We start from the raw sequence: 72,089 nt of genomic DNA, 5'->3' as shown, positions 1-72,089 counted from the left end.
AGGCTCCCACACATTCACTAACAAGAACTGCAAGTTCTATATGGTTTAAGTGTTTTGCAGGTACAGAGAAGTGAAGAAAATCTTCAGAAGCAAACACTAGAAGCAAAACCATAAGAAGCGTTATTCTGTAAAAGGAATAAGCTCTTGGAAACTGAAGCAAGCTGAGTGCTGTCAAGCCTCAGAGATCAGAAGCAAGAAAGAAGAATGTATCAGAAGCACTGATAATAGAATTTGAATATCATTGTCTATCCTGTTCTGACAAAATTCTATTTGCTTTGATACATATAATGTTATGGCTCTGATACATTATTTGCTCTGATACACGTTTTTAGCCTAAATGCTCTGATACATTTGGCTCTGATACATATCATGTATTTGAATATACATTTTATGTTCTAACTCGTTCATGCTGACTTTTGTCGTTTAGTTTTTGTTCTGTAACATTTCAGGATGTAGAGATGCTCTGATGATGCTCTGGTACATTCAACAATGTTCTGATACAAATCTAGCATGAAGTGATGTTGGTAGACATTCAAAGTTCTGAAGCTATCCGAGGGAAGCAGAAATCAGAAGATGTGAATGTTCTAAAAGATCCAGTAATTCAAGTTCTGAAGCTGTCCTGAATGGAAGCAGAAGTCAGAAGCTGTGAGTGTTCTAAGGATCTAAAGAAATTCAAGTTCTGAAGCTGTCCAATGGAAGCAGAAGTCAGAAGCTATGAATTCTCTGAAGGCAGAAGCTTATATGATCGTCTCTACCGAAATAATCAGGGAAGTCTTTTATTAAAGTTCTTCGAGTATTTATTTCAGGGGGAGATTATTTATCTCAGGGGGAGATTGTTAATCTCAGGGGGAGACATATTCATATGCTTATGCTATAGCTGTGTAATTTGTCTTTTGCCGTCTACTCTTTCTGATCGCAAATTCATATCATTTATATATGTTTTTGTCATCATCAAAAAGGGGGAGATTGTTAGAACAAGATTTGTTCTTATCAATTATCTTAGTTTTGATGATAACAATAATATGAATTTTGCTTAAGATAATATGGTACTCTAATCCAATGCAATTTCCCTTTCAGGAAATATATATAAAGAGTACGCATAATTCAGCGCTCAGAAGTTGTGTCTCAAATGGTTCAGCATGCAACATCAGAACATGGTCTGGCAAGACATCAGAAGATGGTCGAAGCAGAATCAGAACATGGGTCTATGGAAGCATCAGAAGAACATGAGATCAGAAGCACTGAAGATCAGAAGATGGTATCACGCTCAGAAGCACTTCAAGGTCAGAAGATCAGAAGATGCTATGCACCAAGCTGTTTGACTCTGATGATATTCAAACGTCGTATTCACAAACATCAGATCAGAAGGAAGTACACGTGGCAGACTACGCTGACTGACAAAAGGAACGTTAAAAGCTACTAAAGGCTACGTCAGTAGACACAGCGTGAACAAGGCTCGAGGTAGTTGACAAAAGCGTATAACATTAAATGCGATGCTGTACGGAACACGCAAAGCATTAAATGCATTCAACGGTCATCTTCTCAACGCCTATAAATTTGAAGTTCTGATGAGAAGCAAGGTTAACGATACTGAACAAAGACAATTCAAATTAACTTGCTGAAACGCTGTTCAAATCTAAACTCAGAATCTTCATCTTCATCAAAGCTCACTACATTGCTATTGTAATATTTTAGTGAGATTAAGCTTAAACTGTAAGAGAAATATCACAGTTGTGATTATCGCTTTTAAGAAGCATTTGTAAACTCTTAGAATTGATTACATTAAGTTGTAAGGAACTAGAGTGATCGGTTGATCAGTATACTCTAGGAAGTCTTAGCAGTTGGCTGAGCAGAAAGTCTTAGGAGTGAACTAAGCCTAGAGTGATCGTGTTGATCAGTAGACTCTAGAAAAGTCTTAGGAGTGAACTAAGCCTAGAGTGATCGTGTTGATCAGTAGACTCTAGAAAAGTCTTAGGAGTGAACTAAGCAGTTGTTCCCGGAGTGATCAGTGTGTGATCAGAAGACTCTGGAAGACTTAGTTGCGGACTAAGTGGAAAACCATTGTAATCCGTGCGATTAGTGGATTAAATCCTCAGTTGAGGTAAATCATCTCTGCGGGGGTGGACTGGAGTAGCTTCGTTAACAGCGAACCAGGATAAAAATAATTGTGCATTTTATTTTTATCGTCCAAGATTTAAAGTTACACTTATTCAATCCCCCCCTTTCTAAGTGTTTTTCTATCCTTCACCTAGTACACAAATAATGTCTTTCTCCCACCAACACTTTTCACATAATTACGGACACCGCTCAGAGACTACAACCTTCATATGGACCATACTCCCATTATTGGTAACAAAATCTTAGGCATCCATAAAGAGCCTCGATATCCCCCAAAATTGTACATGGTTGGTTTCCATTGAAACCTAACACTCAAAACACATACCAACTAGGAGTATGGTTGTGTTTCCGAATAACTCAATACGATGGGATTTATATCACCCTAGGGTTTTCTCACCAAATGTATTATCTTTTTTTGACTTACTAAAACATTATCAAAGCATCATCATGATTCATGATTTAACTATCTTAATCAGTTAGCCTATATGAATTTCAAATTAAATCCACCAAGGGTGGTAACCGCTTACTGGCAGAGAGTAACCAGATATAGGTCGGTTAAAACTCAAAAATTTCCTAGTTTTACATGTTTTCTCAAATCTGAATCCATTTAAGTTATGTACTAACATAAAGTGAACACTGACAACATATCACACAGCAGATGCATCATAATTTCGCACGCATTCATAAAAATCAACAATCAATTCATGATTTGTAATCAAGAAAAGAAATAAATTCAACTTAGTATACCCCAACCTATCATGAATTTATCGTAAATAGTGAGTGGTATCTAGCTACACATCATTGCTACCCAAGTCACGAAAATATCATGTGATCTAACAAAACCTTTCGTGATAATGTTTGTGTAAAAAATTACCCTTTTGCACTCATGTCTATATTGAACACAGGGCATAGACCATGTCACCCTTGTCCAATTCAATATTGGGCCCTTAGACATTTATTCTATTACGCGGGATGAGAAAGTTCTATCTAGGTCACTCATGTCCCTTAGCATGATTTGTGGAGTGCCCGTGAACTATCTTAACGGCCATCCAATTACGGTTAATATTTGATCAATAAAAAAAATACTTGACTCCTACATCTATATATGGTTCATAGTGGATTCAGGTCGAAGGGTTGTATACACCACTGTCTCCATGAGAATAACTTATGACACTTTGCATAAATTTCTATGTAGAATTCTCTTAGCGGGTCAATCCAGTATAAATATTACTCCTAATATTCATACCTATGTGAAGACTTGATTACTCTTTATCCATAATCCATGAGATTTGATCGTAAGTCTATCCATACAATAGTCTCAATGATTTAATGTTTTCCCACTTCACAGTAAAGCACGACTAGAGATAATTTGATAATACTGTCCTTATGTTTCATGGGATCTCATGATTATGTCGCACTTAACATTTCATTAAACAGAATAGCTATTCTAGGGACTTTATTATTTTGCAAAAACAAACATGATAAAGAAATGTCTTTTATTATTAATATATGATTTGATACAAGTACAAAAACTATTGGCATCTAGGGCTTACACCGTCAATCTCCCACTAGCACTAGATCCCATCAGGCATACACCTAATACCCATAGATCTAGTATGGCCATCATACTCTGAATATCTTCGCATCTCATATATCTATTATCTCTCGAATGAGGTGATATTGCCTAAATATGCGACTTACTATATGTTTAAGTATGCGAAAATTTGTACTCGTGTAATGTGTATACTATTGTACTATGTTTCATTACCCGTATTAACCGTCTGAATGGGATAATTATAGACTTATCTTTTTTGGATTGTTACATATTGAATATTTAAAATCATAGTATTTAAGTCAAAAAAAATTAAATGACGTGGAATAAATTCATAAATTTCATTTCAAGGTATATAACTAGCTGAATATTTTTAAATAATATTTGGATTAAAAAATCTTATTGAATGGAAAATAGAATAAAGTGTGGCAAGATGATAAATTTGAAAAAACAATATATAAAATTTACAATAATTAATAAAGGCCTATCAAGTGACTAGTTTAATTTAGTATGTACCTTTCATATAATAAACATCGTTTTACAGTCCTTTTATGAATTAATTTTCAAAGAAATTTAGAGCATTCAACTTGTGTGGTCTATGTTTTATTTATATTCCACTAGTGTAGTCTATATTTTTCGTTCCCCTAATATTCTCTTCAAAGTAACTTTAATTAAAATAATATGTACATATTAGTTCACAAAATAATAATTACTTGGTAAATTTTTTTCACTCTGGGACAAGCCTTAGTGATTTATTCAAAACATAATTGTGACAGGTAAATATACGCACTATAACGTTATATATATAAGTAAAAGTAACAATTACCATCTCCAATCTATTTATCTCTCTTTTATTTGAATATAGTTTATTCTCTCTCTCACTCTCCTTAATTCAGAAATCACAAAATACATTAGAAGATAAGTTGTCGAGTGAACGATAACTTAATGTTAAATATGGTGGTGGTGTAAATTGGGACTCTCTAGTCTCAATCATGCAATGCAATGATTATTCTAAGGTTGAAAGGAATTCGGGTAGTTTGGATTATGACCTCTTAGACTTAATTTTGCAGTGAGATGGACACTCGTTGGATGTAAGGAATTGTCGTGGTGTGGATTAGGACCTCCTGGACTCAATCTTGCAATTCCATGAACATTTCTAGTTTTCAAGAAATCATGGTGGTGTGAATCTGGACCTCCTGGACTCAATCTTTCAATGCGATGAACATTCCCCATTTGTAAGGAAGCATGGTGGTGTGGATCTTGACCTTCTGGACTCAATCTTGCAATGTGATGAACATTCCTCGTTTGTAAGGAAAGATGGTGATGTGGATCGGGACCTCCTGGACTCAATTTTGCAATGTGATCGACACTCGTTGGATTTAAGGAATTGTCATGGTGTGGATTAGGACCTCCTGGACTCAATCTTGCAATTTCATGAATATTTCTAGTTTGCAAGAAATCATGGTGGTGTGAATCTGGACCTCCTGGACTCAATCTTTCAATGTGATGAACATTCCCCGTTGGTAAGGAAACATGGTGGTGTGGATCTGGACCTTCTGGACTCAATCTTGCAATGTGATGAACATTCCTCGTTTGTAAGGAAAGATGGTGATGTGGATCGGGACCTCCTGGACTCAATTTTGCAATGTGATGATCACTTTTTGGCTGTAAGGAATTGTCGTGGTGTGGATTAGGTCCTTCTGGACTCAATCTTGCAATGCGATGAACACTCCTCATTTGTAAGGAAACTTGGTGATCAATATGATCCTTAATATCAATAAAGCGATGAGTTGCTTTAGAATTTCCCATCAACAATGCTAAAAGAGATACTTCGATAAGCATTATTGAAAAGAACATGTTTAGCAAATTTGCCATCGCTAAAATATTAAAGACTACAATGTTGATACACACAAACACACAAAATGTATTAGGAAAACATAATGAGAAAATATAAATTATATATATGAGCAACAGTTTTTTTGTTTGAACGGCATGCTAATTGCAAACATTAATTTGAATGTCTATAACAAGTAATTTTTACTCAACAACTTAATTATTGTTTTGAAAATAAAACTATTACTTTAAAATAGAACTATTTGTTATGTATTTGGCAAAAAGTTATTAAGTATGAGTGATAAATTACTTAATTTCTCAACAATCACACTATTGTTGGGAAAACCTTCTTATTCCAACAACAACAACTAGTTTTAGTGGTTGAAATTTGATTTGTTTTTTTTAATTATTTTACTATATTTAAGAAAGAGTTGTATCAACAACAAATTTTTTTGCTGGTAATAAAATAATTTTGGAAAAATCATAATATATATAGATTGATAAACGATATATAAAAAAATATTTTGAAATTTTCAATTTCAATCACCAGATGGGACATTTCCTAATACTTTTTGAAAAATATATTACAATTAATTAAATATAGTAAAATATATTAAAACTAACTCCTTTACTCTTTTTAATAAATATAGTTGTATATAAAATAAACTTACATCTTATGTTTGGTTAACTATATGGACTAATTTTTTCTTACACTAAGAGTAAAAGAAACTGTAAATTCTTAAATCTAATTAGTTAAGATGGATTCATCTATTCTAAACAATTTAAATTCAATTTAGTTGTAGAGTTCTCAAGTTGCCCCTTCTCATTCAAAAATCTAGTGAGTTTTAGACAACCCGTTTCCCAAAATTTCCTCTCGAAAGTTATAATCATCTTCTAATCCAAATGGCTTCTATCGTTAGCTCACTTTCTTAAAATAAATCATATGTAACACTCCTCGAGTACATTTATTCCCAGAGATATATTCCTTTTCAAAGCTATCAACTCTTATGGTATATGTCTTTTTTATTTACCGCATTGGTAGTCCATGTATTTTGATCCCCTCATTCCTCTTAATATAAATTTTTATGACAAGCAAATATGGGATAGTTCATATAATAATAGATTACATGGAAAGTTATATTTACTACAGAGAGAATTGGTGATACTTTCAAAACGTAATTGTGACAAGTGAATATAAGAATTATCACTTTATATTTATTATTCAAAGTGTAATACCCCGAATAATATGCGTATAGAATGGTATTATTCGACATTTTATATCTGGTACTGAGTACAACCAAAAGTGTCTACATGACATCCAATACATGTATGACAAAAGATACAATCATAGTACATATACAACATAAATCATGGAATAAAATACTAGAATAGGCTAGACAGCAAAAACAAAAAGAAAATAGATAACAAGATCTTTAAATCCTTCATGTCATCTTTCCTTTTCATCAGTAATTCACCTAATTACCACAAATATTAAACATATGGTGAGATATAACTATTTCAGTGCAGTTCTAAATGCACCGTATGTCTTCTTGGTCATGGTGCTCTCATGTTCTACTCTATTAATAATGTTTCTTTCTCAACCTTCCATATTCTACAATCATAAAAGAACGTGGATCGAGATCCAATTGATCTCATATGGTGTGTGAATATCAACACTCGGGTCAAACGACCCATGTCTACCTCTGGATATGGATAGTCACGTGGGACATCTTTCTTGGGCCACAACTCTTCACATAAGTTTGGAAACAGATCACAGACTCCCTAGTACACAAATAATGTCTTTCTCCCACCAACACTTTTCACATAATTACGGACACCGCTCAGAGACTACAACCTTCATATGGACCATACTCCCATTATTGGTAACAAAATCTTAGGCATCCATAAAGAGCCTCGATATCCCCCAAAATTGTACATGGTTGGTTTCCATTGAAACCTAACACTCAAAACACATACCAACTAGGAGTATGGTTGTGTTTCCGAATAACTCAATACGATGGGATTTATATCACCCTAGGGTTTTCTCACCAAATGTATTATCTTTTTTTGACTTACTAAAACATTATCTAAGCATCATCATGATTCATGATTTAACTATCTTAATCAGTTAGCCTATATGAATTTCAAATTAAATCCACCAAGGGTGGTAACCGCTTACTGGCAGAGAGTAACCAGATATAGGTCGGTTAAAACTCAAAAATTTCCTAGTTTTACATGTTTTCTCAAATCTGAATCCATTTAAGTTATGTACTAACATAAAGTGAACACTGACAACATATCACACAGCAGATGCATCATAATTTCGCACGCATTCATAAAAATCAACAATCAATTCATGATTTGTAATCAAGAAAAGAAATAAATTCAACTTAGTATACCCCAACCTATCATGAATTTATCTTAAATAGTGAGTGGTATCTAGCTACACATCATTGCTACCCAAGTCACGAAAATATCATGTGATCTAACAAAACCTTTCGTGATAATGTTTGTGTAAAAAATTACCCTTTTGCACTCATGTCTATATTGAACACAGGGCATAGACCATGTCACCCTTGTCCAATTCAATATTGGGCCCTTAGACATTTATTCTATTACGCGGGATGAGAAAGTTCTATCTAGGTCACTCATGTCCCTTAGCATGATTTGTGGAGTGCCCGTGAACTATCTTAACGGCCATCCAATTACGGTTAATATTTGATCAATAAAAAAAATACTTGACTCCTACATCTATATATGGTTCGTAGTGGATTCAGGTCGAAGGGTTGTATACACCACTGTCTCCATGAGAATAACTTATGACACTTTGCATAAATTTCTATGTAGAATTCTCTTAGCGGGTCAATCCAGTATAAATATTACTCCTAATATTCATACCTATGTGAAGACTTGATTACTCTTTATCCATAATCCATGAGATTTGATCGTAAGTCTATCCATACAATAGTCTCAATGATTTAATGTTTTCCCACTTCACAGTAAAGCACGACTAGAGATAATTTGATAATACTGTCCTTATGTTTCATGGGATCTCATGATTATGTCGCACTTAACATTTCATTAAACAGAATAGCTATTCTAGGGACTTTATTATTTTGCAAAAACAAACATGATAAAGAAATGTCTTTTATTATTAATATATGATTTGATACAAGTACAAAAACTATTGGCATCTAGGGCTTACACCGTCAATCTCCCACTAGCACTAGATCCCATCAGGCATACACCTAATACCCATAGATCTAGTATGGCCATCATACTCTGAATATCTTCGCATCTCATATATCTATTATCTCTCGAATGAGGTGATATTGCCTAAATATGCGACTTACTATATGTTTAAGTATGCGAAAATTTGTACTCGTGTAATGTGTATACTATTGTACTATGTTTCATTACCCGTATTAACCGTCTGAATGGGATAATTATAGACTTATCTTTTTTGGATTGTTACATATTGAATATTTAAAATCATAGTATTTAAGTCAAAAAAAATTAAATGACGTGGAATAAATTCATAAATTTCATTTCAAGGTATATAACTAGCTGAATATTTTTAAATAATATTTGGATTAAAAAATCTTATTGAATGGAAAATAGAATAAAGTGTGGCAAGATGATAAATTTGAAAAAACAATATGTAAAATTTACAATAATTAATAAAGGCCTATCAAGTGACTAGTTTAATTTAGTATGTACCTTTCATATAATAAACATCGTTTTACAGTCCTTTTATGAATTAATTTTCAAAGAAATTTAGAGCATTCAACTTGTGTGGTCTATGTTTTATTTATATTCCACTAGTGTAGTCTATATTTTTCGTTCCCCTAATATTCTCTTCAAAGTAACTTTAATTAAAATAATATGTACATATTAGTTCACAAAATAATAATTACTTGGTAAATTTTTTTCACTCTGGGACAAGCCTTAGTGATTTATTCAAAACATAATTGTGACAGGTAAATATACGCACTATAACGTTATATATATAAGTAAAAGTAACAATTACCATCTCCAATCTATTTATCTCTCTTTTATTTGAATATAGTTTATTCTCTCTCTCACTCTCCTTAATTCAGAAATCACAAAATACATTAGAAGATAAGTTGTCGAGTGAACGATAACTTAATGTTAAATATGGTGGTGGTGTAAATTGGGACTCTCTAGTCTCAATCATGCAATGCAATGATTATTCTAAGGTTGAAAGGAATTCGGGTAGTTTGGATTATGACCTCTTAGACTTAATTTTGCAGTGAGATGGACACTCGTTGGATGTAAGGAATTGTCGTGGTGTGGATTAGGACCTCCTGGACTCAATCTTGCAATTCCATGAACATTTCTAGTTTTCAAGAAATCATGGTGGTGTGAATCTGGACCTCCTGGACTCAATCTTTCAATGCGATGAACATTCCCCATTTGTAAGGAAGCATGGTGGTGTGGATCTGGACCTTCTGGACTCAATCTTGCAATGTGATGAACATTCCTCGTTTGTAAGGAAAGATGGTGATGTGGATCGGGACCTCCTGGACTCAATTTTGCAATGTGATCGACACTCGTTGGATTTAAGGAATTGTCATGGTGTGGATTAGGACCTCCTGGACTCAATCTTGCAATTTCATGAACATTTCTAGTTTGCAAGAAATCATGGTGGTGTGAATCTGGACCTCCTGGACTCAATCTTTCAATGTGATGAACATTCCCCGTTGGTAAGGAAACATGGTGGTGTGGATCTGGACCTTCTGGACTCAATCTTGCAATGTGATGAACATTCCTCGTTTGTAAGGAAAGATGGTGGTGTGGATCGGGACCTCCTGGACTCAATTTTGCAATTTGATGATCACTTTTTGGCTGTAAGGAATTGTCGTGGTGTGGATTAGGTCCTTCTGGACTCAATCTTGCAATGCGATGAACACTCCTCGTTTGTAAGGAAACTTGGTGATCAATATGATCCTTAATATCAATAAAGCGATGAGTTGCTTTAGAATTTCCCATCAACAATGCTAAAAGAGATACTTCGATAAGCATTATTGAAAAGAACATGTTTAGCAAATTTGCCATCGCTAAAATAATAAAGACTACAATGTTGATACACACAAACACACAAAATGTATTAGGAAAACATAATGAGAAAATATAAATTATATATATGAGCAACAGTTTTTTTGTTTGAACGGCATGCTAATGGCAAACATTAATTTGAATGTCTATAACAAGTAATTTTTACTCAACAACTTAATTATTGTTTTGAAAATAAAACTATTACTTTAAAATAGAACTATTTGTTATGTATTTGGCAAAAAGTTATTAAGTATGAGTGATAAATTACTTAATTTCTCAACAATCACACTATTGTTGGGAAAACCTTCTTATTCCAACAACAACAACTAGTTTTAGTGGTTGAAATTTGATTTGTTTTTTTTTAATTATTTTACTATATTGAAATTTTCAATTTCAATCACCAGATGGGGCATTTCCTTATACTTTTGGAAAAATATATTACAATTAATTAAATATAGTAAAATATATTAAAACTAACTCCTTTACTCTTTTTAATAAATATAGTTGTATATAAAATAAACTTACATCTTATGTTTGGTTAACTATATGGACTAATTTTTTCTTACACTAAGAGTAAAAGAAACTGTAAATTCTTAAATCTAATTAGTTAAGATGGATTCATCTATTCTAAACAATTTAAATTCAATTTAGTTGTAGAGTTCTCAAGTTGCCCCTTCTCATTCAAAAATCTAGTGAGTTTTAGACAACCCGTTTCCCAAAATTTCCTCTCGAAAGTTATAATCATCTTCTAATCCAAATGGCTTCTATCGTTAGCTCACTTTCTTAAAATAAATCATATGTAACACTCCTCGAGTACATTTATTCCCAGAGATATATTCCTTTTCAAAGCTATCAACTCTTATGGTATATGTCTTTTTTATTTACCGCATTGGTAGTCCATGTATTTTGATCCCCTCATTCCTCTTAATATAAATTTTTATGACAAGCAAATATGGGATAGTTCATGTAATAATAGATTACATGGAAAGTTATATTTACTACAGAGAGAATTGGTGATACTTTCAAAACGTAATTGTGACAAGTGAATATAAGAATTATCACTTTATATTTATTATTCAAAGTGTAATACCCCGAATAATATGCGTATAGAATGGTATTATTCGACATTTTATATCTGGTACTGAGTACAACCAAAAGTGTCTAGATGACATCCAATACATGTATGATAAAAGATACAATCATAGTACATATACAACATAAATCATGGAATAAAATACTAGAATAGGCTAGACAGCAAAAACAAAAAGAAAATAGATAACAAGATCTTTAAATCCTTCATGTCATCTTTCCTTTTCATCTGTAATTCACCTAATTACCACAAATACTAAACATATGGTGAGATATAACTATTTCAGTGCAGTTCTAAATGCACCGTATGTCTTCTTGGTCATGGTGCTCTCATGTTCTACTCTATTAATAATGTTTCTTTCTCAACCTTCCATATTCTACAATCATAAAAGAACGTGGATCGAGATCCAATTGATCTCATATGGTGTGTGGATATCAACACTCGGGTCAAACGACCCATGTCTACCTCTGGATATGGATAGTTACGTGGGACATCTTTCTTGGGCCACAACTCTTCACATAAGTTTGGAAACAGATCACAGACTCCCTAGTACACAAATAATGTCTTTCTCCCACCAACACTTTTCACATAATTCCGGACACTGCTCAGAGACTACAACCTTCATATGGACCATACTCCCATTATTGGTAACAAAATCTTAGGCATCCATAAAGAGCCTCGATATCCCCCAAAATTGTACATGGTTGGTTTCCATTGAAACCTAACACTCAAAACACATACCAACTAGGAGTATGGTTGTGTTTCCGAATAACTCAATACGATGGGATTTATATCACCCTAGGGTTTTCTCACCAAATGTATTATCTTTTTTTGACTTACTAAAACATTATCAAAGCATCATCATGATTCATGATTTAACTATCTTAATCAGTTAGCCTATATGAATTTCAAATTAAATCCACCAAGGGTGGTAACCGCTTACTGGCAGAGAGTAACCAGATATAGGTCGGTTAAAACTCAAAAATGTCCTAGTTTTTCATGTTTTCTCAAATCTGAATCCATTTAAGTCATGTACTAACATAAAGTGAACACTGACAACATATCACACAGCAGATGCATCATAATTTCGCACGCATTCATAAAAATCAACAATCAATTCATGATTTGTAATCAAGAAAAGAAATAAATTCAACTTAGTATACCCCAACCTATCATGAATTTATCTTAAATAGTGAGTGGTATCTAGCTACACATCATTGCTACCCAAGTCACGAAAATATCATGTGATCTAACAAAACCTTTCGTGATAATGTTTGTGTAAAAAATTACCCTTTTGCACTCATGTCTATATTGAACACAGGGCATAGACCATGTCACCCTTGTCCAATTCAATATTGGGCCCTTAGACATTTATTCTATTACGCGGGATGAGAAAGTTCTATCTAGGTCACTCATGTCCCTTAGCATGATTTGTGGAGTGCCCGTGAACTATCTTAACGGCCATCCAATTACGGTTAATATTTGATCAATAAAAAAAAATACTCGACTCCTACATCTATATATGGTTCGTAGTGGATTCAGGTCGAAGGGTTGTATACACCACTGTCTCCATGAGAATAACTTATGACACTTTGCATAAATTTCTATGTAGAATTCTCTTAGCGGGTCAATCCAGTATAAATATTACTCCTAATATTCATACCTATGTGAAGACTTGATTACTCTTTATCCATAATCCATGAGATTTGATCGTAAGTCTATCCATACAATAGTCTCAATGATTTAATGTTTTCCCACTTCACAGTAAAGCACGACTAGAGATAATTTGATAATACTGTCCTTATGTTTCATGGGATCTCATGATTATGTCGCACTTAACATTTCATTAAACAAAATAGCTATTCTAGGGACTTTATTATTTTGAAAAAACAAACATGATAAAGAAATGTCTTTTATTATTAATATATGATTTGATACAAGTACAAAAACTATTGGCATCTAGGGCTTACACCGTCAATCTCCCACTAGCACTAGATCCCATCAGGCATACACCTAATACCCATAGATCTAGTATGGCCATCATACTCTGAATATCTTCGCATCTCATATATCTATTATCTCTCGAATGAGGTGATATTGCCTAAATATGCGACTTACTATATGTTTAAGTATGCGAAAATTTGTACTCGTGTAATGTGTACACTATTGTACTATGTTTCAATACCCGTATTAACCGTCTGAAGGGGATAATTATAGACTTATCTTTTTTGGATTGTTACATATTGAATATTTAAAATCATAGTATTTAAGTCAAAAAAAATTAAATGACGTGGAATAAATTCATAAATTTCATTTCAAGGTATATAACTAGCTGAATATTTTTAAATAATATTTGGATTAAAAAATCTTATTGAATGGAAAATAGAATAAAGTGTGGCAAGATGATAAATTTGAAAAAAAAATATATAAAATTTACAATATTTAATAAAGGCCTATCAAGTGACTAGTTTAATTTAGTATGTACCTTTCATATAATAAACATCGTGTTACAGTCCTTTTATGAATTAATTTTCAAAGAAACTTAGAGCATTCAGCTTGTGTGGTCTATGTTTTATTTATATTCCACTAGTGTAGTCTATATTTTTCGTTCCCCTAATATTCTCTTCAAAGTAACTTTAATTAAAATAATATGTACATATTAGTTCACAAAATAATAATTACTTGGTAAATTTTATTCACTATGGGACAAGCCTTAGTGATTTATTCAAAACATAATTGTGACAGGTAAATATACGCACTATAAACTTATATATATAATTAAAAGTAACAATTACCATCTCCAATCTATTTATCTCTCTTTTATTTGAATATAGTTTATTCTCTCTCACTCTCCTTAATTCAGAAATCACAAAATACATTAGAAGATAAGTTGTCGAGTGAACGATAACTTAATGTTAAATATGGTGGTGGTGTAAATTGGGACTCTCTAGTCTCAATCATGCAATGCAATGATTATTCTAAGGTTGAAAGGAATTCGGGTAGTTTGGATTATGACCTCTTAGACTTAATTTTGCAGTGAGATGGACACTCGTTGGATGTAAGGAATTGTCGTGGTGTGGATTAGGACCTCCTGGACTCAATCTTGCAATTCCATGAACATTTCTAGTTTTCAAGAAATCATGGTGGTGTGAATCTGGACCTCCTGGACTCAATCTTTCAATGCGTTGAACATTCCCCGTTTGTAAGGAAACATGGTGGTGTGGATCTGGACCTTCTGGACTCAATCTTGCAATGTGATGAACATTCCTCGTTTGTAAGGAAAGATGGTGATGTGGATCGGGACCTCCTGGACTCAATTTTGCAATGTGATCGACACTCGTTGGATTTAAGGAATTGTCATGGTGTGGATTAGGACCTCCTGGACTCAATCTTGCAATTTCATGAACATTTCTAGTTTGCAAGAAATCATGGTGGTGTGAATCTGGACCTCCTAGACTCAATCTTTCAATGTGATGAACATTCCCCGTTGGTAAGGAAACATGGTGGTGTGGATCTGGACCTTCTGGACTCAATCTTGCAATGTGATGAACATTCCTCGTTTGTAAGGAAAGATGGTGGTGTGGATCGGGACCTCCTGGACTCAATTTTGCAATGTGATGATCACTTTTTGGCTGTAAGGAATTGTCGTGGTGTGGATTAGGTCCTTCTGGACTCAATCTTGCAATGCGATGAACACTCCTCGTTTGTAAGGAAACTTGGTGATCAATATGATCCTTAATATCAATAAAGCGATGAGTTGCTTTAGAATTTCCCATCAACAATGCTAAAAGAGATACTTCGATAAGCATTATTGAAAAGAACATGTTTAGCAAATTTGCCATCGCTAAAATATTAAAGACTACAATGTTGATACACACAAACACACAAAATGTATTAGGAAAACATAATTAGAAAATATAAATTATATATATGAGCAACAGTTTTTTTGTTTGAACGGCATGCTAATTGCAAACATTAATTTGAATGTCTATAACAAGTAATTTTTACTCAACAACTTAATTATTGTTTTGAAAATAAAACTATTACTTTAAAATAGAACTATTTGTTATGTATTTGGCAAAAAGTTATTAAGTATGAGTGATAAATTACTTAATTTCTCAACAATCACACTATTGTTGGGAAAACCTTCTTATTCCAACAACAACAACTAGTTTTAGTGGTTGAAATTTGATTTGTTTTTTTTAATTATTTTACTATATTTAAGAAAGAGTTGTATCAACAACAAATTTTTTTGCTGGTAATAAAATAATTTTGGAAAAATCATAATATATATAGATTGATAAACGATATATAAAAAAAATATTTTGAAATTTTCAATTTCAATCACCCGATGGGGCATTTCCTTATACTTTTGGAAAAATATATTACAATTAATTAAATATAGTAAAATATATTAAAACTAACTCCTTTACTCTTTTTAATAAATATAGTTGTATATAAAATAAACTTACATCTTATGTTTGGTTAACTATATGGACTAATTTTTTCTTACACTAAGAGTAAAAGAAACTGTAAATTCTTAAATCTAATTAGTTAAGATGGATTCATCTATTCTAAACAATTTAAATTCAATTTAGTTGTAGAGTTCTCAAGTTGCCCCTTCTCATTCAAAAATCTAGTGAGTTTTAGACAACCCGTTTCCCAAAATTTCCTCTCGAAAGTTATAATCATCTTCTAATCCAAATGGCTTCTATCGTTAGCTCACTTTCTTAAAATAAATCATATGTAACACTCCTCGAGTACATTTATTCCCAAAGATATATTCCTTTTCAAAGCTATCAACTCTTATGGTATATGTCTTTTCTATTTACCGCATTGGTAGTCCATGTAATTTGATCCCCTCATTCCTCTTAATATAAATTTTTATGACAAGCAAATATGGGATAGTTCATATAATAATAGATTACATGGAAAGTTATATTTACTACAGAGAGAATTGGTGATACTTTCAAAACGTAATTGTGACAAGTGAATATAAGAATTATCACTTTATATTTATTATTCAAAGTGTAATACCCCGAATAATATGCGTATAGAATGGTATTATTCGACATTTTATATCTGGTACTGAGTACAACCAAAAGTGTCTAGATGACATCCAATACATGTATGATAAAAGATACAATCATAGTACATATACAACATAAATCATGGAATAAAATACTAGAATAGGCTAGACAACAAAAACAAAAAGAAAATAGATAACAAGATCTTTAAATCCTTCATGTCATCTTTCCTTTTCATCAGTAATTCACCTAATTACCACAAATATTAAACATATGGTGAGATATAACTATTTCAGTGCAGTTCTAAATGCACCGTATGTCTTCTTGGTCATGGTGCTCTCATGTTCTACTCTATTAATAATGTTTCTTTCTCAACCTTCCATATTCTACAATCATAAAAGAACGTGGATCGAGATCCAATTGATCTCATATGGTGTGTGAATATCAACACTCGGGTCAAACGACCCATGTCTACCTCTGGATATGGATAGTTACGTGGGACATCTTTTTTGGGCCACAACTCTTCACATAGGTTTGGAAACAGATCACAGACTCCCTAGTACACAAATAATGTCTTTCTCCCACCAACACTTTTCACATAATTCCGGACACCGCTCAGAGACTACAACCTTCATATGGACCATACTCCCATTATTAGTAACAAAATCTTAGGTATCCATAAAGAGCCTCGATATCCCCCAAAATTGTACATGGTTGGTTTCCATTGAAACCTAACACTCAAAACACATACCAACTAGGAGTATGGTTGTGTTTCCGAATAACTCAACACGATGGGATTTATATCACCCTAGGGTTTTCTCACCAAATGTATTATCTTTTTTTGACTTACTAAAACATTATCAAAGCATCATCATGATTCATGATTTAACTATCTTAATCAGTTAGCCTATATGAATTTCAAATTAAATCCACCAAGGGTGGTAACCGCCTACTGGCAGAGAGTAACCAGATATAGGTCGGTTAAAACTCAAAAATTTCCTAGTTTTTTATGTTTTCTCAAATCTGAATCCATTTAAGTCATGTACTAACATAAAGTGAACACTGACAACATATCACACAGCAGATGCATCATAATTTCGCACGCATTCATAAAAATCAACAATCAATTCATGATTTGTAATCAAGAAAAGAAATAAATTCAACTTAGTATACCCCAACCTATCATGAATTTATCTTAAATAGTGAGTGGTATCTAGCTACACATCATTGCTACCCAAGTCACGAAAAATATCATGTGATCTAACAAAACCTTTCGTGATAATGTTTGTGTAAAAAATTACCCTTTTGCACTCATGTCTATATTGAACACAGGGCATAGACCATGTCACCCTTGTCCAATTCAATATTGGGCCCTTAGACATTTATTCTATTACGCGGGATGAGAAAGTTCTATCTAGGTCACTCATGTCCCTTAGCATGATTTGTGGAGTGCCCGTGAACTATCTTAACGGCCATCCAATTACGGGTAATATTTGATCAATAAAAAAAATACTCGACTCCTACATCTATATATGGTTCGTAGTGGATTCAGGTCGAAGGGTTGTATACACCACTGTCTCCATGAGAATAACTTATGACACTTTGCATAAATTTCTATGTAGAATTCTCTTAGCGGGTCAATCCAGTATAAATATTACTCCTAATATTCATACCTATGTGAAGACTTGATTACTCTTTATCCATAATCCATGAGATTTGATCGTCAGTCTATCCATACAATAGTCTCAATGATTTAATGTTTTCCCACTTCACAGTAAAGCAGGACTAAAGATAATTTGAGAATACTGTCCTTATGTTTCATGGGATCTCATGATTATGTCGCACTTAACATTTCATTAAACAGAATAGCTATTCTAGGGACTTTATTATTTTGGAAAAACAAACATAATAAAAAAATGTCTTTTATTATTAATATATGATTTGATACAAGTACAAAAACTATTGGCATCTACGGCTTACACCGTCAATCTCCCACTAGCACTAGATCCCATCAGGCATACACCTAATACCCGTAGATCTAGTATGGACATCATACTCTGAATATCTTCACATCTCTTGAAATTTGATTTGTTTTTTTTAATTATTTTACTATATTTAAGAAAGAGTTGTATCAACAACAAATTTTGTTGCTGGTAATAAAATAATTTTGGAAAAATCATAATATATATAGATAGATAAACGATATATAAAAAAATATTTTGAAATTTTCAATTTCAATCACCAGATGGGGCATTTCCTTATACTTTTGGAAAAATATATTAAAATTAATTAAATATAGTAAAATATATTAAAACTAACTCCTTTACTCTTTTTAATAAATATAGTTGTATATAAAATAAACTTACGTCTTATGTTTGGTGAACTATATGGACTAATTTTTTTTTACACTAAGAGTAAAAGAAACTGTAAATTCTTAAATCTAATTAGTTAAGATGGATTCATCTATTCTAAACAATTTAAATTTAATTTAGTTGTAGAGTTCTCAAGTTGCCCCTTCTCATTCTAAAATCTAGTGAGTTGTAGACAACCCGTTTCCCACAACTACCTCTCAAAAGGTATAATCATCTTCTAATCCAAATGGCTGCTATCGATAGCTCACTTTCTTAAAATAAATCTATGTAAGACTCCTCGAGTACATTTATTCCTAGAGATATATTCCTTTTCAAAGCTATCAACTCTTAACGTATATGTCTTTTTTATTTACCGCATTGGTAATCCATGTATTTTGATCCCCTCATTCCTCTTAATATAAATTTTTATGACAAGCAAATATGGGATAGTTCATATCATGATAGGTTACATGGAAAGTTATATTTATTACAGAGAGAATTGGTGATACTTTCAAAACATAATTGTGACAAGTGAATATAAGAATTATCACTTTATATTTATTATTCAAAGTGTAATGCCCCGAATAAGATGCGTATAGAATGGTATTATTCCATATTCTACAATCATAAAAGAACGTGGATCGAGATCCAATTGATCTCATATGGTGTGTGAATAACAACACTCGGGTCAAACGACCCATGTCTACCTCTGGATATGGATAGTTACGTGGGACATCTTTCTTGGGCCACAACTCTTCACATAAGTTTGGACACAGATCACAGACTCCCTAGTACACAAATAATGTCTTTCTCCCACCAACACTTTTCACATAATTCTGGACACCGCTCAGAGACTACAACCTTCATATGGACCATACTCCCATTATTGGTAACAAAATCTTAGGCATCCATAAAGAGCCTCGATATCCCCCAAAATTGTACATGGTTGGTTTCCATTGAAACCTAACATTCAACAACAACAACAACAACAACAGCAACAACAACAACAACAACAACAACAACAACAACAACAACAGCAGCAACAACAACAACAACAACAACAACAACAATAACAACAACAACAACAACTAGTTTCAGTGGTTGAAATTTGATTTGTTTTTTGAACTATTTTACTATATTTAAGAAAGAGTTGTATCAAAAACTTTATTTTTTGGTAATAAAATAATTTTGGAAAAATCATAATATATAGATTGTTAAACAATATATAAAAAAAATTTGAAATTTTCAATTTCAATCACCAGATGGGAAGTTATTAATATATCTTGGATACTTATTGAATACTTATTTTATCGCATTTCCTTATACTTTTGGAGAAATATATTACAATTAATTAAATATAGTAAAATATATTGAAACTAACTCCTTTACTCTTTTTAATCAATATAGTTGTATATAAAATAAACTTACATCTTATGTTTGGTGAACTATATGGACTAATTTTTTTTTATACTAAGAGTAAAAGAAACTTTATATTCTTAAATCTAATTAGTTAAGATGGATTCATCTATTCTAAACAATTTAAATTCATTTTTGTTGTATAGTTCTCAAGTTGCCCCTTCTCATTCAAAAATCTAGTGAGTTTTAGACAACCCGTTTCCAAAATTACCTCTCGAATGGTATAATCATCTTCTAATCCAAATGGCTTCTATCGTTATCTCACTAACTTTGTTGTGAAAAGGATGCCTCTAACAGAGTATAATAGGGAACATAGTGGGAAACAAGAAGATCAACAAGGATTGGTTATAACTGTTATTCTTTACTTTCTCTTCAAACAAGATTACAAGTGTTACAAGATTAACAAATAACTCTCTCACCCTAAATTAGGATTTTCCGTATGCAATGATGAGAGACTATTATGCTATTTACAATTAAACCTAACATACTAAACTAATGAGCTTTTTAACAAATATCCATTACAAGTCAACTTAGGATACAAGCTAACTTAAACAATTGAACATAACAAACAGGCCCAATTCGAAATACTAACAACTATAGCATTTTGACACCCACATACTATAACATACTTCGACTACATATGTAGGTCTTCGACACATTCTCTATCGAAACAGGAAGTTACTCTTTGATCCACTAGAGCTTGATTCAATTCTCACTGTTGGATAAATAAATCCTATAACACCCGTAAATGTGTTTTTCTGATTAATTATGATGTTTGTTGTATTTTCCTAAATTTTACCGTTTTTGAGTCGTGTCAGTCGGTAATAGTTTGGTATAGTAGATTATTATTTAATCGATGATTTTTACGTTTTCGGTAGTAGAAAAATATATTTGACGTGTTACTTTGCATTTTGGGAGTTTTCTGAGCAATTAAGTTTAGACCGCATTGTGAGATATTTTGTTAAGTGCCCTAGATATTTTTAGTGAATAGGAAGTGGCTAGAGAGAGATAGAAAAGTGATAAGAGAGAACAGAAAGAGAGAAAACCAGAAAAAGAAAGAAATAGAGAGAAAAGTAAGAAGAGAAAGAGGAGAAAAACAAAGAGAAAGAGAAGAAGAGATTTTTGTGAGAAGATCAAACCAAAGCTAGAATCAAGGTTAACCAAGGTAAGGGGGTGAGTCTAATTTATCTTGAATGTATGATCCTTATAGTTTTGTTCTTGTTCTTGTTCATTTCTATGCTTTAACCAACAATGGTAGATTATGAGTTTTGTGAGTTTTAAAGTTATGAACATGATTTTATGGTGTGTATGTGTAGTATGATGATAGATATCTTCATTGATCATGTTTGTTTTCCATTTCTCCATGTTTTCTTGCTTATGAAGGAATTATTAGGTTATTGACATTTAGTGAATAAACCATGAATGATTGGTTGTTAGCATGAATATATGGCATGTATGGATTGTGTAGGAGGTGTAGGGAAGCTTATATGAGGTTTTGAGATGATTGGTTTGGGTTTGGCAAGTCTGTTGCAGAACTGGTTTTTCTAGGTTTTTGCAGATCCGTTAAGCGGCCCTGGGTCCGCTAAGCGGAGGTTCTTTTGCAGAACAGTTTCTGTGAGCGTATGCTAAGCGGAGCTTCTGCATTTTTGACTATTAGTTTCTGTCAAGGTCCGCTAAGCGGAGCTCAAGCGAACGGTGTAAAACTTAGTTTTTCCAAACTTCGTTTTGTTGTATCTTTTGAACCGTAGGTCATTTCTACGCGTCGTTTGAAGTATTATGGAAATTATTGAGTATGCTTTATGATAAAGAAGAGTGTGTTGGTGGTTGTATGAGTTTTCATAAATGTTTGTGAAATAATATTTACTAATCAGGTGTGTTTTGACGGTAAAAGTGTGCTGTGTGATTTTGAAAGCCTGAGTGGTATTTATGATGTATCCGTGTGGATTAATATAACCAGTTGTAGCAACCTGCCCTAAAAATTATAACTTAGAGAGCCGCCACCTATTCTGAAGGGCGAATAGGAAACCCTACGCAGTATAGAGATCAGGGTAAGATACTATATTCAGGTCGAGGGAAGGTGTTAGGCACCCTCAACCCTTTCCTATTGGCTTTGAATCTAAGGACAAAGGTTTATGGCTAAAATTGAGGTTTATAGCTAAGGAAGTGAATAGGGGAAAAATTGAGATTTTAGGGAAGGGGACTCGCCTTGTTGCCAAGTGCCTACGTATCTCCTTATGGAGAATCAGAGTCAACGTAGTTCGGGGAGGGTTGTACGCCTTAGAATTGATTATAGAGATTGTGTGAAGTTGTTTTGAAATTGTTTGGAGGCTCTTTGAATTGCCTATCGCAGTTTGAATTTGATTTGAAAGGGCATTTTGAGTTGCCCAGGATAAAAATCCTGTAGTATCGTGGTTTAGTGTATTTTAGATGTTTGGGCGTACGACCCTGATTTAATATGGCACTATTAACCGCAACGATCAATAGATTCGATCGCCATAGTTAACAGATTAGTAAAGGATTGCTGGCAATTCTAATCGATTGATTCGATTATCACTTTTAGCAAATTGATGTATTTTAATTATTAATTTATTAATTTATCGTTACCCCTCATAACCGATAGTTTCGATTACAAATAATAACGAATTCATAAGGGGAAATATGTTAATCATCATAACCAATAAGATGGTTAAAACCATTTAGCAAAATAAATATTAGTATTTTAATTTAAAGGATATGATTAATTAAATTAATCGATTATTAATCATCGTGACCAATAAATTTAGTCGGAACGAATAATAATTTGAATCCTAATGTTTTGATACTTTAGCCCAAATGGGAGGGAGCAAACCCTAATATATTAATCTTAATTAAACAAGTTCACTAAATTAAACCTAATTAACATAACAATTTAATCTACTAATAATAAAATAAAATAAATTATTGAAGAACCTGGTTTTGATTCTACGCAGCGTGCCTAGGAAGGTCCATGATACACCTTCATCTCTGATCCGTTGGATTGAAATCTTGATGTGGTCCAAAGAAGGTTATGATACAGGGTGTATCGTAAGCCATCTCACGTGAGGCGCATGCAACCTGTGGTGAATATTTGTTGAAAAAAAACACCAAGGCTGGGAATCGAACCCGCGAGTCCCTGGGAGAACACCAGCGCACTTACCATCCCTACCAATTGCTTCAGCTGTAAACAAAGTGAATGAAAATTGTTATATTTTAAAACGTAACGGTGACAAAAATTAAAAGAAAGAAATCACGCCCAGCCATCTTCCTTGTTGCGTTTTTCCTGGAAAAATAAAAAACCCAGAACCTTTAGCCGTGTTCTTGTGTCGCCATGGACTTGTGAACCTGAATCTAGCAAGAAACAATGGATAAATAGGTTTCGGATACATGGATCAATCGCAAATTCCCCACCGAATCCATTGGTGGCCATGGTTTGAATCAATCTTCTCTAATTACAGAATCCCCAATCTGAAGATTGAGTAACCTAGCCATGGCGGATTCTCTAATCGTAAGAGCATTGTTAACTCATGGTTAACGTGTCAGGATAATTAGGAGGGTTAAAAATTGGCCTCTTGAATTCACAGTTTTGAAGCTTTGCCCACTCCTCTTTTCGGTCCCCCTCTGGTTTTTTTGTTTTCTTTTGTCGCCGGCAAAACGTGAAGAATAGGGACATCCGTGTAAACTCTGTCCAATAGAAATTAGCCTCATAAAAGTGGTAATAAGGATTCAATCCTTTTTTTCGGTCCCTCTGGTTCACTAAAAAAGTTTTATTTATATTAGTCAAAACTAGGGTTATCTATCCCTAATGGGCCTATTGCCCAATTAACTTAATAATTAAAAAAAACTAAAAAGAATCCTAATAATAATAATAATATTTACATTAATGTTAATCCTAATAATAACTAATACTAATTAATAATAATAGTTAATAATAATATATATAAATTCTATAATAATAACCCTAGATAATATTAATAATAACATCACCTAATATTAATATTAATATTAATAATAAAATTAATAATATTAAATACTAATAGTTAGAAGTAATAAAAATTACTAATAATAATCCAGAAAAAAAACGCGAATGTTAGTAAAAGGAAAATAATATTAACAATTGATGAAACCCTTGAAACACCTGTTAATCGCACCCCATTTATTTCTCAGGATATTTTATAAGAGGGCGGGTTTGACAATAGGAATGTAAAACCCCATGACTCTTAATTTTGACCCTTGATGAATTAAAAGATATAGATCTGATCGGGCAAATTTTGGGGTATGACAGCTGCCCCTGTTCAATCTTCTTAAACCTGAAGAGTCGGATAGGCACGTCTGCCTATCGTAATCTAAAGGTAGAAGATGATTGAACACTGAAATGCCCTGAAATTTGCCTTTGTTGGGAAGAAATTCCATGGGAGATGGGCTTACAGATGCCACCCAAGGTAAATACCCCTCTCTTTCGAATGCGAAGCAGATGCTTTCGAAAGGAATCAGTGTGTTTCGATTGTAGCACGGCCTAAAAAGGCAACCTGAATTTTATGCAATGGTATGATGCATGCGATGCCTGATGCAGTGAGCTTCTCAAAATAAATGAGAGCCATGTATGTATATGCGTAATGTATGAATGAGGTTAGTTAGTTGAAATGATGCATGATTGTTAGTTACGTTAATCGAAGTATGTTAGTAATTCTGAAAAGAAAGATAGCACCTTTGATTGTTTGTTGATGATGTTTTGGAAGATATCACTGCCGAGGGACTAACGTGATAAACCCAATTGAAGAACGGTTTAAAAATCTTGTGTGCCTGAAAAAGCTCCTAGAAAGGATGGAATACGCTTTAAAGAAGACTGCCTGAAAAGGCTCCTGAAAAGGAATAACGAGGACCTTCTGTTGGTTGTGTAATTGGCTTGCTATGGTCAGCAAGTTTCCGCAGTTTGTGGACCTCTCACTTACCATAGTCCTGGCAAGCTACTCGCAGTTTGCATCTCTCACTTACCATAGTGCTGGTAAGCTACTCGCAGTTTGTATCTCTCACTTACCATAGTTCTGGCAAGCTACGCGCAGTTTGTATCTCTCACTTACCATAGTTCTGGAAAGCTACGTCGTAGTTTGTATCTCTCACTTACCATAGTTCTGGCAAGCTACGCGCAGTTTGTATCTCTCACTTACCATAGTTCTGGCAAGCTACTCGCAGTTTGTATCTCTCACTTACCATAGTTCTGGCAGGCTACTCGCAGTTTGTATCTCTCACTTACCATAGTGCTGATAAGCTACTCGCAGTTTGTATCTCTTACTTACCATAGTTCTGGCAAGCTACTCGCAGTTTGTGGATTTCTCACTTACCATAGTGCTGGTAAGTTGCTCGTATTTTGTGAATTTCTCACTTACCATAGTGCTGGTAAGCTACTCGCAGTTTGTATCTCTCACTTACCATAGTTCTGGCAAGCTACGTCGCAGTTTGTATCTCTCACTTACCATAGTGCTGGTAAGCTACTCGCAGTTTGTGGACCCCAATAGGATTGCTTGCTATAGTTCTAGCAAGTTCACCTGCACCAATAGGATCATCTGTCCTAGTTCGGACAAATCACTTGCACCAAAGGGATTGCCTGCCATGATTCTGACAAGTGTACCTGCATGAAAGAGATTCACCTGTTTTTAGACTCACGACTCGAGGGTCGGAGACTGGGCTGTTGTCACAGTCAGACGGGAACTGACTACCAGACGGGAACCGGATTTTGATGTAATAGTCAGACGGGAACTGACTACCAGACGGGAACTGGATTTTGACGTAACAGTTAGACGGGAACTGACTACCAGACGGGAACTGGATTTTGATGTAATAGTCAGACGGAAACTGACTTTGAAAATGATTTGGATGGCCAATAAAAATTGGGTTTTTTGTGATATGTGAATGCGTTAGATGATATGCATATGCTAGTGCGTATGTACGTATGCTGATGCGTGAAATGAACAGCAAGGTTGCTATCATCGGTGAGGTTACCGGAAAAACATCAATCAGGTGATTGGAAAATAAATCTCAGTTAAGGTTACTGGCATCGGTAAGGTTACCGGGTAACATCAATCAGGTGATTGGAAAATAAATCTCAGTAAGGTTACTGGCATCGGTAAGGTTACCGGGTAACATCAATCAGGTGATTGGAAAATAAATCTCAGTAAGGTTACAGGCATCGGTAAGGTTACCGGGAAGCAGGTGGACAATGTAGCTTAGTACCGGAGTTTTGAATTGGATGTTTGGATGTATGGGGTAATGAGTATGCTTATGCATATGTTGATTGATGTCATGTGTGGAATGAAGCAATGTCTTCTGTAAGATTACCTGAAAAGGTCTTTTGAATGGAAGTGAACATTTGTCTTTAAAGAAGACTACCCGAAAAGGTATGGTGTAATGTATCAACCCATGTATGCAATGCATGATTTATGTATTTGCATGATGCCCTAATGATAGGTTGTTAATAACCAAAGCGTATATAGCTCGCTGGAGTTGTAGGTTTGTTTGATAAGGTGGGGTGTGATGCTAGCGCGATTCCCCGATACATGTTTTTGAACTTTGATGATCGGAGTTAGGAGAAATATTTGTTCGAAGTTGTAAAGTGCGAGAACGCCTTTTCCTTTTGTTGTGTGTCTTGCCCCTGTGCTCCTTGAAATTTTTGCCCCTGTTTAGGAGAACCCCCTAGATGTGGTTCCCCCGACTCCAGGGTCTTTATTAGAAATGATCACCTTTGATTAACCCATTTCGAGATTTCCTCGATGCTAAGTGTATACTCGTAGATGGTGTTGTACCTTTTGAGAAGTAGCTCCAATGGAATGCGTATGCAAGTTTTGAAATCGAAGTCCGTTATGAATTAGGACTGGATGGTTTTGGAAAGAATGCTTGAAGAAGCATAGTGATTAGAAGTAGTTTTAACAAACATAGGAGTCAGTATAACAAATTCCTGCTTAATATGCTTTCGTAGTTAACCTTGCCTCAATTAGGACTTTTAAATGTTGTAACTTGGCCTGGTTCATGTTTTAAGAAACAATGGATATAAGGCTCAAAATTTTATTTATCCCACCCCTTTCTCCTTGATGTTCTCCAGATCCTAAAAATTCGCCTAATCCAATGGATGTGCTTTGTTTGCAAGAGAATCGTTTCAGTTTCGATGTCGAGCAGAAGCCTTAGTAGAGATCCAAACTTTGATGACATATGTTGTAAAGATCCAAGCATTGATGTGAAGCTTTGATGGTTTAGCAGTCACAAGATTATCCTTTGTATTTCGCCTTTGTTTTTATCCCTTATTTTTGCATGAGCTAATTCTTTTGAATTTGACCCATCGGGATGCCCCAATTTTGCCTAAGTCTTTTTGTTTCCTTTTATGGAATTTTCATTTTGACTTAGCGGGCGTTTTTTATTCTTGAAAGCTCCTTTTGAGATTGATTCTTGGATATTGCATGTTGTGACTGCTATGTTGATTTTGATTTGTAAGCTTCGCCTTTGATACTTCCTCGATCTTGAATGATGTAATGAGGAAGAAGGTGTTGTAAATGTTACCTCCATTGCTTCCTCAATCTTTGATGAATGCGAGGAAGAAAATATGCTTGAACCTTTGCTTTGCTTGATCCTTTGCTTGGATTGACTGATTCTCTTGACAACCAAAATACACCATTGAATTAATTGAAATCTACCCTGCCCCTGGTTGAAATCAAGGTTTATTTTAAAAAGTAGAAGAAAACTCCAACTCCTGGCTCGAGGGGGTAACGAGGAATTAACATCCTTATATCTCCACTGTTTGGGAATGGAAACAATGCCTGTACATCCTCGGCTTGGTCTTACCTTGAAAGCATACGTTTAGCTGGACTTAGTCATTTGTATTCGTCATTCCCCCTCAAGTTTGTTAATAACCCTAAAAATAGGAGTGTGTGACTGGAAAGTCATAGTAGTGAGTGAATGAAATGAATGAATTGATTCCAAAACCTGCATGGTCATCCCATTAGAATTGCTAATCCGAAGGTACAGCTTTTATCCTGAGCGACACTTAGCGATTGTAGAGTTGAAATTGTGAGCACGGTAAACACCTATTGATCCTAGGGATAATCTTCTTTGTATATCCACTGATCTTGTTTTACTCCTTAGCTCTTTAGAATTGTAGAAGTAAAAGGGTAACCTCGAATTCTTCTTTGGACATGTCAAACCTGTAGAGAATAAACCGTCAGCGGTGGGTTTTCGCCGTATCGGAACTTCATGAGCTTCCTTTGACTGAACCTCTTTTGCTTTTCCCAAGGATAGTATCACCTATAACCCTTTTTCCTTTGGTATGGGGTTGACATATGTCGCATTCCCTCCATCGGAGTCATGCACCTTTGCTCAGGGTATTGCCCCAATTGGACTGACCCTTACCCCAGGTTATCGTAGAGCGTCCTTGAAAGTTTGATATGTTCTAAGATGAACCCCTTTATGATTAGATACATCTTGAGTGTATCTATGAGGGAACTCTTTGTTGAACTAATCATTGCTCGATGACAACCTTTATTGTATTCATAATCATGTTATGACAAGGCATGGACATGCGGCTGGCATGGCGAGAGGCATCTTTTTCTTTAGCAAGACTAAGATCTTTTATTCTCCTTGCTCCATAGTCTACGATCCTTTGATTTTTTTTTTGAGTTTCGGGAAACCGGCTAGCACGGTTGGTATGGATGCGGGCGAAGATAGAAATGCAAATGAGAATGTATGAATGCATGAAAATGCCAATGCACGCGTAAGCGAGAGACTCCTTGTATTGTAACTCCGTGTATGCAGACGTGTAACATATGATCCTAGGGATGGCCTTAGAGGCGACGTTAGACCCTCTTGGAATCTTTGCAGGATAAATGTTATGACACGCTAAAGGAAATCCCTTGGATTCGAGAGTATGCAGAAGATAGCGGCTAGTGACCGTTCAAGATAGTCACTAAATCTCATGGCCATCGAGAAGCCAATTGACGTGTACCAATGAATTTGTCCCTCGTGGGAAGGTTCTCTATGCGGAACACAACCTATCTAAGGACGATATGGACGAAGAGCAATCCCTACAGGCTAGGGATGTGATGTGTAAATGGAGATCCAAACCCTACAAGTTAGAGGGTGCGCGAGAATAAGCATGGAGTGACCGTTCAGGACAGTCACCAGATCTCATAGCCATCGAGAGGCCAATCGAACGCATGCTAGTGAAGCTGTCCTTCGGGGAAGGACGCGTCGTTGTGAAAACACACGGGTGTGAAAGAAAATCCCTATGGGCTAGGGAGTGCGTAGGTGTAGGCACGAGATGACCGTTCGAGACAGTCACTAAATCGCATGGCCATCGAGAGGCCAATTGACGTGCGTTAATAGAAATGTCCTTCGTGGGAAGGACGCGTAGTTGTAAGAATACAAGGATATAAAAATAAAATCCCCACAGGCTAGGGGATGCATAGATGGTGATGTCCTTCGTGGGAAAGACATGGTCTTTAGAAATTAGAGTCCCTACAGGCTAGGGACCACGTAGGGATACCTGCAAAATCCAAACGCATAGATATCCAAAGAAAATAAGTTGCAAACATATAATAAGCACATGAGCACGAAAGTCCTAGGTTCATAGGTTCGACGTAGGGGGCTCTAGGGAGCCAACCTTTTTATGGGAGTGTTCTAGAAGGTCTCATGGGGTCGTTCGTAGCCTCTGAGACTTTTTGTCTCTTCGGATTTTAGAACAACTCATTTTATCCATGAGGTTCGAATTTTTGGGGTAGGTTCCCGGAGAGATCAGCTAAGTATCCAGTCCAGCCCTCCACAAAGTCAAGCTTCGTTTCGGACCTTTCCAAATACCTAACCCACTCCGAGTGGAGTTATCAGTGAGACTCGTAAGGCGATTCATGTCCCCTTTTGGTCTCAAAGTTAACTCCCACACTTAGGTTTTAACAACAATATAATATACCCAACAGATGCAATAGAAATAAAAGTATTCATTTAAATAAATATTTTAATTAAATTTCTATAAATAAATGAACCTTAGAATAAGTAAATAAATAAATAAATTTAAATTTAAATATTTAAAAACTAACCTCGAAATCCAGCCGCTTATAATTTAGACAATGTATTAAAGCAGCAAATATTTAAAAATATATATTCACAAATAAATGAATAACAAAAAATAAAAAATAGATATTTACAAAATAAATAAACCCTAATTTTTGGCGTATTTGCCAAACCCTAAAAATTTCGCCAAAAAAACCTAAACCGTTTGCCACAAACCTAAACCTAAACCCTCTCAAGCCTTAGGAGCATAGTAATTCACCATTAAGTGTATCCCCAGCAGAGTCGCCAGCTGTAGCAACCTGCCCTAAAAATTATAACTTAGAGAGCCGCCACCTATTCTGAAGGGCGAATAGGAAACCCTACGCAGTATAGAGATCAGGGTAAGATACTATATTCAGGTCGAGGGAAGGTGTTAGGCACCCTCAACCCTTTCCTATTGGCTTTGAATCTAAGGACAAAGGTTTATGGCTAAAATTGAGGTTTATAGCTAAGGAAGTGAATAGGGGAAAAATTGAGATCTTAGGGAAGGGGACTCACCTTGTTGCCAAGTGCCTACGTATCTCCTTATGGAGAATCAGAGTCAACGTAGTTCGGGGAGGGTTGTACGCCTTAGAATTGATTATAGAGATTGTGTGAAGTTGTTTTGAAATTGTTTGGAGGCTCTTTGAATTGCCTATCGCAGTTTGAATTTGATTTGAAAGGGCATTTTGAGTTGCCCAGGATAAAAATCCTGTAGTATCGTGGTTTAGTGTATTTTAGATGTTTGGGCGTACGACCCTGATTTAATATGGCACTATTAACCGCAACGATCAATAGATTCGATCGCCATAGTTAACAGATTAGTAAAGGATTGCTGGCAATTCTAATCGATTGATTCGATTATCACTTTTAGCAAATTGATGTATTTTAATTATTAATTTATTAATTTATCGTTACCCCTCATAACCGATAGTTTCGATTACAAATAATAACGAATTCATAAGGGGAAATATGCTAATCATCATAACCAATAAGATGGTTAAAACCATTTAGCAAAATAAATATTAGTATTTTAATTTAAAGGATATGATTAATTAAATTAATCGATTATTAATCATCGCGACCAATAAATTTAGTCGGAACGAATAATAATTTGAATCCTAATGTTTTGATACTTTAGCCCAAATGGGAGGGAGCAAACCCTAATATATTAATCTTAATTAAACAAGTTCACTAAATTAAACCTAATTAACATAACAATTTAATCTACTAATAATAAAATAAAATAAATTATTGAAGAACCTGGTTTTGATTCTACGCAGCGTGCCTAGGAAGGTCCATGATACACCTTCATCTCTGATCCGTTGGATTGAAATCTTGATGTGGTCCAAAGAAGGTTATGATACAGGGTGTATCGTAAGCCATCTCACGTGAGGCGCATGCAACCTGTGGTGAATATTTGTTGAAAAAAAACACCAAGGCTGGGAATCGAACCCGCGAGTCCCTGGGAGAACACCAGCGCACTTACCATCCCTACCAATTGCTTCAGCTGTAAAAAAAGTGAATGAAAATTGTTATATTTTAAAACGTAACGGTGACAAAAATTAAAAGAAAGAAATCACGCCCAGCCATCTTCCTTGTTGCGTTTTTCCTGGAAAAATAAAAAACCCAGAACCTTTAGCCGTGTTCTTGTGTCGCCATGGACTTGTGAACCTGAATCTAGCAAGAAACAATGGATAAATAGGTTTCGGATACATGGATCAATCGCAAATTCCCCACCGAATCCATTGGTGGCCATGGTTTGAATCAATCTTCTCTAATTACAGAATCCCCAATCTGAAGATTGAGTAACCTAGCCATGGCGGATTCTCTAATCGTAAGAGCATTGTTAACTCATGGTTAACGTGTCAGGATAATTAGGAGGGTTAAAAATTGGCCTCTTGAATTCACAGTTTTGAAGCTTTGCCCACTCCTCTTTTCGGTCCCCCTCTGGTTTTTTTGTTTTCTTTTGTCGCCGGCAAAACGTGAAGAATAGGGACATCCGTGTAAACTCTGTCCAATAGAAATTAGCCTCATAAAAGTGGTAATAAGGATTCAATCCTTTTTTTCGGTCCCTCTGGTTCACTAAAAAAAGTTTTATTTATATTAGTCAAAACTAGGGTTATCTATCCCTAATGGGCCTATTGCCCAATTAACTTAATAATTAAAAAAAACTAAAAAAATCCTAATAATAATAATAATATTTACATTAATGTTAATCCTAATAATAACTAATACTAATTAATAATAATAGTTAATAATAATATATATAAATTCTATAATAATAACCCTAGATAATATTAATAATAACATCACCTAATATTAATATTAATATTAATAATAAAATTAATAATATTAAATACTAATAGTTAGAAGTAATAAAAATTACTAATAATAATCCAGAAAAAAAACGCGAATGTTAGTAAAAGGAAAATAATATTAACAATTGATGAAACCCTTGAAACACCTGTTAATCGCACCCCATTTATTTCTCAGGATATTTTATAAGAGGGCGGGTTTGACAATAGGAATGTAAAACCCCATGACTCTTAATTTTGACCCTTGATGAATTAAAAGATATAGATCTGATCGGGCAAATTTTGGGGTATGACACCAGTGTGATGTGGATATGTGACCGAGTTATATTATTGTTGTTGTTGATATGTAATCGAGTCGTTTGTGTGCACAGCATAATATTTCATTACGTTAATAGCGGAATGATATTAGCAGGTGGCCTGCGTGGCATTGGTTACCAGTGGGAGCTTAATGCTCGGTAACGGTACATTAGCCTGAGTGGCAAGAGGTCATCAGTGGGGACTAAATGCTCGATGACGGTTTGTCGTAGCTTGCTGCTCGACAACAGTGTACTTCCTGAGTGGTATAAAGTCCCAGCATAATGCTCGGCAAGGTGTATTTGTCATAATGACAAGAGGAGTTTACTTCGGATTGGTACCACATGCATATGCATAGTCGAGTCTCATTCATCATCATCTGTCTTTACCATTATGTTCTCACTAATTTATCGCATTGTTCATACATTGATTATGGTTGACTTAGTGGATTACTTTGTTGTATGATTCTTGATGATACTTCTTGGCATTACTATATTTATCATACTTTTTCATTATGAATTATATTCTCACTCTTCTGCTTTAATGTTACCTACTCGTGGGTAATGTGCAGGTGATTCGTAAGTGTAGGTGCTCTTTTAGTAGTCGTCTGTTTTGGTGTCGTTTGCTCGTGATACGTAACACCTAAGGGGGGGATTGAGCACTTATTTTGTAGATGATGCTTATAGGATCTTTTTGATGTATAATTGATCCTTTGGATGTATTCATATTATGTATTTTGGATACCTTCTCATACGTTGTATTTTGGAGGAATACGGTGGATATTCTGTTTACCGATATATATATATATATATATATATATATATATATATATATATATATATATATATATATATATATATATATATATATATATATATATATATATATATATATATATATATATATATATATATATATATATATATGTGTGTGTGTGTGTGTGTGTGTGTGACTGTGTGTGTGTGTGTGACTGTGTGTGTGTGTGTGTATGTGTGTGTGATACTGTTAAGTGTTTATGAGAATCTTTTCTCTCTGATATTTGTACCTAAATGCTTGGGTAGAATTGGGGTGTTACAAATCCAGCGTCACACTTAGGGATTCGAATGGTCTTAACATCCCAACCCATGGAGCCTAGAGAGAGCTTACAAACCTCTATTTAGGTGCAGCTCCTCAGGGCTCATACTATAAGGAAATAAAGTTGCGTCCTCACTAACAACAATTGCTTTTAGCGCAGTGGTAAGCGCTTGATCCTACAAGTGGTATCAGAGCATGGTCATGGGTTCGAATTCCCCCGGCTGACACTGGGGGGAGATTGCTGGATAAATAAATCTAGTGTCACCCTAGGGATTCGAATGGGCTTAACATCTCAACCCATGGCGCCTAGAGAGAGCTTACAAACCTCGCTTTAGGTGTAACCCCTGAGGGCTCATACTATACAGAAATAAAGTTGCGACCTCACTAACAGCAATTGCTTTTAGCGAAGTGGTAAGCGCTTGATCCTACATATTGTTGACACAAATATTTGTAGAAACTGGAAAAAGAGTATTGTTCATACAAATATTTTTATGAACGGGAAAAGTGTATTGTTAATACAAATATTTTATAAACTGGAAAAAAAGTCTACTATTGATACAAATAGTTTTATAATTGGAAAAATATATATTAATGATACAAATATTTTTATAAACGACAATTTATATTTGTTAAAAAAGTGTGAACGCACGGGTAATCATGCTAAAATCCGTGCGAATGCACGCACGAGTAACACATCAGTACCGTGTGAACGCACAAGTAATCATATCAAAACTCATGCGAACGCACTGGTAACACACCAGTACCGTGTGAACGCAAGGGTAATCATACCAAAATCTATGTGAACAATTAAAGAAAATAAAAATAAAACTTATGTCAGTTGTACTACTGAGTTTTCATTTTTTTATATTTTAAATCATAGCCCCAAATTTAATAAATACGATATCAAACTTAATTCTTTAATATCATTATTTCTTTGGACTTTTATGTAAAATTATGTTTCTATCGATTTTCAACTAATTTTAATTTTGAATATTTATTTATCTCATTTATTAAACTTTAAAAAATCATTATTTCGACTCTGTTAATAAAAAAAATATTTTTTTTTCTATTTTTCGCAATTGTTTTTTTATAAAGTATGTGTTTAATAGTTTTCTTAATAATAGAAGTTTTTAAAAACTTCTACAATTTTTTTTTTAATAATATTTTGATATTTTTTAATTTGTTTAAATTCTAATGATAAATTGGTGATATATCTGCACTTTACACCAGAACTCATGCAGATGTACGGATTTCTCACTAACTTTTTATTGATAACTGGAATTAATTAGATCCTCAATTTTGTGAGTGTGAAGAGGGAGAAATTGAAAATCAAAAATAAAATATCAAATGTCTTGCACCACAGTCCAAATGTTTTGCACACAGTCTGCAACTTTTTCTTTGAGGATCTCAATGATAATTAATGAGTCTAAATGTCTTGCACCACAGTCTGCAACTTTTTCTTTGAGGATCTCAATGATGATGAGTCCAAGCTCATGATATTAGGAAATCTTTTTGTCAATGTTTGGATCTACTGCTGAAATTAAATTCTGTCGCAACTCTCACCTAGGTCATTTGTCATGGTTCTACATAGGATAGTTCTTAAACTTATGAAGAAAATGGCCACAAACCATCCAGCCATGTATTGTTATCAATCCTCAATTTCTATATAATCACCCATCCTTATGTAGTTATCATATGGCCACCCAATCTAATTTATTTTGACAAAGCTCATTTCAGCATCTCACCATCAAGAAGTTGCCGCAGATAGATTTGTCAATTTAAGGAGTTAGAACCTAGTAATTTTTAAGGCTCAAAATTTAGAAACTTGAAATTTTAAAAATAAATTAACTTCCACCAAAATTCAAGCAGGTTCTAAAGCTCAAATTTTCTTACGGAAGTTTTTTTTATTTTAAATGTTATTTTGGAAAGAAAAAAATTACATAATACTTTTTTAAAGTTTTTAGAAATTAAAATTGGTTTTTCTCTTTTCTTTATTTCTTAAAAAACTAAAATTTTAAAATATCAATTTTTAATTTTGAAAAAAAAATCTTTTTTTGATAAAATTTGATTTTTATATTTCAAAAAAAATGATTTTTTTTATATTTGAAAAAAATTGATTTTTTTATATTTGAAAAAAAATTGATTTTTTTATTTTTAAAAAAAATTGATTTTCTTGTATTTTTAGGAAAAAACGACTTTTTTATTTTAAAAAACAAAAAAAATTATATATTTCAATTTTTTAGGAAAAACGCTTTTTAAATTTTCCTTGAAAAAATACAAAAAGTTGATTTCTTTTATTTTTAGAAAAAAATTAATATTACAAACAAACATTTTTTTTATTTCATTAAAATTTATTAAATATATAGTTTTCCAAAGATAAGAAATTTCAAAATGAGTGTCATTTAAAATTTTCACACACAAATTAAGAAATGTAATAATTTTATTATAAACATTATACTTTTACTAAATTAACTTTATAAATGTATCGGAAATAGTGTACAAAATAATAATTGAACATAAAATTAGAAATATAACAATTTTTACTATATTGAAAAAGTGATAATGCCATTCATTTTGAAACAAATTTTATTTATTAAAACAACACATTGTTAATCAGATGGAGTAGTAGTTTATCAATACTCAGTCAGGGACAGATTTATGGTGTATCCTTTCCCAATTAAATAACTGATCAACTGTTGATGTTTAGTTGGTCTCATTTTTCATCAACTGCACAATTTCTTCAGAAAACACTAAACATCAAATTGTTTTAGTCAACCAATAAAATATACTCCAGCAAATTTCAATCCAAAATTTAACATGGCTTCTCTCTTAAAGTTAGTAGTACAATTAGAGTCAACAGCCAAAAACTAAAACGTAAATATTGTAAACAGAACAAATTACAATCTCTTCTTTCCTCTCTTTAAGATTAAAAAAAAAATTGACCCGGATGTAATCTAGATACTTAACAAAATGCTTGAGATAAAGAAATCCTCTTTAACGAACTACCAAACCTTGGGCTGCCTGGGACCCATCCTCTGATACTTTGTTGGCCTGAATGGTGCTAATCACATTTGCAATATTTCCCTACAAATAGGAGAATAATGAACCAATAATAATAAGTAACTCAGTTAAAACAATGGCATTTCCTTAACTAAAAACAAGATCAAACTGTTATCCAAGTGCAATGGCACTATCATCCTCCAGCACATAAAATAACTGAAAATACAACAACAGAAAAATCAAACATTGTTCGAAAACAAACGGTTCTTTAGTGGGGAAACTAGCTGAAAATGTATACATCGTGAAACAACAGTGTAAAAACGCTTAACTAGCTTAAAAATCACAATAAGGAATGGTTTAATTTAATAAATAAGTAATTAGCTCTGGGATATATAGTAATAATCAAATTTACAGGTTTTTAAAATTCTAAAATCAAATTTACTTGTGATAGTTAAGTTAATAAAGAATAAATTATTTGTCGAAATTCTTAATTGCAGACACAACTTGTTCATATTTTTTACCATTAAAATTGAATTCATAAATTCAATTGTCATTCCTCATTTTATTGTTTAATATGGTAAAATTTATTTTTCAAATATAAACCCCTTCATCAAATAAAACATCAAATTTATAACAATGAAAATTATATATGGAAATTTATTTACCCTCCAATTCACTAGCTTTGTTCTCAGTGTTTGCCATTGATGCTGACCAAACACCCGGTCAGTATGATGACTGCACGTAACAACACTTGCATTAAATAGTGATTAGTATTTTAAAACTAGAATCAAAGTAATGAAAAATAGCTACAGAAATCAGGTGCATGTAAACATGCCCAATAGCCAGTACAAAAATCTAAAGTTCAGATACAACATACCTAACAATTACAAGTTGATTCATTTGGTCCATCTTGCAGTCAATTAGCTTAGCACTTATTGCTTTAAACACCCATATTTCAACTTCATCGTCATTGATCTGAAAAGGAGTTGCAAGGTTTGAATTATGCTAGGAAAAATGAAAATACAAAACATATAAAGTAAACTCAAATTTACCTGAAGTGTGTCCCTAATAAGTTCATATGGAATTTGGCCAGATCCATCAGAGCTGAGATCAACCAATGACAACAATCTCATTTTTGCTATGCATTCTTCATGCACAAGGCCTAAACATTATTTCATCAAAACATTTAGATAGAAACACAAAGTGGAAGAAAGATATGCAAACATTAATGACAATCAATTTTGCATGAACAATATTTACCATGGTCTTTCAATAAGGATGAATTTGCAGTATGAAATTCCAAGTATGAATCAAGTCTCTGAGTAAGAAAAATCTTGAGAAGCTGATATAGCAAAGCATATTTGGAATCCTTCTCCAGTTGCCCAACAGCAGGCATGTCCAGTAAATCACACTACGTGGAAATCAAAATACAACTTTATGAATGCTCTGGACAGTATTCAACATTGGAATATACTTATATGAAATAGCAGACTTCGACATCTAAGCAAGGCAGTCAAACTTGAAATTTTTCTTACAGAATCAAAATAATACTAATAATAAATATTGTTCATTAGAAAAAGTTACATTATTATATATTTGATTTATAACAAGTATTTTCCCATTTGCCTCTAACCGATTATAACAGAAATTGTCACAATTATTAACATTTCTCAATATTTGTTTTCTCCTGGGTCTTATAATAGATATTTCCCCATTTGCCTCTCGCCAAATATAACAGATATTATAGCAAATATGAACATTTCACAATATTTGTTTTCTCCTGGATCATAAAATAAAGCAGCGAAGTGAGCAGTCTATTACAAGTGAGGCCATAGCATCATGGCATGTGGTACACCACTCCTAGTCTCTTTTGTGACCTCACTCTAGAGTGTCAAAGGAAATTGGTAAGTAAGTCATAATTCTTTCAATGTTGTTGCACAGTGGAGTCACAGAAGAGAGGAAGAGGTTTGAGTAGCATAGACTGAGACCACAGAAAGAAGAGGCTACATAAGGGAGAACAGGTGAAGATGTTTCGCAGAGGAGAGACAAGACAAGGAGGAAGGGGCTATCTGGGAGAGTTGCAATTGTCTGTGAGAATTGCAATCGTTTTATATTGGTTTGGCAACCGAGAAGTTGCAAGCAAAACACGAATAAGATATTCTAAGGTTTTACAATTTCTGGCAAAGACACTGATTCAATGAGGCAATCAAGTTTGCTGGTTACGGATTCGGAATCTCGGGAACAAACATCATAAAAAGGAAAACAGAAGTTCTAAACTACAGGGCAGATAACGTGAAAGTGACCTTGTCGCTTAATGAGAAGATATTACTTTTTCCAACAGCAAGTATGATCAAATTTAGCACCCCGAAACAATAAGTTCATGTTGTTTAAACCTCATTAATTCACCCAAGAGAGTTTAAACCCCATTACAACACAAGTTACCTGAAATACATCAGGTGCCCTGACAAAATCAACAATTGCACGCACAGCTTCCTCCTTGGCTTCGCTCAAAACATGTTCATCTTCTCCAGAAAAAGTAGCCAGATAACTGGTCAGGAACTTGAAGGAATCCTTTGACATGCTGAGATAAAAATGAAACACTAATTAACTTTTATTACATTAAAAAAACAGAGATAGTGGTACGGATGGAGGACTATTGACCCAATTGATTGTGACATTGACGAAAGGAGACTTCAGTTATTTTTCTAATCCAAAGAGAAGTAAAAAGAAATATTCTAAATTGACGATAAAGGGAATAAACTTCTGCAGTACCTTTTGTTTTCCCTCAAAACATTAGAGATGGCGAGAAAGAGTTCTCTCTGCTCTGGTACCTCAATTTTCCACTCTTTCAAGAAGCTATCAATCTTTTTGAATGAAGGAATGATGTATTCCGTGACTTTTCCATCAACAGCTAAATTCAATGCCTTCAGGTAGACATAAAACTGGCAGTATGTAGTCTCCAATAGATTATACAGATTGATCAAACTACAAAAAGAAAAACATATTAAAATTAATAAATTTAAGTAGTCCCAGTAACATGCTTTACCAAAATTTCAAAACCAAGTAGGAAGTAATATTACATTTTCAATCTCACTGCAGGTTTCTCATTGGGCTGCTGAACTAATTTTGCAGTTATAACTTTAACAATCTCCATCACTTCATCTGGATTCTCAGTCTTCGTAACAAGATTGCAGATAATAGTGAAGATGGACTCTACGTCTGGCATAGAAAATAAAAGATCTTTGTTAACACAGGCACATTTTACCCAGAACATTCACCGCCCATATTATTATGCCAACCCATTTTCAGGGTAAAATAAAATTAGATTCTAAACTAAAAAGTAAACAGCAAACTACCCAACAAAAGTCGCAGGTGCAACATCATAGAGCAAAAGGACCAAGAAGTTAAAATATTAAGCAATGCTGAATTCAACAAAACTATCAGAAGTACAACTAGAATACTAAACCCGGAAAAAAAATCAAATGATAGTACAACATATTCACAAAGTACACCATAAAGGATTCAGCATTTTCATCAAAAGAAAAAAAGATGAGATTAAAATGCATGAGGAATCCAACGCAAATTTACAAATGGCAAAAGTTATACCTCAAGATTATATTTAAAGAGTATTTACCCAGAAAAAGATCATTCTACCTTTCTCAGAAACCTTTGAAAAAATCAATTCAGCAGAAGTAATCATCAATGATGCTAGCTCCAACCACTTTCCCATAACAATGAATTCTTCGGCCTCCATACAGAGTCTGCTAACTTGCGGCTCAGCAACCTAACAGACCGAGATAGTAGTAATAAATCAACATATCATATAAACACTAAATCAAAGCAAAAACATAATCATCTCCTCACAAATACCATAAATCCATGATAAATGATCCTACAGAGCAGAAACACAAAAAATGGAGAGAAAAACTAATCTAAAATTTCCTGTTTCATTATTCCCTAAGCCACAACAATAGAGCATCAACACATTTCTCGATTTCACGCATACACAACACAGTGAATACATATACATTCAATCTAACACAAATAAAAAACGAATTACCAAAAACTCCAAAAAATTGCTCTTCATTATACGGATTTTCATAATCAGAACCAACAAGAAGGAAAAAGACGGTGTTAGGATCGATGAGGAATTACCTCGGGACCAGCATCAGCCCAGGCTAGCTCGGAAGCAAATCGGACGACGGAAAGAGCGGCATCTTCTTCTGAGGTTGGAACCACCGTAGTCATGGTATGTGCGGCGAGATTCGAAACCCTAACAATCTCGCACGGCACACGAATTATACACTCAGTGAGTTACAGTGACAGAAAACCCTAGCTATTATTCTTTCTGGTTATTTAAGCTTTGCTAAAAGTAAGAATAGTTACAACATTAGGAGTGAATAGAAAATATTACTATTGCATACTAAACTATTTGAAATTCATAAAAAGACCCCTGATTTAAATAATTTATAATTGAATTTTTAAATTTTGTCAAAATTATTTAATTTAATTTTTGGATAGTTTTTTTTTTTCAATTAAGTCTCTTAACTTTTAAAATTTATAAATGAACCTTAATAAACTTTTTATATTATTTGTAATGATTCTTTAATCTTTTTATATTATTTGTATTGATTCACTAATCTTGTCTATGTTAGTCTTGCTATATATAGCACATGTTTGCTTCTACGTTTATAATGCCAATAAACGTGCGTTTCTTTAACGCTCCAATTTGGAGCTTCTGCTTTTTCACGTTATTTTGCCTTGGAAAGTGTTGCAGATGCACGTTTATTTGGCCAAACGCTCAACCAAACACATACATAGTTGGTCTCAAACTTAGATAAAAGAAGAGGATTGTATAGGCAGTTGACAGCTAACGTAAAAATTTTGTTGAATGTCTATGACATGGATTAACTATAAGATAATGTGAATGTTAGGTCCTTGCCCATAAGCAACGCGTTGTATGATTCAAGTATATTGTCAAAAGGACAAGGGTCACTGCATTGTTGTCTGGATGCAGTGAAAAATAAGCAAGGATTCCTATATTTTCGTGAACGGGTGTGGATAAATAAGTTAGTTCATAAGAGTGTGATTTGTTTTGGATCATGAAATATAGGCACGATTACTTGTATATCTATGGAAATAATAGACACTACAGTTAGGAGGAAAATCACTTTTATGTGTCTACACGAAACTAAGTCGACAGGTGAAAAAGCTAAAGAACTAGATAACTTAGAATCTAAGCTTTGGTATATCATAAAAGTTAGATCGAGAAATAGGGTGAGAATTATTGTGGACAATAAGTGTAAGAAAAATATTATGGATGTAAAAAGAGTAGGAGATTAAATCACAACCTTGAAAATTATAGTGGAACAATACACATTTAATGTTATTAGTGCTTACGCACCTCATGTTGGGTTAGCATGAGACTTTAAGGTAAAAAATTTGGAGGATTTAGAAGGCTTACTTTAGGATATACCCAAAATAGACATGTAGAGAGCGTAGCAACAGGTTTATAAGGTGTGCATGGGGGTATGGTCTAGGAGAGGTGAATGCAGAGGTTAGATCCATCTTGGAGTTTTTGTCAGCTTTTGATCTTACTATAGCAAATACTTGATTTAGGTAAAGAGATGAGCATCATATCACATATAAAAGTGGGGTGACATGCTCTCCAATAGATTTATTTCTCATTAGAAAGTCATATTAGAAAAAAATTAGATTCTAAAGTTATTCTATGAGAGAGCTTAACTATCCAACATAGACTATTGGTTATGAATGAAAAAATCAATGGGAGAGCGAAGGGAAGAAGTCGCACGGGAGCGCCATTAATCAAGTGGTGACATTTTTAGGGTGAAAAACAAGGAAGTTTCCAACACAAGATCTTGGAGGGAGGGTTTGGACAACCTTAAGGAAATGCAAATGATATGTGAAATAAGATGGCCTAAGATATTAGAAAAGTGGCTAAAGGGACGTTGGAATAATCAAAGAGGTTTTTCGACCTAGGGGTAAAGAACCGTGGTGGTGGAATGAAAGTCTTTAAAGTAAATTTAGAGTAAAAAGGAATTGTTTTAAAGAATGGTCCATGTGTAAAAATATTGAAACTTGAGAAAAGTACAAAAAAGTTAAGAATGAGACCAAGAAGACGGTGAATGAAGCAATAAACCAATCTTTTGATGGACTATACATATCTCTAGAAACCAAGGAGGGAGAAAATTATATATAGGCTTACTAAGAGAAGAGAACGAAAGACAAGAGATTTGAATAAAATGGAGTGTATTAAGGATAAAGAGGGCAAAATTTTGGTTCAGGAAAATGATATAAAGGATAATTGGAAGATGTATTTCAACAATTTATTTAATGATGGATATGATATCTCACCTGACTCTAGCAAGCTCGACATTAGGAAAGAGGGTCGAAACTTAACTACTATCGTCAGATTTCGAAAAAAATAGGCAAAAGAAGCATCGAAAAGGATAAATAATAGTAAGGCGGTTAGGCCAAACAACATACCTATTAAAGTGAAAAATTATTGGTGATAAAGGTATTAAGTGGCTTACTAAACTCTTTAATTAAATTACAATATCAAAGCAAAATGTTGGGTGAATGGGGAAGCAATTTAGTTCCAATCTATAAGAACAAGAGGATATACAAAAATTATGGAAATTATAGGGGAATTAAACTTATGTGTCATACCAACAAGACCTGCACTTAAATTTTCTTGATTTGGAGAAGAGGTGTGATAGAGTGCCTAGAGAGATTTTATGAAAATCCCTAGAGAATGAAAGGGCTAAGATTATATGTTTTCGAGCTATCTAAGATATGTATGAAGGCTAACAGGTAGTGTACGGACTCAGGGTGTAAAGACAAGTGATTTCTTCCATTACAATAGGTTTGTATCAAGGTTTAACATAAGCCTCTACCTTTTTACCTTAATTTTGGATGTTCTCATGAAACACGTCCAAGAGCTTGCACCGAGATGCATGCTTTTTGCAGATGATACATTCCTACTTAAAGAGTCGGATGAGGATTTAAATGAGAGATTGAAGACTTGAAGATGAACTTTAAAAACACATGAATTTACTTTAAGCATAAGTAAGACAAAGTATACGAAATGTGATTTCAACAAAAGAAGAAGTGTTTATAACCTAGAGGTGAAAGTTAAAAACTATATCATCCTCTAAGGCACACAATTTAAATATCTTAGGTCCGTAATACAAAATGATGAAGAAATAGAATGAGACGTAAATCATCGAATTCAAGCTAGATGACTGAAATGGACATGGCTTTAATGGTTCTATGCGATACAAAGGAGTCGTTCAAGTTGAGGGAAAATTTTATTGAACTGCAGTGAAACCTGCAATGTTGTACATGGCATAATGTTTTGCGGTTAAGAATCAACATGAGAATAAAATAAGTGTCGTAGATATGAGGATGTTGCGTTGGATGTGCGATAAGACTAAACATGATAAGATTAATGTCGTCCTCGATTTTTTCTCGTGAGATACGAACTGACTCTTCTTTTGTTTTTGAGTTTTGAAAATCAGAGAGTCGCCACCGACTTTTATTTTATCCAATTAAGGAAAGGTTTATAAAAGAAACAGAAAAAGACCTTTAGGAGATTTTGGGTTCGGGGGTAGGTTATACAAAGGGAAGGTATTAACACCCCTTTGTATCCATGGTTATCCATGGGCTCTTAATTGCTTAACTCACTTGTTTGAATCATTTGTCTTGCTTTGAAATGCTTGTATGTGGTTTTAAAATACCTTTATAATTAACTTTGTAATGATCCTTGTGCGGATGTATACAAAGTGTTTTATCTTTCGAAAGATGTTTTGAAAAAAGATCTTTAACTTCGTAATGATCCTTGTTTGGATATATACAAAATGTTGTCTTTTTTTGAAAGTTTTGTTTGGAAAAACAGTGATATGTGAAACATTTGTTGTTTTGTTTGATTTGAGCAAGCAATTAGGAGATCTACCCTAAGTTCATAAGGTCCTTTCCTATTTTCTTTTAGAAAATTTTCTTTGACTGGATACAGAAAGAAATTATTTGAATTGCATTTGAAACAGTAGAATTGATTTTGGAAAGAGTAACGGAGGGATTACCCTAAGAGGTGCAAGTGTGATTGTGTTTTATTTTCAGATATATTTGTCTTTGAGATTAGTGATCTAGCGCTTCAGTTTTTGTTCTTGACATACACGCAGTTTTATATGTACAGAAATTAAAGTGCGGGAATGTAAAATGCGGAAAGTAAATCTACGCTATTACATCAATTGTGCGAGAAATGTAAACTACGCTATTTACATGAATTTGACAACCTATACACTTATCTATGAATTTAAATTGCAATAAGATAAAGGGGAAATATTTTTGGATTTTTGGATGATTGATTTTAATTAAAATTAATGCATAATTAATTTAATTAAAATGTCAAGAATTTAGAAATAAAATTTAAACCTAAAAAAATTAAGTCTAAAATATGTCCAAGATGTGTGTTAATTAATTTTAAAATAAAACTAATTTTTTTGTGATTTTTGAAATTGTTTTAGAAATTATTAAGCTAATTAATTAATAATTATACAAATGATTATACAAATAATTTAAACTTAGAGAGAAAAATATTCTAAATATGCACAAAATTAGTCTATAATATATAAACTTGATTTAATAAAAAGAAAATATTTTTTTCTGACTTTTGATAGGTTAGAAATAATTAAAAGATAAATATATAAATATTATCTAATTAATTAAATAAAATATTTTAATTATTAAGAAAAATAAAATATTTTTGTTTCAAAAAATAATATATTATTTTATCAAACTAAAAATATTTTTTTCATATTTTTTTGATTTTTAAAACTATTTTTAAATAATTTTACAAGGAAAATTAAATGAAATGAAAAATAAAAACATTTGATCAGGTGTGGTTGGCTGGTAAGTCTATAGCATGGACTAGCACATCATATGCATTGGATGGATGGCTGAGCAAATCTGATGGTGATTGGAGCGAAGGCGCATGGCACAAATATACCTGCAAAGCACTGGATCACAAGTTAATATAAAACAAAACGCGCGGGCCCTCCAGCCAATAGGAAGGGGCCACGTCTCGTCTTCTTCCTCAGATCCCATCTTTTACACCGCTCTTTTGCAGAGAGCTGTAAAAAGCTTCGATCTATTATACATGTTCAATACGAATAGGGGTTAGACACAAAAGAAATTTGGCGCGAGGTCATGGTTTGATTCGTCTAGTTCATACGAATTCAATGGTACCACTTAGAACCTGTAATTTTGCCTAAATCGTGAATCCCTAATTTTGAACTCAAGAACCATAAAATGGTGATTCCTCGTACAGGTGTCCAAACACCAATTAAGTTTCCAGAAACGATCAGAACATGAAAACAAACTCAAATATATGATTACATCGTGTTAAATATGCATGTATGATTATATTTTTGTGAGTTTTGGTTTGAATAAACCGTGAGTTTTTTAGCTTGATTCTGAGGTATTTTAAAGCTTGAAATTGATTTGGATAAGTTCGGTGATGTTTAATGATCGTGTTTGAGTGTTTAGTTTGGATTGAAACTAGCTTAAACTCAAAATTCAAAATTTGAATTTCTTTGAAATTTTCAAGTTGCTACAAGTATGATACAAGCATAGGATTGGCTCTGAATTCGTGTCTCTCTCCCTACTGAAGTATTCTAAGAATTATATGAGCAACAAGAGTCTTAAATCTTAAGCTAACAATTATTGATGACTTTTGATTTTTGGAATTTTTTAATATATAAAGCTTTGAATTTTTGACTATGGCTTCATTTTTCTTCAACCTCTTGCTCTAGGCCTGCTGTACCATCTCTTTGTTGCAGAAATTAAGCCACCTTGGTGACTCATGCTAAGGACAAGAGCCTTGGATAGTTGTCTTGAACCATTTCTTTCTTAATTTAATTTTAAATGTAATAAAATTAAATTAAAAAGAAACAAAAATGTCATGGGCCTAATGTTGATCATGGGAGCCCTTTAGTATCATTGGAAACATGTTTGGATCATGAATGCTTGGCCTCTTTTGGAAGAAAAACATTTTTGATCAATGTTGGTTTCATGCATTTTCCCAAAAAATAGCCAACTTCAACAAGGCATATCTCCCTCAATTTTGATCATATGAAGGAGTTCTTGTACTTTTTAGAAACCTCAAGATGTCCTCTACAAGCTACTTTGGAAACTTTTTTTGCATTTGGAGAAGTTATCTTGATGTTATGGCCTTTGACAAAAAACCACTTTTTGTTGACTTTGAAAATGACCTGTAATGTCCTGGCTCAGATTTTCCAAATGGTAAATCCAATGACCATGGGATCAATTGCATTTGAAAGATAATTGAATTTCCTTCAAAACAAGCTTTGGTTGGAATTTTTTGAATGAACGGGGAGAGAGTTATGGCCGGTCAAAGTTCAGTTGACTTTTTAGGAGAAAACCCTAATTTTGAAACTTAGGGTTTTGTTGATTTTTGATCTTTTCTTGATGAATTATGATCAACCATTGATCAAATGATGAATCTTTTGACAAAATATGGATGTTGACAAAAAATTTCATTTTTGTCTGTCTGTTGACTTTTCGGTCAAACTGGTCGTCTGTTGACTGTTTGAGCTGCTGACTGGGCGTCTGAGCGAATTGAAGTTTGAAAATTTGTCTAGTGATACTTTGAGACATATGGAGGTCCATGAAATCCACTTGAGGTCTCAAAAAACTTGTTCTCCTGAAAAAAAAACAAAAAACCCTAGTTAGGGACTGTTTGTGTAGAAGACAGTTAAGCGTACCTGATTTTTGTGCAGTGTTGAGTCTCTGCTGATCATGTGATTATCAGAAGACTTCTAGAACAAAAATCTTGGAATTTTTGAAATGCAAAAAGATTGACTTGATTGATGGTACAAAACACGGAGAATCATGCTGTCAGCGGGTTTGACTGTTAACTGGCTGTCCGGGCATTAACGTAACAGTTAAAGTAAAAATTCAACAGTTAAAGTCAATTTTTCTTTTTGTTTTTTGTTGTGTTAATGGTGAAAATTTATTTACCTGAGTTGTTAAAAAAACACAAACATAATAAATAAATAGAATATACTGTACGCGAACGAAATTACCAATAATAACCTTGAAAAATATTTAATGCACAGAAAAATAAATATTTAACTAGCAGAAAACACACACATAATATTATCTTAATAATTAAACGACAGTACGACAGATAGTACGACATTTAATACTGACAGTACAAATATTACATAATATAATGAACAGTACGACAAATAAAATAAACGGTACATTATTTGAAAGCGAAAGATACGACAAACTTTAAAAATGACGATTAAAAACCCATGCTATAAATAACAACATATAGATGAACGGGAGTGTAAGCAACCCAGGTCCGCATTTTTCAGGACTATGCAGACAGAAAAAGGACATGATCACCACCAAAACAGTGATGACCATAAGAAAAAACGTATCCATCCACTTTGCCATTTTTGCCGGGGAAGAAGAGAAAATAATTATGAGGTAGAAGTTTGAGAAATGAGTGAAATTTGATGTGATAATTTATGGAAAAAATGAGGGGTATTTATAGAGTGAAAAGAAGGATAGAGACGTTGGGGAATGAAGTGATACCGTAAAAAAAAAAAATTGAGTGGTAGTAGGATTTGAAAGAAAGTGTATGGTAGGGTTTGAAAAGAGAGATGTATGGAATAAAGTTAGGATTTGATTTGAAAGAAAGAGATTTGAAAAGAAAGGAAAAGATTTGAAAACAATAGTATAGTACAAAAATTAGTGGGAAACAAAAACTAATAATAATTTACTTGTTACCAGTACAGTCTGAATCCCCGAACTCTGCGCCTGCAAAATTTAATTCTGTACCAACTGCGTCAGTACTATTTATCTGCAAATAAATCTCAAATAAATAGCGTGTGTGAAGTGATAAACAGTACTTGGCGTTTGTGTAAGAATAAATTCAACAGCGAACCAAAATACCGTATAAGAAATATTCTAACAACCGAGTATTCATAAAATCAGGATATTTATGAAATAAAATCCAAGATTATATGAAACTCCCAATTTTTAGACAGAAGTCTGTTGCCTTCTTTTTGAAAAAGATGCGGGCAAATTTTGGGGTATAACAATTAATAATGAAAATATTAGAGAGTGTTGAGATATCATCTATAATAAAGAAGATGGTGGGAAATAGACTTAAATTATTTGAGCATGTAGAGAGAAAACTTGTAGATTGTGTGATAAGAAAAATAAATCAGATATAGATAAGTCAAACAATTAGAGAGGGGGAAGACCTGCAAAACACCATAGTAAAAGATTAAAAAATATCTCGAAGTTAACGATTTAAATAAAAGCATGGTACTAGATAAAACATTATGACACAAGTTGATGCATGTAGTGGCCTCAGTCAACGGGATAAAACTTAGTTGTTGTGGTAATAGTTGTTCTCTAACAGTGTTTTAAAAACCGGATCAGGCCGGTCAAAGCGGGAACCAGCCAGGTAACCGGTCTAGTTCAATAGCTTGATCAGGAATGTCATTGAACCGGTCAAAACCGGTGTAAACTGCTAAAATCGGGAGAACCGGCGGTTTAAATATATTTTTTGTTATTTTAAAAAATTAAAACAACTTCGTTTTGACTAATTCAATGAAAAATTAAAATAAAAAATAAAATAAATAAAATAAAAATAAAAAATTGTTGCAGATGCGGTTGATTTTGTTACCGATAATTTTGATATTGAAGAAGGAGATCCCAATATTGAAACAATTTTTCTTTTTTTGAAATTAAATTTACTAGACAATTGAATTATTTTGCTATAAATTATTCAATTAGATTATGTTGCGATTAAACTTTTATTTGCAATTATATTTTATAATTATGTACTATTTTATTGTGTGTGATACCTATATGTAAAATTTGAATTTAAATTATGAACTTTTGAATTTATTTATAATATCATATTTTAAAAAAATTTAAGTGCTAGTTATATTTTGTAGAGACTGAATCATCCGGTTCGACAGATTTTACACCTATATAATTTTGTTATAATGACCGGTCTATTCAACCGAGTTATCCTGTTTAATCCGGTTTAGTCATGCGGTTCGACCAATGACTCAGTGATTCGACCAATAAACTAGTGACCCAATATCCTCGCCAATTTGATGTTCAATCCGATTTTTAAAACACTGTTCTCTAGTATTCAATTTGAAGATTTATTTCAAAATTATCAAATATTATATAGACTTATAAAGTAATGATATGCAATTAAAAAATATATATATCTATAAAGTAATTGAACATGTTACATATAGTTTGTAAATAGAAACCTTATTAAAAAACCATACATTAGGAAAATATAGAACACGAGTATTTATTTAATAAATTTGTATTTTGTATAAATTATTTTAGTTAAACTTTAAAAAAAAATTATTAAAAATAAATTTGTTAATATTTTTATTTACTATCTATCCATTAAAAAACAATTGCATCAACTCTTTAAAGTGTTGTTTCACTACAAATTATTTACACTAAAAAAAACATTTAAATAATAAAATAATGTTTACCTTTTCTATTCTTATCACCTATTACAATTAAGGGTGACAAAACGGGTCGGACCAGCGGGGTCGGCCCATTTGACCCGCTATTTTTGGCGGGATAGGTTGAGGTTTTCCGCTCGCTATCTTAAGTTAGTCCGCCCCTCCTAACCCGCTTAAAAAAAATGGGGCGGGGCAGATTTTGTCCGGGAGCTTTTTGTTAAAGCTTTTTATTTTTTACTTAGAGTTAAATCAACCTTAACTATAAAAATAACACTCATCTCTTAGAATAATGTTGATTGAATAATATTCTAAATTATTATACAGACAAATTAAATTATAATTGTAACGTTTTTTCTATAACTTTTCAATACATGTGTTAATTGAAAAATTTGAAATAAAAGAACAATTGCATGACATACAAAATTATTAAGTTGTACATACATTAGCTCACATGTTTTCTTTAGAAATAGATGTTGACTTAAAGAAAATGAATGATTTAATTAGTGTATACGTGTGACAAATTTAGGATTTAACTATCAAGGAATCAGTCAATATAATAGTCTATATGATGTAAACAGTAAGATAGTCACGTGTTGATATTTTATGCACTACCATTTTATACATTGTAATGCTTTATGCAGTGTAATTGTTATCATTGTTTGTCTTGTGTAAATTTTTAATTTGGTTATTTTAGTAGTTAGTTTTTAAATATAAATAGGATGATGTGTATTGTTTATTTATTTTTATACGTCTTTTTATTGTGCTTGAGTTTAATTCGTTATTTTTTTTTGTAATTGGTCTTTAATTATTTTATTTTTTTAACTATTTGAATTTACGGCATGTTGAAGTTCTATTATGTGTTGTTAAAAAAAAACTTGTGTCGACCTCTTTAGTAATAATTATTTTCTTGTGAATTATGTATTAAATCAAAATTGTAAAATAAAATAAAAAATTGGCGGGCCGGGTCGCCAACCCGCCATCTCGTTAGTAAACGGGACGGACTTAACTTTTAAACTCGGACACCTAAGTTGGTCCGTTCCGCCTCGTCCCGCTTTTGGACGGGCTTGAACTGTGCAGGCCTAAACGGGGCGGACCGCCCGCTTTGCCACCCCTAATTACAAATGTCATGTGCCTAATTTCACCAATCTACTATATATTTAAGTCTTTCTAAGATTGACATGTAGCATTCATTTTCGTTCACCAATTAAATCAGAATTAAATATTAAATTCACATAAGACTTAAAATATTGAAGGACTCACCTAAGAGACTTGACTAAAATCTGGCCTGAGAGACTTAACTTAAAAGTTTTGTCTGGGGTCTCGACCAGAAGTCTTGTTCGAGAGACTCAACGCCTCGTCTAAGAGACTTAGAGTCCCATCAGACAAGCTCAACGTATTACCCTGCCTGAGAGATCAACAAGCAATTAAAGCCCTCCGCCATTTACCAAAGCCTTTGTGCTTGAGTGAATGTGTAGTGCTATAATTGTAAAGACCCACAAAGAGCGAGAAGATTGTAGCCGCCAATAAAGGGTGACACTCTTCTTATTCCCGTAATTGTGGACAATCTCGCGTTGAACGCTCTCTACTTGCCCCGTCATGCGAAATATGGGGACAAGACACGTCTTAGTTAGAGAGAATTTATAGTCAATAGATTAAATCACATATCTCGAAGAAGTAGGAATTCAACGGTCAACTACTATAACTAAGTGTGCGATTATCATTCCTGAGAAACCCTAATTCCAGACTCACGAGCCTTTATAAATACCCCAACCCTAACATAAGGGAAGAGAACTCGGATACACATGAAACACCACTAAGATTATAGAGGTTCTCACCTCACGTGAATTTGTTCTATCCATAATAAAAAACACCAACAAACAGAATTTCTCACCATCGTGAGTAAATTCTTAATCACAAAAGATCCCTAAAATCTCTGGCCACCCCTACCAGCATAAAGGTTTCACGCATTATACAAGCCAGAGTGTTTACTTATCAAAGAAGATGAGTGATTGAGCGTTTACTTATCAAAAAAGATGAATGATTGAAAATCATGAGTGGTTGAAGATCGTGAGCCTTAAGAACAGAGGGCACATCTACTAATACCATATTAGAATTTCAATTATCAAAATAGATGAGTGATTGAAGATCATGAGTGGTTGAAGATCGTGAGCCTTAAGAACAGATGGCACATCTACTAATACCATATTAGAACTTCAATTATATGAATTTTATAATAGTCAAGAGAAATCTCAATTAAAATTTTTATATTATCTGCTTTGAATTTTAATGAATCATTATAATGTAGTCAATTTATAGACTCACTACTAACTAACTACTATAAAATAGATAGTTCCTGAAATCTAGGAGGTTAGTTATGCTAGGTACTGTTGCTATGCAGCCAGTTCACAATACTTACTGCAGTCGGCAGTCGGCTTTTCTAAATTCTTCTATACAGCACCAGTTCTCGTAATACTCATAATAATTTTGGAGTATCATTGAAGCACCATAAGTATATTGATTGACACACAAAGAATGATCTATACTACATTTTTTTGTTCACAAGAATGATCCATATCTTATTCCAGATTGCAAAGAAAGTGATTTTTTCCCCACTCATTCAATTTAACTAGCAACTACTAATAGTTAAAATTTCATGCAAGATCACATAAATGACAGAAAACATGGTCATTAGGAGGAATTCTTTTTCTTGAAATTAGAAAGATATATTAGATTGCAAAACATGCAACATGGCAAAATGATAATTGATTGAAACAGAGTTAACATTATGATATCAACACACATAAAGATAATTCTGAGCTACTAAAGCTCATACATACAATATAAATTCCTTAACAGAGAAACCAACACAATCGCACAAAGGGCCAATGAAACAGCTTAGTTCCATTAAGCCACTCCAACACTGTCAAAGGTTCACTTGCATTGCACAAGAAACAGCTCCACTGGTCTAAACATAAAGCAACAATAACATCTACTTTACACCGGTAGGTTTGAATGAAAAACATTTTTTTACTGTCACAGTGGTAAATTATTTACTACTTGGAGTAGGACCGCCAAAGAGATAATCTAAGGAAGATCCACCACCCGGGGCAGCGTGAACTTTGGTCGAGGGTCGATCCTGCACAAAAGGAAACCATTGTATTAGTAGTCGTTAAAATATCAAGATATTGCATTCATGATTCATGCAAAAGAAAATAGGAAGTTAGTTGACAAGGGCATACAGTGAGGAAGTTGCCACAGTTTTGGCCATCGGCCCGATGGTAATTGTTCTTGAGACTCCCAGGAATTCCAGCTGGAGTTTCCTTATCGATCGGTGGTGAAGCAGACCTAACTGGTGAAGCAACGCCAGCTAGTGAAGCAATAGTAGCTGGAGGAGAAACAGTAGCATTTTGCAAACGGCCGCCGCTTGAAGGTTCAACTTGATTAGTTGCACGTTGAGCATTGTTGGTAGGCTCTCCGGTACCGAAGAGATAACCCAAGGAACTCTGACCACCACCACTACTCACACCACGACCCATTTTCAAAGCTTGTGTGGCAAAACCTACATTGCAACATCACATTTTCTGAGAAAATTAACATCCAGCATTCGAAAAAATAACATCACATTTTCTTAAAAGTAGAAACAAAACCAACCAAGAGCCTTCAGAAGAACTCAACAGAAAGCAACAACTAGAGAAAGTAAAGTTTGATCAATAATTGTTCCGGTCAGGATTCGAATTCGAAATCTCCAGATCCACAACTTTAGACAATTTAAGCATGCAACAACATTAATCCTAAAATCCAATTTTAAAAAACCCCAAACCCCACCCCACCCCACCCCACCCATTTCAAAACATCACTGCAACCTGAATAAAAAACTAACAAATCTAATCTGAAAAAAGAAAGAAACTAAACCCCACAATTAAAATAATAAACAAAAACTAATCCAAACAGACATTGAAGTAAATCAAAACAAAAAGCAACATCATGAGTTAATTAGAAACAATATCATGGTAAAGTATAAAACAACAAATGAAACATAAACAATGAAGACAAACAAGTGTAATTGGGTGACTCATGGTGCAGATCTGAATGGAAACGAATAAAGAAATGAGATCTAAAGTTTGTGTACCTTGATGAGAAACGAAGTCGGTGAGTTGAAAAGTGAAGTGAACCACACTATGCAACAGCTATGTTAAGGATAGATATATATTTATTAAGGAGCCAATTTTTTTTGAAAATATATTAGACGCTCACTTTTTTTAAGATCGAAGTTACAATCACACTAACTTTTGTTTTCTTTTAAGGCTACAAAAAGATAAAATTATAAGAAGTTTGGTTTTGTTTTAGATGACTAGTTTAAATTTAGATGACTAGTTTAAAGAAGCCGATATGATTTAGTTTGAATTGGTTTTTTATTATTTAAAGGATTATTATTTTTTTGCAAAATATTTTTTTGGTCTCATAAGTTTATTTTGGTCTTTTAATTTAAAAATATTTTATATTGGTTTCTTAACTCTTCAAAATATTTCATTTTAGTTTTTTTTTGTCTAATTAGAGGTGAAAAAACTCAGAAATCGACCGCTAAATTCGTCGCTAGTTAGACTAAAAAGACTACAATAAAATATTTTGAAGAGTTAAAGGACGAATATGAACATTTTTTAAGTTAAGAGACCAAAATGAACCTTAAAGTAAATTTACGGAACCAAAAAGAATATTTTGCCTATTTTTTAATTATTTGGTATTGTTTGAAGGGTTTTATTTTGGTTTCTTAATTTTAAAAACAAATAATCTCTCAATTTTAATAGATGTTTCAAATTTATTTTTCTTAACTATTTGGCTTAAATGTCGTGAGTTTTTCTAACATTTTGCCCTAGTCAACTACCATGTAAGACCATCCTTATAAAGCAATTGAGCCACTCGGAATCCATATAATTGTTTCTGCAACATTCATCTTCTACAACTCCATCAAATACAACAACTCTAACTAAAGGTTTTTTTCTTCAACTTTACGTTTTAAGGTTCAATTCATGGTACGAATTAGGGCATCTCCAGATCCAGAACCGAAGTAAAAGTATGAAGTCATCAAATTCGTACTTGTTTCCAAAAGATTCTGGAATTGATGGAGAAGAGAGTAACATTTCAGAATCCAGGAGTTATTCATCTTCTTCAAAGAAGCAATGGGGTCCTAGTTGTTTCTGTGAAAACTTGGTTGTGCTTAGAAGGACAACTATAGTCAACAATTTTGGGAAGCAATTTAGGGGATGCCCACACTATAAGGTATGAACTTTCAATGTTTTTTATGTCCACTCTTAGCTGTTTCTGTTTAATGATTTTGTATATTCACTCAGGGGTATGCTAAAAATGGATGTGATTATTTTGCTTGGTATTATGATGAAGTTAAAGATGATAAGGACATATTTATCATGAAGAAAAAAAGAGATAAAAAATGTTAGTAAAAGAAAATGAAGATCAAAGAGATAAAATTGATGCGCAAAGGCAGCAAAGGCATAAGTTAGAAGGCCTTCAAGTGGCTCTCAAGAACACAATGAAGTAGAAGAATTTTTGGAAAAAAATATGTTTCTTAGTTTTAAATTTATTAATATAAAAATTGATAATGTGATTTTAAATGTGTGATTGAAGTTGTAATGAAAATTTAGACGAATGAAATTGAATACAAGTTTTAATCTTTACATGTTTAAGTTTTAGTCTTTCACTATTAATACATGTTTATGGTTTGGTATGTTAATACATGTTTATGTTTATGGTCTAGTATGGTTTTAAACTTGTACCAGTAGAAAAACTCGTTTCAATTTGATCATGAATTTGACATCTAATTTGATTAAGTAAATAGGATTTGTATTAATTAGTAAAAAAACTTGTATCAGTAAACTTCATTCGTTAATTAACAAGCCCATAAAGGACAAAGTACCAAAAGGTCTTTTAATACATCAAAAAGCCCATAAAGGACATAATACTTAACAAAGCACCAAATACATCATAAAAGAGATCCAAAAAGACAGTATTACAATAATACATTATAACATAGTTCTAAAAGACATCTAACTTAATAGAGATCCAAACAGAGTCCCTAATGACATCTATTTAGTCTTTTTCCTTGTTTGAGGTGAATTGAGTCTATTTCTAGGGCCTGAGAAATTCCTTGTTACACTTAACTTGGTTGTAGGACCTGGTGATCCAACACTTCTGCCTGGTCTCTTTATGCTTAACTTCTTGACAATACTTCTTCCACTTACTTGTATAGGACTTCTTCCACTTGCCTTAACAAGTCTTGATCCATTAGTATATGCAGGACTGGTTCCATTTTCCTGCCTGACTTGATGTTGGATGACCTTGTGTACACTGTGTTGCCTGACCTTGTGTACCCTGTGTTGCATGTGTAGATTGGTTCATACTTGGTAGAGGTGGTATCTTACAAGTTGCCTTGTTATAACCATTTTTCTTGCACTTTTTGCATTTAACATGTAAACTTGTTGTCCTCATTTTGTGATCAATGTCATTGATTTCTCTTTGGTATAGGTTCCTTTTCTTTTTTGGCCTGCTTGTTATTTTTCTAAATATATGTGGCTGCAAATCAAGATAGTTTGTTCTTTCTCATAGGTTAGACCCATTAATATGGTAAATAACATGTTGGTATACCTCCGATATTTGTTTTTTTGTGTAAATTTCAGGAATATATTCCTCTAACATCATGTTCCCGCTCTTCATGGAAGATATTGCATGAACAAATGACAATCCTGTTAGCTGCCATTTCCTGCATGAGTAGATATGGTCTTGCAAATTGCAAAGAATTTATCACCAGAATTTTCAATGTGTCTAACTTCAAAAATATGCTTAGTAGATATTCTACAATATAGGGAATGCATATTAGTGAAATAAGTGAGTTTTAATGCATAACATTACATATAGGTGAACTACCAGTGATATACCTAATAATCCTTAAATTTGTGTATCTAGTAACTCTTTCAATCCTAATCATGCAATAATACATATGTGTGAAAATAATGAATATATAACCAAAACAAATTAAGTAAAACGATATCATAGTTTGAGAATATAACACCTCTTTCTTATATTAGGGAAAATAACATCATTAGTATAATTTCTAAATCTCATTCTATTTGAAGCCCACCTTTCCATCATGTATACTCTGATTTTTTTAAGCATAGTCATAATTGGCTTAACTCTTGCTTCAATTATGACAATGCTAAAAGCTTATCACATGTTATTTAACAAACTATCACACTTGGTGTCTGTCCTAAACAAATAGTCCAATAGTTGCTCCATAACCTAGGATGTGTCTTCATAATATGCTTATAGGCTTCTTCATTCACACCTATCATTACTCTTATCTTATTTTCTTAAGCTTGTGGATATATTGACTTGGCAACTTTCCATATTCACCTTAAATGTTGATCTAGGATTTGTTCTAAGAATTTCATGACAATAGTCATGAATTCTATTTTGTTCCAGAACCAGAAATATGTGAAGTAACAGATGCTACGACGAAGGAGAGCTTCCGACGCGATGAAGCGAGAAGTGTACCTGCAATGATAGCACTCCAACACTCAAGTCAGTAAGTGAATGATGAGAGAGTATTCAAATTGTGTTTGAAACTTGTTACTTGAAATGGAGTTATCTGCATATACAAGGGAGCATAATAAGTAACTTGCTAACTTTCCAGTGTAGAATGTGAAGGACCAGTGGATGCGTTGGAGGGATGGATCTCATGCTTTTAGACTACTGAAGTTTCAGTGGTCAAGAGAATGTTCTATAAGCTTTAGTAAATACTTGAGTTGGATCCGAGATGTTACGCCTTATGGTGATCGGCTTAGAAAAAGAACATGCTTGGATCAGATCAGTTCGGGGAGTTTTTCCCTTATGATGATCGAATCTATGAAGTCGGGGAGGATCGTCGAGGATATGGTTGGCCTTGAACAAATTCTATTGTACTATTCTAACAAGGAACCATCAATATTCCCATGGCTGCACACCTAGCCCTAACTGCCTCAGTCTTGTTTACACCAACATTCCATTCTTTTTGAGCCTTTTCCTTGATGTCCATTATTTTCATTTTAGGATTATCTCTCAATGAGTTCTGAATTCTCTTACTTAACCATTTTATAGTCGTCATCTTCACATTGTAAGCTCTGCTACATTTATGAACATCCATCGCTTTCCTTAATTGCCAATAATCTTCATTTGGTAATTTGGCACAAGAGGCATTCCACTAACACCCTTCCTCACATATAACGTTAACCCTTTATTTCTCATTTTTAGCAAACTTCATATCCATGCCTGACTAGACTGCATATGTAGTGATTGCTTCCTTGAAATCAACCTTGATAGTAACATCTAAAGCATTGTCATAACGAAAGCTCATATCATCATATGTAGTGATTGCTTCCTTTAAATCAACCTTGATATCATATCCACTTTCTTCATGTGTTTCACAACCACTTTCCAATTCATCGCAATCATCCTCACTTTCAACCTCATTAAAGTCCTTTTTTTTAGTGTTTTTTCTAGTACCTTCAGTCTCACCACAATAACCTAACATATTTTCATTACCCTCTTCCAGTAAACCATCACTACCACTACCTTCAACTGAATCATCAAATACAACACCTAAAGCATTGTCATAATGAAAGATCATATCATCATTATCATCATGTGATTCAATACTAATGATTCCATCACCATTTCCCTCTTCATTAGTCAACTCAACATCATTAACCTCCCCACTCATCCCAGTCTCACTAACTTCACTCCTCATTCCTGTCATCCCCGTTAACTTTACCCTCATTCATATTAACCCCATTAACTTCACCATCATTCTTCTCATCCCTATTAACTTCACCCTCATTCATCTCATTCCCATTAACTTCACCCTCATTCATCTCAATATCATTGAGCTCACCCTCATTCATCTCGATATCATTCAGATCAACCCCATATACACTCTCAGTCACCTTATCCACATCACCTTCTATACCTTTGACAACTTCCTCATAGAGTTTTAGGATCTCTTCTTCTTCATCAAGAATAATAACATCATCTGGGTTAAATCACAATACTCAGGTTGAGAAACAGGATGTTGTACATACATATGAATACTTAAATGTACCTTACATAAATCAACAATAACTTGGACACATTTGTCATCACTCATAGTAAATATACCAAATATGGAGTCCTTGTATAATATTGTTCCAACTTCTTTATAACCTAGGTCTTTAATTATCCCTACCACCACAATATAGTTTCACTTATTTACATCACATCTCACCTCATAAACTAATCATTCATAACTAGAATACTCAACATCTATAAATTCACCTCCATGGTAGATAAAAACATGAATAAACTCATCCATTTCTTACCCAACTTGAAAACTACTTATTCAGAACCAACTTATAATATCTTTTACAAATAAAACCAACACAAATTCGTAAAACCCAAACAAATTCATACACTAAAGTTCATACAATCACATTGCTACACCACAAATTCCTAAAAGCACCAAAGAATCATACAACGCAAATTAACATTTCGAATAAGAACCAACAAAAACCCTAATAAGAAGATCATAACCTAAAACGAATCTTAAACATTAAATCAAACAAATTTCACCTAGTTAATCGAAAACCAAGTAACCTTATTTTAAAAAGGGCAGAAAATGAAAATCCGCTAAAACCTATATTTGAAAGAGATGAAACTTTGAACTTACTAATAAACATCTCTTCCTCTTTTTGACTCAACCTTCATTCTGTCATTTTCAACCGTCGGTTAATCTTTCTCAGCCTTCATTCTTGTAGTTCCTAGCTCCACCTCTTGCAATTCCTCCTTTGTTTCACTCAGAGAGTCAGAGGGAAACGTGAAGTGAATGAAGCCCTAAAAATGAAGTAAATGAACAATTCCTTCTCAGAATAAAAAAGCAAATGAAGTATTCCAACTCAACATTAAATGATCACATAAACCAATACTAGTCCAACTAAGCGACATATGGCATTTTTCACTGACTTTAACTAACGTCTTTGACGTCAAGGACAAACGTGACTCTATTTGAATAATTAAGGGATCAAAACGAACGATTTTTTTAGTTAAAAGACCAAAATGAACTCTAACCAAAAGACACGAGACGGGAAAGAATATTAAAACTTATTTAAGTTATAAATTATGATTTTATATAAATATAAATATTATAAAATAATAGATTTCAAATAGTATATAACCTATAATATAATATATTAAAAATTAAAATTATAAAATTAGAGTAATTAATTAAGTTTAATACAAATGAATTAATAAAAATAAATCGGTAAGTTAAACTAATACATAGTATTAAAATTAATTAAATATCACAAATAATTAATTAACGTAATATATTATACAAATAAAAATATTAAAATATATGTATACGCTTTAGTTTGATCGATGTTGAAAAATCAATTACAAACCTGATCTGATATAAACAATTTTTATAAAAGAGAATCAAATACATCTAAAACTATTTGAGTTTTTTTTTGTAATTTTTAATTTTTTAAAATCGGTTTATAATTTTTATTTAAATCAAAACACTCCTATTTATTTATTTATTTATTTATTTTTTACTTAAAATTTACATTTTAAATTAATGAATAGTCAATCTATTTCTTCTAAAAATTAAACTTTCTCAAATTTAAAGCTAGGGATTCCAACTTAAGATATACATATCTTACAATTTTACTCTTAATTCACAATGTAAATAAATATGAGTTATGTGTATCAGACATGTTCAACACAAATTTAATTGGTGTTGTGGAACAGATTCTATCAGCTGGGCTGGCGTTTGGGGCCTAGTACAACTATGTCCATAATGGCTTTCACATGCATAAACTTTGGTTTGTTGGGTTATGATCCTTGAGTAAGGGTCTATCTATAGGTGACTGTTTGTCTCTTTATGCAGGAAAAAGTTTGCTTGGTGTGAATTGCATTTCTTGGTAACTTTGCTTCATTGGCAAGCAACTACTGGAATTTTATTCAAAAATCAAAGTGCACTATGCTTGCTTCGACAAGAGATTATTACAAATTTAATTTCAGTCAGTGGCTTGAAAAACATTTTAAAGAGTTTTCAATACTTTAGATAACATTTTTGGATTTGATGGTTGGAGGATTTGTTATAAAAGTTATATTTCATCTTTCATAACTTTTCTCCTTCGAGTTGTAATTGCTTTATTTGATTTTTTTTCATATAAAATATCTTTATCAATTTTAGATTCACATAAACTTAAAAGACTATAAGCTTAGTTTTACAAGACAAAGTATGGGCTATAACTTGAATACAAAAGATTTGTCGGGCCATAACTTGGATACGATCGTACTAGGCTCAATATCAGATCAAGATGTAGTTTAATTAGTGTGTAATTTCGCTTTTCTGTAATCGGTTTGAGAATGCTTAGTTCTCAATTCAATATACTTCTTACTTATTAAAAAAATAGATTTGAGATTTGTATTAAGAGTTAGACATTCATATATTTCTATTATGTGAATGATCCCACAAATATTTCCAACATGTTAGGGAATGGCCGAATGACAGAATTTATACAAATGATCATTCTAACATATTAATAAAAAAAAGTTTTCTTAGCGGAAATATCTTCTTAACAACCAGTCTTGAACCATCCACCCACCCTAATTGATTCTTGAATTTTTAAACAGATATCCAAATGGAATCATTCAACTCAAACGTATAGATTTGAATACAGGTCAAATGAGGAAAGAATATCAATATCCAAATGAGTTATTAGATAGTAAAATTCGAATTACAAAAAACCCACTCATCTAAAAAATTTAAGGATTAAGAAAAAAAACATTACAATAATTGTTGATATATTTTGTTGAGATTAATTGTTATGCAGTAAAAAGTTGTATACATTAATTCATCATATTCATTATAATTATTTATTTGAATATAATTAAAACAAAAGTCAAATCAATCCATTATATTTATTATAATTATTTATTTAAATATAGTTAAAACAAAAGTCAAATACCATGCAGAATTGGAAAGTTTCAGTTGAAATTTACAAGGACATCGAGTCAAGGTTGAGAGAGTAATTCTATCTAATATATGTATGACATTTTCCTTATCATATACCTTCCACCTAATACACCTTTAAAAAAGTTCAAGGTAAAAAAGAAACCACGTGTAGAAACTGTGTTTTATAGTTTTTATATTTTCACTGTAAAAATGTCTTGGCATGCACTTTTGACTAACTCACCCTAGTCCTGCTTTAAATTTAGTTGTAAATTATCAAAAGAATTATGAACTCCATTTGTTTAATATAAATAATTATTCTATATAAAATTTTATATTTTAATTTATGGATTAGTTAGTATTTTTAATAAAGAATTTAATTTACTTTTATCATAAATTAAAAAATTATGAAAAAATTTAAATTTATTTTAACATAAAAAATATTATTTTTGAGACAATTTAAAATTGTCGCAATTATTAATGATAATTATAATTTTTTGGATGATCACAAAATTTAATTACGACACACATCAACAAGTTTGTAAAATGTCTCAATATCCACAAACCTTTAAAAAAAGTTTATCTTAGAAAAAAAAACATATGGCTTATAAATTAGCTTATAAGATATAGTAAATAAGATGATTAATAATAGATAAGTTAGTGCGTAAATTTGATGTTTTGATGAAAATAATGTTAAACTACTCATATAAATAAAAGAAAAAAAATATTTTTATTTTGGGTTATTATTATTTTACCCCCTTGTTTTATTGTGTATCCCTGTAAATTTTCTTTTGAAAAACAACCTTGTCATTTCAAAATACTAACGATTTAGCCTCTAAAGTCAAAATCTGCAGGAAAATCCGAAAAAAAATCCGCAGAAAACCTACCGATATTTCTGCGGATTTTGACTTTAGGAGCTAAATTGTTAATATTTTGAAATGACAAGGTTGTTTTTCAAAAAACAAAAATTACAGAGGGTAAACCAGAAATAGCCTATATGACAAAGAGGTAAAATGGTAAGAACCCTTTTATTTTTAATTAAAATCATAAAAGTGAAAACAAAACAGAATTCTTGACAAAACAAAATATATTTAAAATTCACAAGCTTTCTTAAAGTTACATATGAAAAATTGCTATAAATTTGAAAAATAGAATTATATAAGCTCGTGAATGAATATTTTTTTATAAAGAAAAAACTACTTTATACTTATGATGGTATACACTAACATTATTTAATATAAGATAGTGATATTTTATAGGTAAAAAAGTGATGATTTGATATTGTCAATTAGAGCAAGAGACGTGAGACTTTGAGAAGTTGTTAGCTATTAAGAAATATAGTATGGTAATACTATTGAAAATCATATATATGAAATTCTATCTATTTATTATTTAGAAATAAATTATGGAAAGAATGCTATTTAAACTGTATACTCATGAATTAATGTGAATGGTATCGTAAAATTCAAATGATTTTTTTTAAAGATTATATGATCGCTTACAGAAGTGTGAGCTATATCATAAAATTTACATTATTTTGATTCTTGTTATATTGTTAAATGTAAATGTGTCTCATCGAATTTGTGCTGTTGTATAGAATTTATATTGGATCATTGAATTCTTTTTTATCACATATTGGATCATTGAATTAGAATTGCATTTATGGAATTTATGGAATGTATGTTATCATATGATTTTTACCAAAGAAAATATGAATGTCATGACTTGTCCTAAGGGATAGTTGGAAAATAATGGAGTTATGCAAGTGACACATTTTGCATTTTTTTAAAACTCGAGTCAATCTAAATGCTAAAAATTTGAAGTACAAGTTAAAAACCTAATTTAAGAGGTCCTCTTTTAGATTTTGCATTTGTTCTAGAGTTAGAGAGAAGCTTCACCCTCTCTTTAACTTTTTTTTTAATTATGTTCTTTTTTTTATCTCCAATATAAATGATGAAAGTATGTTAAGGCTCGCAAGAAAAGTTTTCTCTCAATCTGTATTTGATGGGATAATGAACCAAGTCAGAACTAGGGATGTCAATGGGGCGGGGCGGGGCCGGGGATACATTCCTATCATAATCCCTGCCATCAAATTTATTTCCCATCCTCGCTTCGGGTCCCCGCTACGGGGGATTTTGTCCCCCATCTCCGTCCCCGCGGATCTCCGCGGGTCCCCACGGATCCCCATGCGGAGATCCATAAACATGATTATTATTTTTTAAACCAAATTAACAGTAAAAACTTCAAAAAATAACCACGAGAAATTTAAAAATTATTCCTTTACGATAAATATATTGTTTTAACAATATTTAATCTATAATATTGAGTGTCAGGACCACCAAAATTTCAAACTTAAAATAAACTTGAAATAATAATTTAGATCTCACTCTTTTAGTAACAATGCATATATATTTTAAATTTGGGTATAAGATTAATTATATGAAATAACAAATAGACTTAGATAATAATTTAAAATTATATATATATATATATATATATATATATATATATATATATATATATATATATAAATTAAGGACATTTGACTATTTTATGCTGGGCGGGGACTCCACGGGGCGGAGGATATTTACGCCACCCCTGTCCCTGAAGTTCTTCGGGGATACTTTGTTCCCCGTCCCCGCGGGGGGAAATTCCCCGTCTTTGGGGCCCCAAACGAAGAATCCTCACGGGAATCCCCACTAACGGAGGCAAATTGACATCCCTAGTCAGAACCAAGGCTTCGAGAATGTAAGGAAGAGTCAATCCTCCTTTTTCTTCACATCATTTTCTATGCATGTGGAGAAAAAAAAAGTATGGAGAATTTTATAAGTATGAAGATATTGATGAAGTGGTCATTCCATCAAAACGTGACATTCGAGGGACACTACAAGAAAATTGGTAGATTACGGCGGTTATTTTGGCAGATTACGACGGTTAAAACCGCCGCAATTTACAATCTACGACGGTTGCAATACCGTCGCAGAATCGTGTGCCCCAACTTGTTTCGCGACGGTCGAAAAAACGTCACACCAACTGTCGCGCTAGTTCACGACAGTTTGGAACTTGCTTAAATTATAAATGGCGACGGTTGAAAACCGTCGTAGATATGTATTTGATTTTTGTTTTTGTTGTCATTCGCAACGGTTTAACACTGTCGTGAATGTGGTATCCTAACGGTTTGAACCGTCGTAAAGTTGCCTTTGATTTTTTTCATTGTTGTTTGCGACGCTTTTAAAACTGTCGTGAATATGATATCCTGACGGTAAAAACCGTCGTAATTTGATTTATAAATTGTAAATATAATTTATTTTCTAACAGTTTAAAGCGCTACTAATTATTTAATTTTTACATTTAACAACAGTTTAAACCATTATTAGTTTTTTTTTTTGTATTATTCTTTTCCTATAATATTTCTTTTTATTTAAATTATTATCTACAAAAATATTTTTAAATATAGTATTGTTCTTTTTATTATTTTTAAAAAAAATTATTTCTACTATAATATTTTTATTTATAGTATTATTTTGTTTTATTTTCTATCACTTTTTAACATAGTAAAATTAATTCCAATAAAAAACATTTAATATCAAATAAGCATCATGATATAAAAAAAAGCAAGTTTCATAATCATGTAGTACAAAAAACCGAAAAACATATCAAATTCGAAAACATGTCGTGCTGGTGCACACAGGGGAAGTAAGTTGCAATTTCGCCAAGTCATTCTTCACCTCAACGACTCCGGGACCTGTTAACATTGATCATATGTTCAACATAAGCATCTCTCCTTTTGCCAGCTTTGCGACTGTTCCTTGTCTCTCCGAACCTTTAGTTCTAACACCAAGAATTCGTCGAAGCAAGAAATAGTTTACCTGCAAGACCATGTGCATAATTCATCTTTCATGATTCATAACATAAAAAAATCAACACTCATGACCCTAAGGCATGTTCGCGTACCTCAAGTTCCACAAAAACCTCGGGCCGTGATCCAACCTCTCCGATAACTTGCCCTACCAACCTGTCAGCACGAGTTAAAGTGGTATCCATCGTTGTTCCAACACCAATTAGGCCTCCAGGATGTTTCCACTCTCATCTTTAACAACTATTCCAGGTCGAACTTCAATGAATTGATTGACCTTTTAAACTCCCTGCAAATAACAAATTGTAAGATGTGCTTAAAAATAATGTGTCAAATGTCTAACCACAAAACTCGGCCAATATTGGCATGTATAAGAAACTAGAAGTGTTACTCTCTAAGTCTCTTTAAGCATCCATTGGAGCACATGTTTAGAAAAAGGTTTATGCATAAGTCTAACTAGAAAGTGGCATTTGGTCTTTCCAATATAAAAAAAGGTTATATTTTGTAATAACAGTATCTTTAAACTAGCTGTTACCAATACTCCACCTCCCATACCTCCAACAGGGAATGCAAGTCAATGATCTTTGTAAGCATTATAGTATGAAAGTTGTAGTTAATTTAGAACAAAACAAAGTATTACTTAAGCACTCACACACATATGCACATGCATATATACATAAAAGTAAGCATTGTAGTATGAACTGCACTAGTGTGCATATATAAATTCTTCCAAATCCCTAAAAAAATTTAATACTATTGTGTAACTTACCTTCTGGTTCCAAGTCTCTCAAATGCTTCAACCACTGACTCCACTTCAACAACAGTAAGATGTGGAGATTAATTAGTATCATTGAAGATTAGACTATAAAGGTCGACTTAAAACACTAAACTAAAGTTTAACACAAGACATTTCTGTCATACCCCAAAATTTACCTCCCACACTTTTCTCACAACAAAAACAAGGTTCAAATCTCAAGGCATGGCTCATTCACATAATCCAGATAATTCACAGTCAACTGATCCAAATTGAAAGGTCAATCATAATCAAGGCATGATCCAAACTTTAACCATTGGGCAAATATCAAGTATGGGGTGCATAACCATCATTTGATCAAGAATTGATCATGATTCCAATAATAGAAACTCAGAGATGAACAAATATGAAAAGGTTCAAATTAGGGTTTCTTAGGAGAAAGTCAACCCAACTTTGACTGAGCATAACTTTCACATGGAACATCAGAAATTCCCCACTCAAAGCCTATTTTGAAGGAAATTGAATTCTCTACAACTTTGTGTCTCACAAGCCAAGGCTAAAAATGCTTCATTTAAGAGATACAAAGCAAAAGATTACAGGTCATTTTCAGGCATCCTTCAAAAGTAGTTTTTTCCCAAAAGAGATATGATCAAGATAAAAGCTTCAAATGAGAAATATGTTCCAAAGTGGCTTGTAGAGGACCTCTTGAGGTTTCTAAAAAGTATTAGAACTCCCTCATAGCTTAAAAATTGAGTGAGATATGCTTGATCAAAGTTAGGTGATTTTGAGGGACTAAATGTGAAAAAAAGGAGGGTTCAAAAAGAGAAATTTTGCAAATGGGCCTATGATTTTATGGTACAAACTTGACCCACAAGCCATTACCTTGTCCAAAACAAAAGGGCACGAAATTTATCATATTAATTGATTTAATATATTTTTATTTCATTTTTATGATTTAATTAAGTATAAAATCAAATATTATGATAAAATATTCATAAAGGCCAATTCCAATCACAATTAATGACCAAAATATGTTTAATTTTCGTGCATAATCAATATGGAGAGATCAATGCAAATTATGACCAAAATAGAAAGATTTTTATTCAAGAAAAATCAAATTTTCTCAACAATGGAAAGATTTGATTCAAAGGCCTTTTTGATTCTTTTTTGACCTAAATTGCATCTCCTATAAGTACTAAACACAAGGCACAAGGGTTGGGGTCGAAAATTCTGATCAGAGGCAAGAGTGCAAGAACCGAAAAAAGCTTCAAGAACATCAATTCGGTTTTGAAGAATTTGAAGCTTTCAACAAGAATCAAAGGTTTCAAAAGCTTCTGCAAGGGATTTGGAACGTGTTTGGATCATCACACGACTTCAGCACCCCCAGAATTTCTCCAAACAAGCCTAGGTAAGTCGTTTCAGATTCTTGCTCGATTGACATAACATAGGCATGTTCTTGTTATTTTGATTACATGTTTAGCTTTCCCTAAGTGTTGTGATGGATTCTGGATTATTTGGTTAAGTTTGATGCGTCCTGGGATGATCGGCCATTGAAGGCCGATCCAAGCTTTTAGGGTTCGTTTTGGGGGTTTCTTATGGGGATAAAATTGGGTCAAAATAAATGCATGAGCGAATTCGCATGGCTGAGACGAATCAGTTTCAAGTATCGCGAAATATTTATGTGAGGGTATGCTCGATTCGCTATTTTCGTGGTTCAGTTTGCTACGCAGGAAAACGTAGCTATTTCGTAGCTATTTGTCTGAAAGTTTATAGGTTCGATGGGGGAGATGAAGACGTGTCCCCAGGTAATTGGTTTATTCAAAATCTCGCGCGCGTTTTCTTGTAACCGGCGCGCGTTTCGTATATGTTGCAACCAAAGCGTGTTTTAAACGCAGAGGCATACGTGGTGTAATGGTTGTGTGGTGTGTTGGTGAGGGGGAGGTCATGGGTTCGAGCCTCCCCTTTGCCAGTTTATTTTTCTGAACATTCTCTTATAATCCAGCGCACCCTAAGGCCTAACCACCACCATGCGCCCTCAGATCTCATCCCCTGATCCTGCCCCCAAATCAGATCCAACGCTCCTGGTTCATCACCCATACCATACACCATAACAGCAGCCACATTGAATAAAAATCCTAATAACTAATTTAATTTAATTAATATATTTAGTTTTAATTATTTCTTTCATATAATTAAATGTTTAATTAAAGTGATTAATATTTATTTTTGGTAAATAAAAAAACATTTTTGATATTATTATTAAAAATTATAATTTGTTATTCGTGCCGATTAAATCGATTAATCGCTATGGTTAACAATATTTTTAATTAAAATGTTATTTAATTAAATAAAATATGATTTCTATTATTTGGTTAAATGGTTGCAACTATTTTATTAGTTGTGATGATTAACCGTTTTTCCCTCGATTTAACTTGTTATTCTTTTTAATCGAATCAATCGATTGCGAGGGGTAACAATGCATTTAAAATTCTATAAAAATTATTAAAATATACCTTAATTCATTATTAGTGATAATCGAATCAATCGATTAAAATTGGTAGTGATGCAAATTTCAAATCTTTTAACTATGGTAATTGAATCAATCGATTATCGCGGTTAATAGTGCCAAATCAGGGTTGTACGCCCACATTTTCAAATAATTCTAAACTCCATTCAAATTACAAAGACAAAACAAACTGCGATAGGCTAACCAAAAAGCCTCTAAAAAAACCATATCAAATCAAATTCAAACTCTAAATGGCGTACAACCCTTCCCGAACTACGTAGACTCTGATCCTCCCTAAGGAGGTACGTAGGCACTTGGCAACAAGGCGAGTCCCCCCCTCTTCAAAACCTCAATTGTGTCCTAAAATTCTGTTTGCCACATTTCTCCCTAATTCCTGCCATGCAATCTTTGACTGTTAGCCTTTAGGAAAGGGCTGAGGGTGCCTCATACCTTCCCTCAGCCTGATTATAATAACTTACCCTCAATCTCTTATCTGCGTAGGGTTTCCTATTCGCCCTTCAGAATAGGTGGCGACTCTCTAAGTTAAAATTTTAGGCAGGTTGCTACAATTTCATACAAAAAATCAAAGAACAAGATTAAAGTAAAATAGAGGTCTATCTAAATCATCAACATGTGGACAAACTAAAACGACATTACAATAACTGGAAAAAGCATAGGTACTAAAGTTAATACATCAAATTAGAAAGTAGAATCCGAAAATAGGGTTAACTATTAGGAAAATTAGAAATAAGTAAATAGTTTCAGACTGAATCAAATTACTACTAAATATTCATCTTCACTTCACAAAATTAAATATATAACATAATGTAGCAGTAGAAAACAAACTCTTCTTATCCCACCAATAATGGTACACAGCTTAATCGAATAGAAAAACCAAATCAACTTTTTTTCCTTCTTATTTCTTACTTTTACTTTCCTGTCATCTTGAAAGGTAACTTTTACTTTCCTTGCAAATACCGATAGCTCAGGGTCAAGGTTTTTCATTCAGGAAATGATTCGATTCAGTCTAATTCATTCTAAATCAAAACAAAAAGTAAATACAAAAATACAAAAATATAAATAAATTATTCTTCACATACCTCCATGGTTGAAGTTTGATTTTGATTTGTGACAAAAGAATTGCACACAGCAGCACACAACCATGGAAGAGATACAATAACTAACGCACCACACGCTCAGAAGAAGAACAGTGACGAAATTTCAAATCCAGAAGAGCTTTCATAAGCAAGATTGAGAAGAAAACGTTCAGAAGAGCAGAAGAACAAAGGTTGAAATAGAGTGAAAGATAAAATCTGCATACCTTGTTTTTTCTTAATAATGGATTGGGGATCGGGGACCGAAAGGGTCTGAGGGTCTGAGCGATAACATATGGAATGAGAGGGAAACAAAGCGTGATTCTTTTGTGTGGGTTGGTAAGCTGTAGATTGTAGATTGAGCTTAGATTCTTAGATGTGATTAAGTATGTGTTTGGTTCCACGTTTCCCACTGTCCCCACCGTGAAAGCCAGAAGCTACAAAAGGTAGCTTCTTGCTAGACGTGCGTTTTTTATGCCTCCCACCGCGATTCCAAACAGATGCTAAGTGTTTCATTGGTGAGAATGAACTAGGGTTTCACTAGTTCTATTCACCTCTGCATTTCCATCCACTCCGCTGCCGCCTAACGTAGTTTTAGGATTCACGCACGTCAGAATAGAAAGGAGATGTAGTAGTTCCTTCCACTAAAATAGGTACCCCGGACTTCCCCAAATGGAGATCACCACTTCCACTCGTTCTACCAATCCTTAGATAGGTAGATTCTCACATCTCTAGGTACACCAGAACGAGTCGGAGTGTAATAACTTGTCCATCCAAGTACTGTCCAGGATGAAGTAATTAGAAAATCCAATATCCCTGTCCAGACTCCCAAAAGTCTTCCATCTTATCGGTTCTCTAGTCTTCTCTGCCACTGGCACCATGATCGCGTAGCGAAATCTTAACTACTTCAAGCTTATCCCTATCGTAGAATTCCCTTACTATATTCCTACTCAGGCGCTTCATGAATTCCCTTCACCGCTACAAGGATCCCGAGACGGTCCACTTCGTCTAATCAAAATCTTGGAACTTACAGTCGTCTTAGACCTTA

At 33.2% G+C, this 72,089-nt stretch overlaps 6 protein-coding genes and 1 long non-coding RNA gene across 7 annotated transcripts; 1 reads left to right on the top strand and 6 right to left on the bottom strand.

The window, feature by feature from the left end:
* Positions 1-4,681: 4,681 nt before the first annotated feature.
* Positions 4,682-5,545, bottom strand: LOC131638712 (uncharacterized). The gene has a single exon (XM_058909271.1). The coding sequence runs from the start codon at positions 5,543-5,545 to the stop codon at positions 4,682-4,684; it is 864 nt and encodes a 287-aa protein (XP_058765254.1).
* A 4,173-nt stretch (positions 5,546-9,718) lies between these two features.
* Positions 9,719-10,582, bottom strand: LOC131638711 (uncharacterized). The gene is made up of 2 exons (XM_058909270.1): positions 10,117-10,582; positions 9,719-10,044 (listed from the first exon to the last, which is right to left on the bottom strand). The coding sequence occupies exons 1-2, from the start codon at positions 10,580-10,582 to the stop codon at positions 9,719-9,721; spliced, it is 792 nt and encodes a 263-aa protein (XP_058765253.1).
* A 4,068-nt stretch (positions 10,583-14,650) lies between these two features.
* LOC131638709 (uncharacterized) lies at positions 14,651-15,514 on the bottom strand. The gene has a single exon (XM_058909269.1). It carries the CDS (start codon positions 15,512-15,514, stop codon positions 14,651-14,653), a length of 864 nt encoding a protein of 287 aa, XP_058765252.1.
* Positions 15,515-37,030: 21,516 nt separating this feature from the next.
* LOC131638706 (uncharacterized) lies at positions 37,031-41,588 on the bottom strand. Its single transcript, XM_058909267.1, has 10 exons — positions 41,388-41,588; positions 40,887-41,016; positions 40,313-40,451; positions 40,005-40,217; positions 39,675-39,813; positions 38,493-38,643; positions 38,285-38,394; positions 38,110-38,207; positions 37,898-37,967; positions 37,031-37,316 (listed from the first exon to the last, which is right to left on the bottom strand). Exons 1-10 carry the CDS (start codon positions 41,478-41,480, stop codon positions 37,227-37,229), a joined length of 1,233 nt encoding a protein of 410 aa, XP_058765250.1. The 5' UTR covers positions 41,481-41,588; the 3' UTR covers positions 37,031-37,226.
* An 11,954-nt stretch (positions 41,589-53,542) lies between these two features.
* Positions 53,543-55,076, bottom strand: LOC131638705 (protein SPIRAL1-like 3). The gene is made up of 3 exons (XM_058909266.1): positions 54,924-55,076; positions 54,034-54,353; positions 53,543-53,930 (listed from the first exon to the last, which is right to left on the bottom strand). Exons 2-3 carry the CDS (start codon positions 54,328-54,330, stop codon positions 53,841-53,843), a joined length of 387 nt encoding a protein of 128 aa, XP_058765249.1. The 5' UTR covers positions 54,331-54,353; positions 54,924-55,076; the 3' UTR covers positions 53,543-53,840.
* A 575-nt stretch (positions 55,077-55,651) lies between these two features.
* On the top strand, positions 55,652-56,526 carry LOC131638708 (uncharacterized). Its single transcript, XM_058909268.1, has 2 exons — positions 55,652-56,071; positions 56,143-56,526. Exons 1-2 carry the CDS (start codon positions 55,868-55,870, stop codon positions 56,245-56,247), a joined length of 309 nt encoding a protein of 102 aa, XP_058765251.1. The 5' UTR covers positions 55,652-55,867; the 3' UTR covers positions 56,248-56,526.
* Positions 56,527-66,485: 9,959 nt separating this feature from the next.
* On the bottom strand, positions 66,486-67,570 carry LOC131638707 (uncharacterized). The gene is made up of 3 exons (XR_009294748.1): positions 67,457-67,570; positions 66,786-66,976; positions 66,486-66,700 (listed from the first exon to the last, which is right to left on the bottom strand). It is a non-coding gene; the product is annotated as an uncharacterized LOC131638707 (long non-coding RNA).
* Positions 67,571-72,089: the final 4,519 nt, after the last annotated feature.

This window comes from Vicia villosa, unplaced genomic scaffold (genome assembly GCF_029867415.1).
Source record: "Vicia villosa cultivar HV-30 ecotype Madison, WI unplaced genomic scaffold, Vvil1.0 ctg.002391F_1_1, whole genome shotgun sequence".
NCBI classification, from domain to species: domain Eukaryota; kingdom Viridiplantae; phylum Streptophyta; class Magnoliopsida; order Fabales; family Fabaceae; genus Vicia; species Vicia villosa.
Note: the sequence above shows the minus strand (reverse complement) of the source record. Positions and strands in the feature narration are given on the sequence as shown.

Bases quoted from the DNA above. Each gene is read 5' to 3' on its own strand.
- LOC131638712 (XM_058909271.1), bottom strand. From the start codon at position 5,545: ATGGCAAATTTGCTAAACATGTTCTTTTCAATAATGCTTATCGAAGTA.
- LOC131638711 (XM_058909270.1), bottom strand. From the start codon at position 10,582: ATGGCAAATTTGCTAAACATGTTCTTTTCAATAATGCTTATCGAAGTA. The intron at 10,045-10,116 runs GTCCTAATCCAC...TGAGTCCAGGAG, and splicing joins TGCAAGATTGAGTCCAGGAG to GTCCCGATCCACATCACCAT.
- LOC131638709 (XM_058909269.1), bottom strand. From the start codon at position 15,514: ATGGCAAATTTGCTAAACATGTTCTTTTCAATAATGCTTATCGAAGTA.
- LOC131638706 (XM_058909267.1), bottom strand. From the start codon at position 41,480: ATGACTACGGTGGTTCCAACCTCAGAAGAAGATGCCGCTCTTTCCGTC. The intron at 38,395-38,492 runs GTAAATATTGTT...AATAATGTTTAG, and splicing joins ATCCTTATTGAAAGACCATG to GCCTTGTGCATGAAGAATGC. The intron at 38,208-38,284 runs GTAAATTTGAGT...ACTCCTTTTCAG, and splicing joins TTATTAGGGACACACTTCAG to ATCAATGACGATGAAGTTGA.
- LOC131638705 (XM_058909266.1), bottom strand. From the start codon at position 54,330: ATGGGTCGTGGTGTGAGTAGTGGTGGTGGTCAGAGTTCCTTGGGTTAT. The intron at 53,931-54,033 runs GTATGCCCTTGT...CCTTTTGTGCAG, and splicing joins ACTGTGGCAACTTCCTCACT to GATCGACCCTCGACCAAAGT.
- LOC131638708 (XM_058909268.1), top strand. From the start codon at position 55,868: ATGAAGTCATCAAATTCGTACTTGTTTCCAAAAGATTCTGGAATTGAT. The intron at 56,072-56,142 runs GTATGAACTTTC...ATATTCACTCAG, and splicing joins GGGGATGCCCACACTATAAG to GGGTATGCTAAAAATGGATG.